The sequence below is a fragment of the Barbus barbus genome, assembly GCF_936440315.1.
Source record: "Barbus barbus genome assembly, chromosome: 11".
Lineage (NCBI taxonomy): Eukaryota > Metazoa > Chordata > Actinopteri > Cypriniformes > Cyprinidae > Barbus > Barbus barbus.
The window spans coordinates 22,750,406-22,822,082 of NC_136739.1; the positions used below are offsets into that span (position 1 = coordinate 22,750,406).

The window sequence follows — 71,677 nt, forward strand, 5'->3', positions numbered from 1 at the left end:
AAAGAATAAAATATATTTTGTTAAAGATGCATTAAGTAGTTCAAAGTATACCCTCCGAATTTAAAAATAAGGATGCACTATTGTACTATTCCACTCTCAAAAGAACAAGATTTTACATAAGCAAGCAAAAATTAAAACACTTTTAACATTGTTAACAGAAAACAGCACTAAATGCACAAACAAGAGTAAAATACAAGACAATGTTAAATATTAAACTAACACAGTTAATATTAACTGTATGTTTGAATGATATATAACTAGAGCACAGGTCATACCTGTTATGGTGAGAACCAGGAAGAGCAATTTTCTCATCTTGTCAAAAATCTCCAAAGAATTACTTTCTGCAAGGATTTATTATTTGATAATAAAATCAACATCAATCATGTTAATTTTCACTTAATGAAGTTTTTATTGACTGTAATTCATAAAAGCCCTCTTCATTTAAGAGGGAACTGGACTACTCTGAAAGAAAATGTTATTTATGTTAACTTAAAGTTAGTTAAGTTAAAAATATTATTTAACATCACTGAATCAAGCAAAATACATTAGGTTACACCAACTGCAGATTATCACCTTTTATTTAAAACCATCTAACAAAATTACTGCTAGTGTAAGAAAGAAAGACAGAAAGACAAAAGGAATGCTATTTTTCAGAAATATGAACAGTAGATGGTTATTCTCACCAGTGTTGATCTTGTTGGTCTGTATTGAGTCTTCACCTGTGTTTCTCTCAGTACTGTGAGATCCAGTCACTGCTTCTTATAAAAGAGTTTTATGGCCTTTATCTTATCACGTTTCTGAGAGTAGAATAGCTATTGCCATCATGTGTATCATGTTTAAGACCTCATAATATTTTATTATAGTTTGCTTCTTTTGTAAGCATATGCTTTTAAGTTCAGAGTACCAAATCTCTTCAGTCTGAGATATGCAAAAGTTTGGGAGTTTGGATGTATTTTTTTTCCCCTAAATTTTATTTTCTAGGTTGCTTTGTATTTATTAGTTCTATAGTTTGAGAAACAATCTTTGGATTGGATTGACTTTCTGAGACCTGAAAGATACTTTTCACATACTGCCTTTGACCTGATGTTACTTTTAGCCTATATTATATATATTGTGCTAGGATGACCATCCGTCCTCTTTTTCCTGGATGGGATTCCTACATTGCCTAAAATGTACAGGAAACGCATGTCAAAAGGAGTTACAGGCAGGTCTCCATCGCATTACATGTCCACATCACTTCACCAAATTATTTCATTTATTCCAAGGTCCTTACAACAACAAAAGAACCAAAACCCACAACGACAGTGGCCAAGCATATAAATACAGTATAAACAACAACATAAAAATGCCAAATTATTTCCATGTTTTTGCCACAGAAAAACATAGAAAGTCAGGGGCAGTTGTGGCCTAATGGTTAGAGAGTCTGACTTGTAACCTGAAGGTCGTGGGTTTGAGTCTTGGTACCAGATTATGCTACCAACACTGTATTTTTAATTGTTGGGGTAGGTGTACACGTTAAAAAGGCCTCAAACCACATTAGTATCATGCAGGAAGCACAATTTGCTTCAGGTGTGAGGTGTGTTTGTGTGTGTGTGTGTGTGTGTATGTGTGTATGTGTGTTTGTTCACTACTGACGTGTGTGTGTACTTGGATGGGTGAAATGCAGAGCACAATTTTCACAAATTTCCGGACGCTGTACAAATGCAGAAACACAATAGACAGTCGATTCACATAATCGTAACAGTCCTTTCACAATCAATTAATCAGTTAAGTGGACAGTAGACAGTTGGCCAGTCCGGTGATAGACATGATTGCAGTTGCATATCATGGTACAATTATGTACAGAAAATAGAGATACAGACATAGTATATGTAACAAAAAAAGATAATGTAACAAACAAAGAATAGAAAATGCAACAAAAATACACAAAACGAAAATAGAATTACAGCTGGTAGTATGGATGAGAGGAGTGTCTAAAATATTGAGGTGTGATGACGGAAAATGGTCTGCCATCCATTGAGGATAAACAAAATCTAGGTACAGTAAGAAGTTCACAACCTAACGATCCAACATAAGGAGACAGTAGATCAGAGAGATAAGGGGGAGCAAGGCCATTGAGTGATTTAAAAGTAAGCAGAATAATTTTGTAAGTAATGCGGGATGATACAGGGAGCCAATGGAGTTTAAATAAGATAATAATAATATGAGCTGGGTAATATGAGCAGATCGCTTAGTATGGGATAATATTCTTGCAGCAGAGTTTTGAATATATTGTAAACTAGAGATAGAGTGCAATGGTAATCCGGCAAAAAGAGCATTACAGTAGTCGAGGCATGATGTAATAAAAGCATGCACTAATGATTCAGCATCTTTTGGAGAAACATATAATTCCCTTCTATTCCATTCCATTCCATTCCCTTTCCTTTCCTTTCCTTTCTGTGTGAAAAAAAAAGTGACGCTAAAGGGGTACCTTGAGCGTCAAAAAGCGACGCCAAAACCAAAGCATCAATATGTGACGACTTGGGATGAGACTGGGTTGCTATGAATGCTGATCCTAATGCATCTTTTTCATTATCAACATGGATATTAAAATCGCCAACAATTAAGACTTTATCTGCAGCCAGTACTAACTCGAAAATCATCAAATTCTTTAATAAAGTCTGTGTGGTGCCCTGGTGGCCTGTATACAGTAGCCAGTACAAACATCACAGGGGATTTATCACTAACATGTGTTTCTCTAGATAATGTTATACGAAGCACCATAACTTCAAACGAGTTATACTTAAAGCCTGCCCTCCGAGAAATACTGAGAATATTGCTATAAATTGTAGCAACATCTCCCCCTTTACCTTTCGGACGTGGCTCATTTTTATAGCAGTAATCTTGAGGGTGGACTCATTTAAAGTAATGTATTCATCTGGTTTTAGCCATGTTTCTGTCAAACAGAGCAAATCTAGATTATTATCATTGATCAAATCATTTGCAAAACGTGCTTTTGTAGAAAGGGACCTGATATTCAGTAAGCCAGTTAGCACTGGTGGTGGTTGTGGAGAGACCCCCCTCATGATTGTAAAGCGCTTTGGGTGTACAGCAATACACTATAAAGCGCTATCTAAATGCATCATTCAATTCAATTCATTCAATTCAAAGCCAAGCTTTATCAATTGTTTCTCTGTATTACAAACATTTTTTATTTGTTGAACATCAATTAAATTGTTACTCTTAATTTGGTTTGGACGTTTTCTGTATTTTCTAGTTCGGGGAACAGACACAGTCTCTATAGTGTGAAGTGATGTATTGATGTTCCCTTACTCCCTATGCCGTTCACAGTGCCCTTCGAACTGAACATGTTCGCTCCCTTCGGATGTGAAGTCCTGTGAAGTCCACTTTGTAGTCCACGGTAGAATGGAACGCACCTTAAATCAGCAAAAATCATGTAGTGTATTCCAGGCTTATAAGAGGAATAACTGAATCAACTTAACTATTTGGTTGCAATAAATAAAGCAAACTCTTAAGAGTCAAGATCAAGTTCTTAAGATGCAGGTAAACATTTTGTTTGAAAAAAACTAATGAAAAACATAGCTGCTACTGGCCCGAGCAGGACTTATCAGTGTTTACAGTGGTAATTTAATTGTAAACGTGACATCATGCAATTACTATTTCAGGGAAGTGTTTGGCATAATAATGTTGTTTTTTCCATCATAATTCTAAAAAAAATATTTGGTAACACTTTATTTCGATAGTCCACTTTAGACATTCTACTAACAGTAAGTAACTTTGCAACTACATGCCAACTAGCAGTCATTAGAGTATAAATAGACTGTCTGCTCAATAACTTCTAACACTTTATTTTGATGGGTCCACACCATACAACATATTGACTATGGTAGACATGTAGTTGCAAATGAATGAGAATTAGTTGACATGTTGTTACAAAGTTACTTATAGTTAGTAGAATGTCTAAAGTGGACTATCAAAATAAAGTGTAACCAAATATTTACTTGTGCAGTTAATGTAACACGAGAGAGATATTATGTAGTTTACTGCATTTCCTCTTTAGGTTTTATGTAGGGATGCATTGTTCATGCATAATACTTTTGAGACCTCACACTCACTGTGAGACTTGTGGGTATGAAACTTTTGACAGCTGCTTTATCCACAATATCCCTGTCCTCAGTTTGACATGGCATTTTGATGTACCCATTGCATATAACACCTGTCCACAGTGTCAGTTGCTGTGCTGTTGTCAAGTCCACACATGATGGTAGCCATACAGGCCTATATGCTCCCCCCAAACACATGTGCCCAACAGAAACACACCACTCTCCTGTTATTATGAATGAATGAATGAATGATGCATTTATATAGTTTATATATTAGTGTGGGAAAATGTAATAGTGATAAATAAAAAGTCTGTGTGTTCAGTCTTTTGAAAAGTAGTATATACACTCAAAAAAATCTGTACAAATAGGGCACAATATACTGTATAATTTGAAGGAATTTTTATAATTATAAATGTTTTTTATATTCCAATATATATATTTAATTACATATAAATATAATGAATTAAGTTTTATAATATGAAGGTATTTTTATTTATTTATTTTTTACAGGTGTTTTACCAGTATTTTTACACTTTATTGCATTGTGTTTTAGAGTTAACAGAAACGTCTGTAAAATTAATGGATAATGTCATGTATAATCAGGGACGTGCAAAGACATTTTGAGGGACAGGGGCTCAAGTGGAAAAAAGGGCACTTCTTATATTTATTTATTTATTCTTAAACAAAACATTATATATTAACACAACCCTGACCTACCAATTTATTTGAATTCCCTCACACTCACCCAATTGTTTTGTCTGGTCACAGAATTCAACATACCGTTATACCAAAACTGATTCACAACATCCCATAAACCTCGAGTTTCCATAAACATTCTGTCATATCTCTTATTCATCAAGACAAACAGCCCTTGAAACCACACAGTCATAAACAACAATGGAAAAATATAAAAACAATAGCCTTATAATATAATATAAATGACTATTCAATAAATTAATCAAAATAACTTTTTCTGTTAATTTTTACAGTGTATAGAGATCACACATGTAGGGCGACCATACACCCTCTTTTTCCTTGACATGTCTTGGCCTTGATTTCTAAATTGCCTAAAAATTCTGGGGTTTGGCTTTGCATATTAATTTTATACTTTTCTGAAGATAAGGACTGAAAAGTAGTTTGACCAATAGTGTGCAGGCTTCATACACCATCGATCAATGGTGTGCAAGAAGACAGGATCTACAGAGAATGATCAAAGGATGCAAAAACACGTACTGTACATATGAGGACTGCAGCAAGCACGTCTATATGAAAACAAATCCAAAACCCACACATTTAAGGCAATGTAGAAATCCCATCCAGGACATGTCCAGGAAAAAGAGGATGTATATGGTCACTCTAGCACAATATACATAGACTAAAAGTAACGTGACCTGAAAGTCTATCTAATCAAAGATTGTTTCTTAAAAGGACGAATAATTATAAAGCAACCTAACAAATAAAAGCAGAAAAAAATACATCCAACTCCCAAACTTCTGTATATCTCAGACTGTGATATGGTGCTTCAAAACATGTTTACAAAAATAGCAAAAAATAATCAAATATTATGAGGTCTTAAAAGTGTGAGGCATGTGCTCCCAGAAACGTGACAAGATAAAGGCCATAAAACTCTTTTATAAGAAGCAGTGACTGGATCTCACAGTACTGAGAGAAACACAGGTGAAGACTCAATACAGACCAACAAGATCAACACTAGTGAGAATAACCATCTACTGTTCATATTTCTGAAAAATAACACTTCTTTTGTCTTTCTTTCTTACACTAGCAGTAATTTTTGTAAGATGGTTTAAAATAAAGGGTGATAATCTGCAGTTCATAATGATGTAACCCTTAAATGCAGCTGGTGTAACCTAATGTATTTCGCTTGATTCAGTGATAATAATATTTCATATTTAAATTAAATAATATTTGAACTTAACTAACCTTAAGTTCATTTTATTATCAAATCATCTCCTTGCAGAAAGTAATTCTTTGGAGATTTTTGACAAGATATAACAGGTATGACCTGTGCTCTAGTTATATATCATTCAAACATACAGTTAATATTAACTGTGTTAGTTTAATATTTAACATTGTGTCCTATTTTCTATACTCTTGTTCGTGCATTTAATGCAGCTTTCTGCAAACACTGTTATAAGTGTTTTTATTTTCTGCTTATGTAAAATCTTGGTCTTTTAAGAGTGGAATAGTACAATAGTGCATGCATATTTTTTTTTAACTTGGAGGGTATCCTTTGAATAACTTAATAAATAAAAAAAAAACATGCAACTTTAACAAAATATCTTTTTATTGAAGTAGTCATTATTGGTGTAATCTTAGAATATCTAACAAGCTAAATGTTAAATAAAATCTTAAAAGTGGTAAATAATTAAATTTAATCTCTAGATTGATTAACATTATTACTTTCTGATCATTAGCTTCTGTAGCTTTTGCCAGTCCACCAGTTTAGGACGAGAAGCTTCCTGATCCAATGGTGAAGGTGCCAGTGGTTGAAATAGATACTGACAGTAGAGCACACAGAAGCAGAAGCAGGTCCTCTGGTGCAGGATGAAGCTGTTGTAGATTCACGTCTGGTGGAGCCTGACTCAGTGCTGCTGCAGCCGGAAACAACAGAGGAACAAAGAGTACCAGAAGAGACACAAGTGATGTTGGAGAAACCTGACTGAGGAGACACTAGAGTCTGAAACTAATAAAACTAATGAAATAGAAATTGCAGAAATACAAATGGAACCTGGGAGGGAAAATCGAAGGACACGTATTGGTAAGCCACCTCAGATGATATTAGTTTTACCACTGTGTACAAATAGTCTGATACTAGCATACTTGGCCTAATGCACTGAATACTACAGTGCTTAGGGTCATTGTGAACAGTTGTCTTTATCAAGCAGGTGTGACGTAATGTAAGATATGGAATGATGACTGTGGTGTGGTGATATGTCCACAGGGTGGTGGACTTGTAGAGGAGTTGTCCTACAGGGCAAATGTTAACAGTACATCAGATAAAACCTTGATGCCTCTCAAGCTGAGGTACTGATGTATTTTATGATCATATATGCGTATTTGTTTATTTAGTGTAATATGGTTCTTGCAGCCAAATGAAATGTAAATCAAAGAGAACCATCATCAAGCAACATCTGAATGTCACAGCAGAAATCGAGACTCATCAGACCAGGCAACGTTTTTCCAATCTTCTATTGTCCAATTTTGGTGAGGCTGTGCGAATTGTAGCTGTAACATCTGCTTATGATCCTTGATGGTCATTGGGACTTCATGTCTTAAGAGACCCTTTTAGCCTTTTTGACATTTGCGTATAATTCACAGCCTGGCCCCACATTAGACCTTTATATGGGTGCTAAATTGCAAATGGTTGCCCCCTCACTGTCAAAAAGACGTTAGAGAGAATACTATCTGTTCTCTTCATCAAACTTCAAACACATTCCAGAGAACTAAATGACCCTCGATACCAGACACCAACGGCCTGGCTGACCAGTGGACTACCTCCACCAGTACAACACATAAAACACACATAGAGACATTGTCTTTATTTAGACCATAATTAATCACTTACACATGTATCTGGTATATGCATGTGTTGTTTGTATGTTTCCTTATTATATTAGCCTAGTTACCACTCGTTATTTGTATTAGTAACACTATTTTTCAAGTGTATGAATGGATCTCCAGTTTAATATATGCAGAGGTGGAAAGAGTACAAAAATATTTTACTCAAGTACAAGTAAAAGTACCAGTCTAAAAATCTACTCAAGTAAAAGTAAAAAGTAGCTCATTTAAAATTTACTCAGAGTAAAAATTACTTATTTACATTTTAACAGTGGGAGGAAGGCAAAAATGTGATAGGCCAAGGATGTCAAACTCAGTTCCCGGAGGGCCACAGCCCTACAACAGTATAGATATAACCCTAACTAAACACATCTGATCCAGCTTATCTAATCATTTAGGCTTATTTGAAAACTACATGGTATGTGTGTTGGAGCAGGGTTGGAACTAAACTCTGCAGGGCTGCGGCCCTCCAGTTTGACACCCCTGGCATAGGCCTATAAATCTCAAACTAGTTGTTTTTAATGAAAGGAATCAGTTATTTAGAATAATAAGACATTTGGGCTGTTACCAGGCAAATTAAATCAGTATAAACAAAATTCATCTTTGCAGTGCAGAGGAAACACAGAAGCTTCATCTGAAGTGGCATTTAGACGTATTTACACACTGTTTAATGCAGGACATGAACGCATTTAGCCTGCACTTACAAACACAGAAATAATGTTTTGATATATAAGACATAAAATGTTGAATACTCATTTGAAATATATATATATATATATATATAAAAATCTAAAGATACTTTAAATGTGAAATTAAAACCGCCAGTAGGTGTCACCAAGTCACTGTTAATAAGTGAGTCATTGCGACTGAACCGAATCATTTAAACAGTTGATTCATTCAGGAACGAAACACTGTCATGTTGCTCAGAGATGCAAAACAGTGCTGTGGCTGTGTTTGGAATTATTTTTGTTGTCGAACTGCATACATTGGTTGTAACGAGTGGTTATTTGAGTTACTGTTGCCTTTCTGTCATCTCTAAGCAGTCTGCCCATTCTCAAGGCATTTTTGTCCACACAACTGCCGCTCACTGGATATTTTCTCTTTTTCAAACCATTCTCAGTAAACCCTAGAGATGGTTGTGTGTGAAGATCCCAGAAGATCAGCAGTTTTTGAAATACTCAGACCAGACCATCTGCACCAACAACCATTCCACATTCAAAGTCACTTAAATCCCCTTTCTTCCTCATTCCGATGCTCGGTTTGAACTTCAGCAAGTCCTCTTCACCACATCTAGATGCCTAAATGCATTGAGTTGCTGCCATGTGATTGGCTGAATAGCAATTTGTGTTACCAAGCAATTGAACAGGTGCACCTAATAAAGTGGCCAGTGAGTGTATATGTATGTTTTAATTTATTTACTATGTTATTTATTTAATTCTAATAATAATGATAAAAATACATGTATTTTCTATATTGTTTATATAACAATAATAATAATAATTATTATTATTATAACTGGTTAAGTAAGAGTTATTAATGACACTATATTTCTCTTTTCTTTTCACTTTATAACAACTATGGTTCTCCTTAGTTCCACTGTCAGTCCATCTGCCATAATGGCCACCTGGCCTCTGTGACAAACAGCTACATTCTTGGCGAAATAGGGAAGCTAATGGATCGGAATGGTGGCCACACTTGTTCATGGCTTGAAGGATGGAGAATCCTTCGTGTATGTTCATTTCACATGTTTTTTTCTTTCATTCTCCACCATATCTGTCCCTCTAATAAGTCACTTTCCTGTTTTGACAGACAAAACAATTCAGATGGTTCATCTGTTCCTGTCCACTTTAGACAGCCAGGAGGTTAACCTAACCTGCTATACAGTACTTTTATGAGAAAGTGTAAATAATGATAATTATTACTCTTTATTTTAAAGATCAATTCATAAGGGTTATTAACCAATGTTTTATTAAATTTGTATATATATATATATATAAGAATATTTATATGGTGTGCACGCTCTTGTCAGAATGCTGCGCGAGCACGGCACATACAGTATATGCTCTGAGACATGCCCTGCATATGAGCAACAGTTTGTAATCTGTGCAAATTGTACTTTAAGAGTGCTTTCACTTTGTTAAGCAAAAGTTAAATTGTAAGTAAATACTATTTTATCCCTTTAAAAATATTATAGGTTCACTATTAAAATGCTTACATTTATGAATACAGAATCTAGGAAGATAATTAGGTTTATTATAAAGCAGGCAAAGCATTCAAAAATAACAGATTTGGGAATCATTGAAAAATCTTGTAAGATAGTATACTCAATATAAATAAACTAGCATCATTCCTTGAGTTGAAAATAATAATTGCCTGACCAAAACAAATGAAGAAGAGTTTCAGTGTCACTCTGACAAAAAGGAGCATTTAGAGTGAAAATAAGATCAGAATTTTTTCCTAATTTTTTAATGGAATTTTATCTAATTGATGCTGCTGTTCAGCAAGCTCAGCTTTATCAGAATCAGTAATATCTCACTTTTAGATACAAGATTAACAACTTTATTCTCATAGGATTTCCTCTTTTTAGCCAAGCCACAACTGAATTTACTAAAATATTTACAAATTTCATAGTTTGTCAGCCCCCAATTACTGCCATAATTATTTTTCTTCTTTTGCATTGTTTTTGAATTACTAGATTTTGGGGGCCATCTATCAATATTAGTATTGTCAATAACAAAACCCCACCCCCAAAAAGATTGATAAAGATTGATAACAACAAACATGTTTGAAACATCAAACATCATGTCTAAAATTCAAGTAAAAGACAAACCGACCATTTGGATCACAGTCTGAAAACAAAAATCCACGTCTTTGTGATTTCCCAAAATTAAAATCTTCTTTGACAGTGACATTCTTGTAAAACGGAAATCAGAATGAAACAATTTAAGATAAAAAAAAAAAGTCAGAAAAGAGAATTCAAACTGGTCATCCACAAAGGCCCTTTCTCCTAACGTTCGTCAACCAATCAGGTTCAAGCATTCTACAGCCCCTCATATTATAATTTAACTTTTATTTGAATAAAAACAATACATATGGTTTCCACACTAATATATATTTTTTAAAGTTATAGTCAAAATATTTTTACAGTGCACACAACAAAAGTAATGTGTTGTTATCCACAATTGTTATAAAAAGTAAATAGGTCTGTAGAAAGACGTGAGAAAGAAAGGCATATTGTTTTAAGGAAATGCATATTTATTGATGTTTTACCAAAAAAAACAAAAACAAAAAAACGTGGTTACTACGCTTACCTACAAACAATAGCCTACCATGATAAGAAACCAATTATCTTATACAAACGTCGCTCATATGCAAATGTCTCAGAGCAATTGCGCCGTGCACGCGCAGCGTTCCGAAGAGAGCGCGCAATACTATCTTGAAGAACATCCGAAGAGAAAAAAGCACATCAGACTCTCCACGCGCTCCTGCAGCAGCCGGACAATCTGAAGATGAGCTCAACACACATAATAACCTTCCCCGCTTTTCTCCTGCTGCTCTACTGTAAGTGTATGATGATTGCATGTCTCATTATCTGACGCTCTTTAGTTTATGTTTTTCTGGACATTTAAAAAGAAAAATGGAACTTTCTTACTCTAAATGAAATGCTTTGAGGATTCTGAGGAGTGAGTTGGAAATTACAGTTCAAAACTTTCATGACTTTTTCATACTTTTCATTTTATTTTATTTTAATTCTACTCTACATTGTTTTTTAAAGTGTTAAAGTGCATAGACGAAATAGCATAATGTTTAAACGTTATTATATTTATAATTTTATATAATCAATTATTTATATTATGAAATATTATAATTCAATGTTTTATGTTTTTATAATTTGTACATTTTAATTACGTTTTGTTTTATTTTATTTGTCTCTCGTCACCACCAGCTTTGTAAATAGATGTGGTTCTAATAACTGTGTGATTGTTGTATATGTGGGTGTGTGTGTGTGTGTGTGCTCTTTCAAAGAGAGATGGATGCTTTGAGGGTCTGGATAGGGTGGGTGGGGGTCTTGTAAAACACTTTGTTTACACAAACTTCTCAAACCATTTGAACACATGAGATCCTGAGGGTGATAAAATGTCCATGAAGAAGTTGTCCAGATCTGAACTTTACTCTGATGTGGCAGGGACCCTTTCATGTCACTGCATGCCCCTTGACAGAATCCTTGTGTATTGGTCATTATCATGGAGATTATGGTTACCCAACATACCATGAGAAATGCTTGAGCCTGCTCAGTCTAGAGATCCAAATATCTGTAAACTAAATTATGTTTTTGCAAATTATATAACGTCATTTTTATATAAGAATGGATATTCAAAATTATGAATTTAGCTATAAAATGTTGACTTTTGGATAAATGTCATGTTTCAGGCCACTAAGTGCTATAGGGTTGTTAAATACCTTGTGGGGTGGGGTGGGCTGTGATTTTAACTCCAGTCCTCTTCCAGCTGAAGAGGTTTTAAGTTACAGCAGCATAGTAGGTCTTTGTATCTCTGGGTAAAAAGAGCCTCTGCAGCCTTCCTGTCTCTATTCTCAGCTGTTTTCTACTGTCAACACATCCAGCGGACTATAGAAAAGAACTTATACAGATAAAGGAAAGTGTTTTCCCTCACTTTCCTCAGAAGTGCACGTTTTTCAGAGTGTGAGGAGGTTATCAGGCTTGGTTTGGACTGCCACCCCCCACTAAACACAGACAGACTGTGTGAGAACATCCATCCATTACTTAAATTCCTACACATCCCTGTTCCTGGCACCACCAGAGCGGGGAGGGAATGTTAGTGAGCTTTCACATTTGAGGAGAAACTCATCTGTTTGTTCTGAAATCTGCTTTACTGTACTCCTCATATTTACCTAAATATTATACAATGTAAGAGGCATAATACCGGAAAAATCTAATATATCAGTCTCATTTAAACAAACATTCTGGGTTAAGTTAGGCTTATATCAACATCCTATGTGAGAGAATTTCAATTTGTCCTTATCAAAAACTCTGTGGGGCAAACATAACGATTCCCCCATAGTTTGCTATTATAAAAATGCTGTGGGAGGGAATTTTGGTAGTGAGTTACAACTTTCAAGTGTTAATATGTATCTTCCCTCTCCTCCAGTTCCCAGCTCAGATCCAGTTACTGTGACGACAAGCAAAGCCAAAGTGGAGGTACATGAAAACACAAGTAAGTTCATTAGTCTTCAGATAATCAGCAGGACGTATTTAGTTATATAAAAGCTTTCAGACCACATTGATTTGACACTTCTGTCTTTTCTTTGCAAAAGATGCTGTCCTGTCCTGTGAGTTCAGGACAGAGAAAGAAACGAACCCACGTGTTGAATGGAAGAAGAGAGGCAAAGATGTTTCGTATGTTTATTTTGATGGGGATTTTACAGGTAGGTTGTTGTTTTGCCCATTTCCATATTTACTGCAACTCTGTCCCTAACATGTCCCTCATCTTAACATTTGTATATTGCTTTAGATATTTTGACATTTTAAAAGAGGAAGTGTGGCATTTACATGACTTTTGGGAGCAAATTAGTCAAATTTTGGCTAAACTTGAGGTCAGAAAAGGTCCATTGTCAATAGTGTAACAATGCATAAGGCACACCTCTCACAGAAGTCACTTTAAAACCTGCAAGCTGCATCAGGAAATCTGCCCTCACAAGAAATTCCAGATTGCATGGATTTCTATTTGAAATAACTGATTCGCCCAGTAAATTTGATGGCACCTTACGTCTTTCAATGAATATTTGTTTTGTACTTTCATTACATATATTTTTCTTTTAAATGTTCTGACTTACTCTCATCATTACCAGGTTCATTTAAGGGCCGTGCATCCATCGATGGGGCAACAATGACCCTCCGTGGTGTTACACAGAAAGACTCAGGAGTGTATCAATGCGAAGTCACAGCCCGCCAGGACAAAATCAACCTGGGGGAGGTCACTGTCACCCTCAATGTGCTTGGTGGGAATGAAAATCTTCTTAATTTTTCAATCTTGTAATTTCATTTTCATTATTTACATGTGCAGTTGCACCAACAATATGCTTAACTCTTAGTCTTAAACATGACTTTTCTATCAATATGATAATGTAATGCAACTCTGTCTTACATGGACAGTCCCGCCACATGCACCGTCATGTGAGGTCCCAGAAACAGTCATGAGAGGATTTTCTGCGGAGCTCCGCTGCAAAGACAAACTGAGCGTTCCTGCTGCCACATACAGCTGGTACAAAGACAACAAACCACTTCACACTGCCAGTCTCCCTGAAATCAACTACACCCTGGACCCCAAAACAGGGACTCTGGTTGGTGTAGTGCTATAATCTCTTTTTTTTCACACTGACAAACTTTCATTTCATTTCATTTTCATTCAAATTAGCTAAAACTTTTAGCCTTTCCCCTGATAGCTAAGAAATGCTGCTTATGCTTGTAAGGCTTTGATGCTTTCATGACATGCAAGTATGATTTATATAGACTGTTTCTTTTCCTTTGCTTTTGAGCAGAAGTTCAAGGCGGTGTCAAAATCTGATGAGGGTCAGTATCGATGTGAGGCCTCCAATGGGGTGGGGGCACCAAAAAGTTGTGCAGGACGGCATATGAAGATAACTGAATGTAAGTTTAGTTCAGTTTGGTCATTTTAAAGAGTCCACATCACGAGAAATTAATTTTACTTGATGTTTTGAAATACTGTAACAGAGTTGAATGTAACATGACAATGTATTAAAAAAAGTCTTTAAGGTACAGTAGCAGAAAAACCCTTATGTTCTGTTGAGGTTGACTATACTGTTTTTGTTTGGGGACCAAGAGTCAAAAAGTAATGGCAATTATATTTCCTTATAAGTTCCTCTGTTTTACCACAAAGTAGACTTGTACTTTTCAAAAATTGTATTCTTTTATTCAGCAAGGATATAATGATCAAAAAGTGAGATTATTGCATAAATGTATCACTGGTTCCATAAAAATATTAAGCAGCACAGCTGCTTTCAACATTGATAATAATCAGAAATTTCTTGACACAAGTTATTGTAACTTGTAATATTTCACAATATTACAGTTCTTCCTTCAACACAATGTATCAACCACAAACCTTTGAATGGTATTCTAGTAATGTTGTTTCTGTTTGGGCTCATTTTGACCGTCATAGTTGCTTAGATGCCAAACAAAACATGAGGTTTAAGTCAAAAGGCTAGAGCGATGGTGGAAAACTGAAGTAGATTTGCCTCAACACCCTTGACTAACATAATAACTGGACAGAGTGTAAATGAATATCTGTTTGACTTGCTCTGTTGCAGTTGAGCTGAACATGACAATAGTTATAGCCCTAGAGGTGGGAGCGTTCCTGTTCCTCCTCTCATGCTGTGTTGCCATCTGTCTGTGCTGCAGAAGAGGGTGCTGTCGTTGCTGCTGCAGTGAGTACCCTTTCCTCAAACACAATCTAAATAGCCTATTTAACTTTGAAAACTAAAATTAATCTCAAATTTATACCAACAGAGAATAAAAGAGAGACTAAACAAAGGTACGTCTCATGCAGTATTTTTAATGCACTCTAACCTATAAGAATAATACGTGACAAACCATTAGGAACAAAACAGTTCTTTCTTTTCACTTTTCAGCAGAACAAAGACAAGCTATAACCCTCCAGACGTAAGTCTTTAAGTTTCCTATTGACAACTCATTAGTCAAACATTATAGTAATGGCACTAAAGAGATTTTTCTTTATAATAATGACTAGTCTTCATCCCGTTGTTCATCTCTCTCCTCAGCCGAGACACTACAAACATACACAATCCTTTGTACTATGAAGAGCATGCACATACTGGATAGCGCTGTGCTAAAATATGTGAATTATGTGACCTTAAAGACTAGAAAACCATACTACATCAAGTGCACTTGTATATGTATATGATTTGCTCTGATGGCCTATAAGAGCAGAAAACACGCCCCCTGGTGTTGAGGTCCATCCACAACAGACCCACAATTATGGTTAATCTCTGCTGTTTCTTTTGTACTACTGTATAAAGCTTTTTATTTTTCAATTCAAGAGTATTCATTTATTTTTAGATACCGTGTAGCATTCTAATTGTCTCATATCTGTTTGACTTCTCACAACCTAGAGTAGAAACTGTAAATGTTGCACTATTTCATTTTATTATGGTTTCAATCATCAAGCCACTGAGCATAGAGGCCAAACTACAGATGTGATGGTCCACTTAATTTCAGCGAAAACAAGCTTGACTCGTCTCAGGATGTCTCTAAGAAAGTCTTTTAGTCATCATACAATCAATATTTAGTTGAAATGAATCACAAGCGCCTTGACTTGTTTCTACGTGTTTCATTCAGAAGTATCATCTGTTGTCTAATTATGGGTATTTCTCAATGAAATTGGATGTGTTTATTAAAGGAATAGGTCACCTAAAAAGATTTGATGTTCTATGACATTTATGGAAATATAGCCTATTTTATGTCCCAAAGAAGAAACAAAGCTATACAGGTATGGAATAACATTTAGGTGTGTTAATGACAATTTTTTATTTTTGAGCGAACCATTCCTTTTACAACGTGTCTGAGCTTATTTAACTATTTGGTTTAGCTCATATGTGCCTCAAATCAACCAACAGTGTCTAAAAGAATAAATGTTTTGGTCTTCTGTTCCATTAATTGATGTGTAAAATAAATTAAATGCAAAATCCACACTCCACTGCAATACTGATTCCTCTTTTTTACACAGAAGTGAATGTAGCAGATACTTTCAATGTTAAAAAATGCTCAAATCAGTTTAATTTTCCAAGTTTATTTATTCATTGGCTTCAAGGCAGTTAATGGTCACATCCAAAAACAGTGGGGCATTTCTTGAAACATAAGATTACTTGAAAAGTCACAGCATTGTAATGTCCATCAGAAAGAGAATAAAATGTGCTTTAAGTGCACAAACACAATATTTGTTGTTTCCATGAGCTCTGGGGTACATAAATACATATGTAACAAGCATACAAATACAAATAAAAAATAAACATATACTGAGTAAAAGAAAACGTATAAATATGTATTTACATAAGTATCTAATAATGAGTCGATTTTCACATATAAGGTACTGTTAAAGACAACACATTCCGTTAACATGCTGCTGGCTATTATTTAGCACGAATAACTAAATAAATACCTGTATAGATTATATATATATAGTTAAAAACTGCCCAGAGTGGGGAGTATGTTGCTGTCAGTGGGCAGCGAGGCCTCCTGCTCATCCCCGCCCCCAACGCAATGTTGACCAAAAAACAGCATGAACATCCACTCAACTTATTAGCACACACTAAACTATAGCCTCTGACAGCCAGCTTGAGTGCGCAAAAACTCCAACACAGCACTTACTGAACGGGATAAAGAGGTACGTTTGGTCGCAACACTAATTCATCTGAGATAAACGAGGACAAAAATGAGACTATTGCATATGTGAGAGGTTATAAGCGAGACAGTTTTCCCGCTTTCTGCGTCAGCTAACTGTTAGCATCCTAAGAGGAAACAGAGCTAGCTGGAGTGCTAACAGAACTGACTGTAAGCCTGCTCTCTCACGTCCGACAAGCAGTAGGTTAACTTTATTCTGGATCATTTTAAATACATCAGTTTCCATCGAAATATGTTGTCGACGCGTATAACTCCGTCTTGTAAAACAAAGCGCGACTTTTCGTAAAAGTTAGCGCAAGCTGTCAGCGCGAGCTGATATTTAGCTCATTCAGGCGTGTCTCTCTCTGTCTTTCGTCAGCATAAGCTAAGCAGCTAACTAAAGAGGCCAGGTATACATACATATTCCATCCGTGATTGTACCTGCCGTAAACATTATATTCCGCTAGAAGCGCATAATTAAACACCGTGATGTTTCCGTCCGTTTATTCGGGCGCACGGCTGTTTTCGGAAGTCTGTCAGCCGCCGAGACTGCGGCCAGGATTTCCGGCTGCTTTTACATCTGCCCTTCTCTTGTTTTGTTTCCGTTTCTTCCATTTCCGTTTTAACTTTCCAGAATCAAAAGTCTTGATGTGTAGCTACCCCTGAAAGTTTCAGAAGTTTTAAAAAGTCGTCTTTTACGGCCAAATTTGCGCGTATATTACGAAACCCAAAAGCACTCCAACATGGCAACTGCGTTTGTATGGATTCGCGCGTCGTCTTCCCACCCAGTCGACGGTGGAAATTATATTAATAAAATATTGCGTTCAAACCCACACACGAAAATAATAAATGGATTGACCAAATCGAGGGCATATTTATTGAATAATGCGTCTCCTGTATTTAATAAGAGTGCTAATGTGGGGAAAGTGCCATGGTGGGCCTGTACTCAAACAAAGCCTCGGTGTTGCGTGAGAGTTTATTGGACTTCAGAGACTTCTTAGACCGCAAGAGTGCGTTAATCTGAACATTTAGTGACTTTGAAGCACATTTATATGTTTTGCATAACTTTGTGTTCATCAAAATGCTAAAAATAATTTAAAATTATGTATTTTTAATTTTTTTATTTTGAAGTATATAACGTTAATTAGGTAACACTTTGCAATAAGGTATTTGTTACTATGAACTAACAATGAACAATACTACTGTAGCATTTATTAATCTTAGTTACTGTTCAATATTTACTAATGCATTTAAAAAAATCAAATCTGTTAATGCACTGTGAAGTAACAAGTACAAACAATGAACAGTTGTATTTATATAAACTAACATAAATATGAATACATGCTTAAAATTCAAATGTAACAAATGCTCATTGTTACATAATATTAGCTAATGTTTCAACTAATGTTAACAAATGAGACCTTGAAGTGTTCCTGATAATTCTTGTACACTTTCTTGTGAGTAATTGCAAAAAAAAATATATATATATGTATTATGGATTTGCTTTATAGTTGGACAAGGAGTTGAAGGGATGTCAAAAAGTGAGACAGAGGAGATGATTGAAATTGAGATTGATGGACGGGAGAAACAGGAGTGTCTAGAGGAAGGGTAAGTGCTTTTTCTGTCTTTCTCTTCCTTTTTTCCCTTCTCTGTTTGATTTTAGAGGAATCATCTCATTGAGCAATGCATATCTTGTGTGTATGAAATGATCTGTTTCATGTGACCAAATGTCAGGATTGAGGAGCAAACCATCACAGCAGCTGAACTGATTACTCAAGACATTGACATCAATGAGCCGATCGGTAACCTGAAGAAGTTACTGGAGCCTCGTCTTCAAGTCCCGCTGGATGGATATGACATTTGTCTGCAGGACATCCTAGTATGTGCTTTTATATTAATGTAATCTTATGAGTGCACTCATTGTATTCATGGACTAAGCTCTTCACTTCCTGTCTCTGCTCTTTTCCTCATGTAGTTGCATCCTGATCACAGCCTGTTCGATCAAGGAGTGAAGACAGATGGCACAGTACAGCTCAGCGTGCAGATTGTCATGAAACAGGGTAACAGTTTACAATGAACTCATATTGTTGTTGGACAAATCTCAATTTGTCAATATGCCCTTCAGACAAATTTAAATATTTTGGTAGTTGACGTGTCCTGCGGGGTGACGTGCTGTTTTAAACAGCACTTTGCTAATTCTTTTGTAATCATGCATGCAGCTTTTACGAGCTCATATTAATTGAGAGACTACATGAGTATTTGCACTTTCAAAACACCAAGGAAGGACCATTTAATATGAATTAGGGATGGGAAAAAGATATTTAAAAATGGTGGAAAAACTTCAAATTAAATTATCAGCTACATAAGAGATAGTTTCCCTTATATATTTCATATAAAGTAAATAATAAGGTAAATCCTCATTAAAAAGTTATGCTACAACTACCAATTTACCTCAATAATAAAACATAAACTTGACTTGCTTGTGCGTTTGTGGTCTGTTTTAGGTGAAGAGAAATTGAATATTCTGGAAATTGTGAAGCCAGTGGAGACTGTGGAGGTGGTGATTGATCCAGACGCAGCTGCTGGCGAGGAAGCTCATCTGGTGGAGGATGGACAAGTGATTGAGGTGGAGCGAGCCGCCATTCCTGATGAGACTTCAGAGCAGGTGACCCGCTGGGCGGCCGCATTGGAAGGATACCGCAAGGAGCAGGTTCGACTGAACATTCCGTATGGTGAGTGTTCCATTGATATTAACATGTTTCAGAGTAAAATCTAAATATTTAATGGATTTTGTAGAAGAGTGAAGGCACATATGATGAGTACTATATTATCACAAACGCACTACTGTTCAGAAGTTTGCAGTCGGTAAGAGTTTTTGAAAGAAGTATCTTATGCTCATCAAGGCTGCATTTATTTAGTCAAAGATAGAGTAAAAACAGTACTGTGAAATATTGTTAAAAATAAGTTTTCTGTTTTATTATATTTTAAAATGTAATTTATTCTTGTGATGGCAAAGCTGAATTTTCAGTATCATTACTCCAGTCTTCAGTACCACATGAGCTTTCATAAATCATTCTAATATGCTCATTTGGTGTTTAAGAAACATTTCTTATTATTATGTGTTGAAATATTTTAGTGGAAACCATGATAAAATTATTTTATTTGTATTTTTTTGAGGAATAGAAGGTTCAAAAGAACAGCATTTTTATGGAATATAAATCTTTTGTTACATTGTGAGAGTTTTTACTGCCACCTTAAAAGGGTCATCGGATGCAAAATTCACTGTTACATGTTGTTTGAACATAAATGTGTGTTGGCAGTGTGACCCGATAATTATAAAAATTCACTCAGTGTTTTAATCTATAAATAATGTCCCCTTTTTCAAATCAAGCCACACAGACCAAAGCCGCTCCCACGATAGTTGATTGACGAGGCCGTCTTACCTTAGACCCACCCTGAGTGAGCTGTAACAGTACGACCGCCATTGTTTCGATGCTGGAGCAGATGTAGACAGGAATGGCTCCTAAGCGATTGAGGTGTTTTGTTGTTGGATGTAATAATGAACACAGCAGTCGTCATTTACTCCCGACATCTGAGCCGCTGAAGACGCAGTGGATTACTTTTGTTTGTGAAGGGAATGCGCCCCCTGATCTACCTAAATACGTCTGTGTTCACGCGAATCATTCGTGATCCAGCTTCACCTACAGCAGAAGTGAGTATAAGGGTTTTTTTATGAATCTTTGCAATCGCCTTTCCTAATAACGTGCTAGTTAGCAAGTTTCGTGGCTAAAGTCAACAGTCTCTCAGAGCACGGCTCGTCACCCCACAGAAGAGAGGGGCAGGGTCAGCAGAGCTCATTTGCATTTAAGGCAACATGCAACAAAATGGGCTGATGTCTGCAGAGCTGATTTTGACAAGGTAACAAGGGTGTTGTTTTACACTACCAGTAAGAAATTTGAACCAAAGTATGTTAGACTTTTCATGAAAGGGGTCATATGATGCGATTTCAAGTTTTCCTTTCTCTTTGGAGTGTTACAAGCTGTTTGTGCATAGATAAGATCCCTGAAGTTGCAAAGACTAAAGTCTCAAAACCAAAGAGATATTCTTTATAAAAGTTAAGACTTGTCCACGCCCCCCTAAAATGGCTCATTTAAACACGCCCCCACATGTCTACGTCACGATGTGGGGAGATTTTCATAACAAATGTCCAAATGTTTACGCAATAAAAGGGGGCGTAATTTTTATTCTCGCTGTAGTATTGTTGCTGCCACCGGCGCCATGTCGTGGAGACGCTGTGATTCGTTGTGAAAGCGAAACTACTTTGTTTGGGCTTCCAAAAGAGGACACAACTAGAAATCAGTGGTTAAGTTGTATTTACAAAGCTGTTCCAGAGCAGTACAACGCAAATATTCGAGTGTGCGCGGCACATTTTACGGAGGACTATTTCCTGAACCTGGCAGGAGAGTAACCTTGCTTGCTGGCTTGCTCAAAGGCTGTTTCTATAAAGCGGGGCAATTCCAATTTTGCAAGGACAGTCTGACGCTTCTGACTCACAGCCTGTAAGTACGTTTCTGCTACTGACGAGTCAAACACGAGTTTTGAGCTATGTAGATTAGTGTTTGTCGTTTGTCGTTTCTCCATTCACAAATGCAGACATGGTAATGTTTAAAAAGTAAAAAGACAGTATAAGTCATTATAATCAGTAATTATGTCCCCACTGGATGCAACAAATGCTTCGTTTGTAATGGGTTTTATTGTTTTAGTCTCGTCGGTGTTAGGAAACGCCATCACATTACGGTAAGGGGCGTAACATTTCTGTCTCACGCTTGAGGTATTCGGCCAATCACAACGAACTGGATAGCTGGCCAATCAGAGCACGCCTCGCTTCTCAGAACGATGAGCTTTGTAAAAATCTACGCTTTTCAAAAAATAGAGGAGCAACAATAATGTACAGTTTGTGGAAAATAATGTGTTTTTTTAACCTTAAACCGCATAAACATTGCATTACACCAAATACACAAAATTGTTCTTTTTAGCAACATCATATGACCCCTTTAAGACCCTAAAGAATCATATCAGCTTGTGGAAAATGGGCATCCGATGACCCCTTTAATCAATTTAATGTCTGAAATGCTGAATTTCTTAAAAAAAATTAATAAAATCTTACAGACCCCAAACTTTTGCACAGTAGTGTATGCATTTATGCTACTTAATTTCATGTTTAGTGAAACCTGAAAGGACAATGAATTATACAAGAAATCACAATTTATTTATTTTGTTACAACTCATATCAAGTTTACATCTGTTTTTTGGGTAAAGAAATGAACATGTAATACACTTTGTATTATTGTATTTAAAATATTAAATTCAGTAAATGCTGCAATAGATTTTCATTGTCAGATCTGTGCATTTTTACTTCCATTGTCTGTAGCAGTATCATTTAATGAGCAATGTGTGTCTGTTTGTCAGACCCGGTGCAGTGGACAGCAGATCAGGTGATCCACTGGGCAGTTTGGGTCATGAAAGAGTTCGGCATTGAGGAAATGGAGGTGGGTGGCATTCACATTCCCGGCCGCCAGCTCTGTGGTTTCAGCCAGGAGGAGTTCCTCCAGAGAGTGCCCAGCGGAGAGATCCTGTGGAGCCACCTGGAGCTTCTACGCAAGTGTAAGTTTTACAAAGGAAAGAAAGTGTATGTGGTGTGTGTTCTGTTCTCCCACAAAACCTTCTGTCACAATATCTTTAGCTTGTTTTCAATCTCTTTAATGATCTGTGCAGATGTACTTGCAAGTCAGGATCAGGGTCAGGAAGCAACAGTCACCATTGATCAACGTGAGTATCAGTAGATCCTGAATCTTGTCTATTTTTAAAGTTTCTTCTCCATTTTATCAACAAAAGCACCTTTTGAGTACCTTTTTGAATAACACTTTTTGTATAAACTGCATATGACATGACTTGCTTAAAGGGCAGTTTGTGTCTCTAGGCAACACTTAAGCTTTTCGATGAAAGGAGCATGTGTTGGTCTTTTGGGTAACACTGTTTCTTGATTTTCTCCAGCTGTGCAGATCATTCCTGCCCCTGTGCAGCAGGCTACACCCACAGCCATTAAGGTGATGAAGCACAACAAAACACCCCGAGCCCCCCGTATTTCAGGAGAGGAGCGCAGCTCCCCTGGCAACCGCACAGGTACAAACAAACAAATACAACAAATATGCATGTGTAAAAGCTCTGTATCATGTTTATTTGAAATAAATGCATGCAAGTGGTGTAAATGTAGTTTTTAATAATACATTTGATTTTCAGTATAAATTACATTTATTTATATTAGATTATATCATGTAATATTGATGATGATATCAATAATTCATTTTTTAAATTACTGTTCTAAAGTATGGGGCCGGTATTATGTTTTTTTTTTTTTTTTTTTAAAGGAAGTGAATACTTTTATTCAGGAAGAGCACATTAAAACGACCAAAAGTGGCAGTAAAGACTTCTACATTGTATATAAAACAAAATTGTATTTCAAATAAAAATTGTTCTATTAAACGTTCTTTTCTTCAAAGAATCAAGAAATTTATCACAGAATGAGTAGCGCAGCTGTTTTCATCATTAATAAAAATAAAACATGTTTTTGAGCACCAAATTAGCATATTAGAATGATTTCAGAAAGATCATATGAAACTGAAGCCTGCTGAAAATTCAGCTTTCCTATGACAGAAAAATACATTTTAAAATATATTAAAATAAAACACACTTTTTTCAATTGTAATATTTCATAATACTTCTGTTTATACTGTGTTGAGCATGCAATAAGGAAAATAAAAAAAAAACCTTCAACATTTTATTGGTAGTGTACAGACAGGTGAAATGTTGGATGTTATTAAAAATATTGTCTTTCATTTTATGGTGTATGGTGGAGCAGTATTTAACTCTTCTTGTCTTTCAAATTTAACATACTGTGGTGGTTCCCATGAATTATTTGGGAGTCATTCCTTAAATTCTTAATTTTTCCAAAAAACCCATACAAAGCAAAACAAGAATAAATGATTGTAGAATTGTTTCTGATTGTGCTGTATGTCCTCTCAGGTAACAACGGTCAAATTCAGCTGTGGCAGTTTCTCCTGGAGCTGCTGACGGATAAGGACTCTCGGGACTGCATTTCCTGGGTGGGAGAGGAGGGCGAGTTCAAACTCAATCAGCCTGAGCTGGTAGCTCAGAAATGGGGCCAGCGCAAGAACAAGCCCACCATGAACTACGAGAAGCTAAGCAGAGCTCTCAGGTGCGAGTCCATTTCCCCTCTCTAGTTTAGGTGCTTTTGGAGGGATGTAGCTAGTAATCAGGAATAATTTGATGTTTCAACAAGAACACTTCAACAAGGAAACTAACTCTATCCATCAATCTTGTCTCATCTAAACAGGTACTACTATGATGGAGACATGATCAGCAAAGTGCAGGGCAAGCGTTTTGTCTACAAGTTTGTGTGCGACCTGAGGACTCTGATCGGATACAGCGCCGCAGAGCTCAACAGCCTGGTGACTGAGTGCGAACAGAAGAAACTCGCCCGGGTGCAGCTGCACGGCCTCGGCCAGTCCGTCAACACAGTCACGCTGGCCACCGCCACAGGCCAGCCCGTCACCACAGTCACTCTGGCTGCAGCAGCTTTAGAGAAAGACAGTTGAGGAGGGAGTGGCTTGTTACTCCCAGCCAATCAGGAGACACGTTTAAGATGGGAGGAATCCGGGTTAAACATTTGACTTTGGGCAGGGTGGGAAACAGCGGGTTTGTAAGCAGATGTGCGCTTTGTTACGAGTGTGTGTGTGTATGTCTGCGTGTCCCAAAGATGCTTAGAGAGCGAGTGTATGTATGGATGTGAGAGACAAAGTATAGATGATCACGTATGAGCTTTGTTTTTGTACGCTTGTTCTCTGACTGCAGGGTAGCATTGGCTATATTTCCATTGTATATACTCTATGTTTTTGATAGCCACGTGGGCAGTGTATTTTGATATTTTCCATTTGTAAAGGATCTTTTCTTTTTTATTTTTGAGTGTCCAATTCCCTCAAGGTGAGGTACTTTTTACTGTCCACCAGAGGGCAATAAACAGACAGTTGTTTTTTGAATTGCCTAAATCTTGCATATTGCAGCAGCAATCAAACACACCCTTTGTTTCTGTCTTGTTTTGTGCAGCAAGCAACACATCACAAGGCGTTTGTATGTACATTCAAAACTTTATTCATGGGTTACAGTGTTGTAGAAAGCTTTTCCCCTTCTAAGCCAATGGTTTGAATAGATACTGACGGAGAAAGTCACAGAAAGAGCTTTCTTTGTTCCCTACTGACCACAGACACTCACCTCAAGAGTATCCACTAATCAGCACAACACCAGATTTTAGAGCTAAGGTAATTCTATACAGAAACGTAATGAGCAGTGTGCACTGTGACATAACTGCACAATGTTTGACTTGTTTAATGGCTGTGTGTCTCATACAATGTATTTTACAACAATTCACAATTTCCTTCAACGTCGTGGCACTTTTAAAATAACTCTTGAGAGGTAATTTCAAAAGGCTGCGTTACATTAATATTTCATATCTACCCGCTCCTTCCTACCTGCTCTGGCCTGTAAGGTGCTATGAGATACTTAAGTGAAACAATAAAAGAGGGGGAGAAGGTGAGGTGTTTCTGTCCCAAAATGTGTTCGTGAATATCACAGACACTGGGGGAATACAAAGAGGGGAAAGTGGGACAAAAATCAGACAATCTGAAAATGGTGGCTATTTCTGAAGCAAAATCCCACCACCTCTCCATACCTCCCTTCCCTAATCCCGGCCCCATACCAAATCCTGACATGGACTAAAACTTCATGAGGCAAAAAGGGCCTAGACCCTTCCCCAAAAACAAAGCGTGCGTAGAACATTAACGAACCAAAACGTGGGCTAATATTACACTTCATAATACAATACATACATCTTTTTCCAGCCCCATGCAACCATTAAAGTGTGCGCGGCATGGTCCAAAAGAAAGAAAAAGCACACTTCGATTAAAGCATGTCCCTGTGACGATGTAGCCAAGCAGATATTTTTCACTTATTTAAAATGTGATCACAAGAAGACAATAAAATGTACAATCCAGCTAAAATCTCTACATGAGAGAGAGGTCAAAGTTTGCGCCTGGATCCAGAAACCATCTCTCTGTTAAAATTGCCATGCACTATATAGATACAGCTAGTTTCTGCCTTAATTCAATACATATTACACACAAAATAAAAACAAACATTCATTTCTTATCTCTGTAAATGGTTTTTTGTTTGTTTTTACATTTTTTTTCCGTATGTATTTTTTTTTTTCCAGAAAAAAAAACCTGAATGGAAAGTTTAACAATGAGTATATAATTCGGCATCTGGTTGTTTGCGGTTGGAGCCTCATGTAGCCAAACACAGCACTGCATCATCTGAGTGCCCAGGAAAAAGGAAGGAGGAAGGAAACGTGCAAACAAAAGAGGAGGAGATGTAAGTGCTTACAGAAGTTCTGGAGGGGAACAAAAATGGTTGAGAGAGAGCAGAGAGAAAAAAACCTCTTGATGGTTTAGAGGATCATGAGTAAGAAGGAAAGCACAGGCAAAGAGAACGGCTCATTCACCACACAGTGCTGTGATGGACAGGCATGGGAGCGCACAGATGGACCATCGTACTGACAGATGGCTGGATGGGCGGCAATGATGCATCACTCCTCTGCAAACTGAGTGAGCGCTCGTTCGATTGGATGAAATGGTCAGGTGATGGAAGCCACTCTCATCTCCATGGTGACAGAGTTGAGTGATAGTGTGTATGAGAGATCAGTCTGCATTCTCTGTCCTGATGCAGTGGGGTGATGGTAGTGGTGGTGATGGGGAATGTAGGGATCTGAAGTGGTTCTTTAGTTCTGCATCTGCTCGAAGAACTTGTAGGTGGGGTTCTCATAGCCGTTCTGCTGCATCTTAGTGAGATGACGTTCCTCGGGGGTCACCGCTGCATCCACCTGATAGAAAAAATTAGGTTGTGATTAAAAGTGTTTGCTCAGACCTAGACTAAGATTCCCAGCAGTGTTTATTTATATACGAATTAGCATTCATTATTTTGAACTTTTACTAATTTGCCCCTAAACTTTTATAGTTCTTTTTTTTTTTAATGTTCAAGTTTCAGTAATTTTATGTTTTTTTTTATTATTATTTTAAATAATATTTTTTTTTATTTCAGGTTTAGATTTAGTAATTTTAGTATTTCAACTTAAATGAAAACTAGAAAAATTGCCTAACTGAAAAAAAAAAAAAAAAAACTGATTGAAAAAAAGTTTTTCATCTAATAACTATATTTTATTTAACTGAGTGAACATGATTTTTAATAGTTTATGCCTCAGACCGTTATAATTAGTGGATACACATATGGCAAATAAATATATATTTTGAGCATTAAAATGTTAATAATCTTAGAGTAGCCTACATTTAAGCTAAATGCAAATGTGGATGGAATAACCTACTAGAGAACAAAACTAGATTTATTTTTTATTTGTTATACTGTAATATTGTATTGCAAAGTATTTAGATTTTTATTCACATGTTATAGACAATTTTTTTTTCAAACTTGACATTAGTATTTTTCCTTGGATTGAAATATATGGAGGGCAAAATATATTTTTAAATGGTTTTAAAAAATATATTTATATATTTAAAACAGACAGAAATATATTGGTAGAGGATATATTTACATTAATATATTTTTTGTATATTTTGAAATACATTTAAAAAAATATATTTGTAGATTGTAGAATATAGATTTTTTTCTATATGGCTAATGATTTTTAAATCAAGCAATTTCTAGCTTATGAAACATTTTAGAACTGGCGGGAGATATTTCTTTTAATATATTTAATATAATATACCAGTAATATTTTTTTATTACTCCCATGGCCATGGAAAGACATGAAGACTTCATATGCTAAAAATACTTTTTCTTTTAAATGAACATTTTTATCAGGCACCTATGCTTTGATTAATAACCTTTTCTTTGCCATTAAAGTGAAATTACTTAGTTATTGAGTGCCATATTTTAAAAAGTGTTGGATGGTTTTTGCATCTGAAGTCTTCATATTTTTATAATATGTTGCGTCTCACCTCAATAACTCCATGGTGAATAGAAGTGTACTGCTTCTTCCTTAGCATAACAAGAGTGATTACGATCACAGTAGCGATGACAACTCCACCCACCATCAGCCCAATGATTGCCCCCTTATTAGAGCCCATGTCTTCTGCAAGGAACATCTGATTCAACACAAACACAATTATCACTTTTTATAATATGAAATATTAGATATATTTTATTTCTATATATTTTTTAGCTAAATATTTGCGTTAAACTGTTGTACCAGTCTCTTGTCACGAACATCATAACCAGCGTTGTGCCTTTCCTCAATGTCCAGCCGAACCTTTGGAATCTCTAAAACCAACCACACATATGAACATAACAATTAGACATATGATATTAAACAAAGCAATGTGTGAAAATAACATATACACACTTACCGGGTCTCGTAGGCAGACCCCTATCTGGAATTGGACGGGCATCTACGGGTTCAACTAAACAAGACAAAAAAACGTGTATATATTTATATATTCACATAAATTATATTATGTATAAATATATTTAATATATAAAAGTAAAATATTATTCTTAAATATATACATGCACGTGTGTGTATTTATATGTACACGATAAATATAATAAATAAACATATTATGTAAACAAAACCTTTTATTTTGGATGCGATTAATTGTTTGACAGCACTAATTATAAATGTCTTTACTGTCACATTCGATCATTATTTAATAAAAAAAAATTCTCAATGACCCTGAACTTTTGAACAGCAGTGTATAGTTGTATATTACTGGTTACTCTATATCTGTTTATGGCGATCATGAAAATGGGCCTTTTAAAAGTTGGCAGTTGAGTTACGGCATTCAGAGTGCAAATGTTTACCATGGTTGTCAGTGTTGGCCTGGTTAAAGCTTTCGGGGTGGATGAAGCCCAGGCCGTCCTGCTCCGGTGGCAGGGTGTCCAGGGGGGTGGTGCTGTCAGGCAGGTCGGGCATCAGGGCGTCGTTCCCATAGCTCACCCTCATCTTACTCTGAAGAGACGACAACTGTTGGGTGACTTCAGCCTGGTCACGCTGAATCAGCAAAGCTGGAGAAAGAAAGAAAGGATGAGAGACCTTAATCAAGGGTTTTTAACACTTGTTAAAACAGGTTCAAACATTTGAATTAGTGCTGTCAAATGATTAATCGCATCCAAAATAAAAGTTTTTGTTATATAAAAATATTAAACATCACTAATGTTTTCAAAAATAATAATAATAATAATAATAAATGTTTCTTGAGCCCCAAAATCAGCATATTAGAATGATTTCTGAAGGATCATGTGACACTAAAGAGTAATGGCTGCTGAAAATTTAGGTTTATTATCACAGGAATAAATCACATTTTAAAATATATTAAAATAAACGCAGCCTTCATGATTATAAAAGACTTAAAACAATCCAACTGACCCCAAATGTTTGAATGGTAATGTACGTGTATTGCAATGAACAGAGAAGCGTTTTTATGTGCATATTTTTTTAACTTTTTATTATTATCACTATTATTTATTCTCCCCCAAACTTTTAGTGGTTCCCAGTTTGAAAACACATTCCACACATGACCAAATAAACCGCCTCACACTCACCCACTTGGTCCTGGATTTCATTAGCCACTTGTGGCAGCTTGTAGAGGTACCCCAAGGACTGGTTCATGCGTTCTTCAATCACACGTAGGTGGGTCATCACCTATGGGCACAAGCGGTCAAAATGAAGTTTGAAGTGTCAACACATTTTATGAAGTAGGAAAGAACAGCTCAACATCCTTACAAAGGGCCGAATCTGAGATGCCTTCTTGGGATCCACCTCTCGCACATGCTCAAAGTGTTTGAGAGTGTGCTGCCTGTCCTTCTGCTCCGCTCGTATGTACTTCTTCAACAGATTGAGGACCTGTCGAGGCTGTATGAGACGGGACACAGGACAAAACAGGTTTTTCTTGGTTAGCGGTTGCCATTTATCCATGACACAGAAATTAGATTAGCAGATAAGAGACAAATTAAGCTAATTACTACTGTAAACACATTTGTGCAACATATGGCATTTTGTTTGCAGTTCAGCACTATGGTTGTGTGTGAATACCCGAGGCTGGTCAGATTGCAGGGCGCTAAGGTAGCTTTCCAGAGCCTGACGGCGACGGTCGTTCAGCAGAGCTTCCACTCGTGCCATGTGGGTTTCTACCAGCTGCTGTCTCTCCCCGGCCGCTTCCTTCTCCAACGCCTCCACCTTCTCCTGGAAGCGCTATAGAAACACGAATGAACACAAAGCCAGCAGCCATTTAATTCTGAAGTATAAAAAACCGCAAGCCTTTCAATCCCCTTGAAAATCCACCCTCCACTTTAATGTATGCTGTACTGCTAAATCTGAATGCACTTGAACTGCAACCCCGCTAAGTGCTTTATATAACAGATTCACAAATCGCTATATGATCAATAATGTTGTTTACTCTCCACCGTTCACTGCTTCTGAATCATTAGCCAACATATCCCATTCACATTTTTTAAGAGCTGAGAGGCTACCTGAATTATGGACTTCTTATCAGCACGAGGAAGATTCTTCGCCTGTCTCTCTGCCTCCTCCCATTCTCTCATCACCTGAACAGAGATAAGAGAAAACGAAGGACAGAGTCATCAAATGAATTCTGAACACTTATTTTTGGACATGTACAATGGTAATACACAATATAATATTTAAAAACGAATGTATTAATAAATAATTGCTCCTAACTATATATTAATTTATTGTTTATACTACTTTAATACTATATTTTGAAATACAATATTTTACAGGTTTTTTAAACAAAAAATTACAAAAATGCAGTCGAGTTCCAAATAAATGGTTAAAATAATCGCTTCAAACTGTCAGTTTCACTGAACTGATTCAAAACTCTGATTTAACAATTTATTTGTTGTTTGTATTATGTTCTGAATGTTTTAGTAAAACATGTAGTAAATAGGTAAATGTTGCTTTTTATTACAAAATATATTTATTTATTTTACTAAAACTAGTAGTAGTTAAATGCAGATTTTAATATAGACAGATTAATAGATATATATTTATTAAATTCAATTTTTAATTCTAATATAAAATTTACTACTGCTACTCAAACTCTGATTTAGCTTTTTATTTAGACAACACAACTGTTCATGGGAATCCATGTTTAATTTTTATGCTTTAAATATTTTACTAATATACATATGTAGATAAAGACTGCTATTTATTACTACAAACTGTTGTGCATATTAATGAAAATGATTGAATAGATTCCTTTGTCTTGTTAATTTAGTGAAAAATGGTGTGGAAAAATAGCATTGATTATTTTAACTGAACTTTGTTATTTCCTGTAATAACCTTTTTAAATCTACAACTTTGGGTTGAAATGATGGTTCCTATGATTGAAAACAAATCACCATTGAAACACACTCGTATACATAAACATACATATGGAATGCTATATATCAAAATCCTATCAGATGTTTCTAGCGCTATTGTCCAGCCCTACTACCATCACCCTGTTTTTGTCAAAGAACTTTGCCCCACTGCAAACGTATCACTCTACTCAGGTTCCCACCTCTGACATTTTCTCTCTGTGTTTGGCCTCCAGGCTCTCCTTTGCCTTCTGGAAGTAGGTGTGCTCATTGACATCTCCTGGAGCTTCCAGGTAACGATCCACAGCATCTGCAGGGCTCGGGGCCATGGTTGGCACTAGAGAAAATGAGAAGTCTTGCTCAGTGAAAGCAAAAAAAAAAAAAACCCCAGATATATATGAGCCAGAGAATCTTCCTTACAGCAAAGAGAGCAAAGACTCCTGGGAAAGAACAGCTAGTTCAAGTGCAGGTTAAAATAGGTTAGCAGAGACAGAAACATTTATGTGAGCTTGCTTTTGCCAAAGATTGCTATATTGCATATTTTAGGTGCGCTCAGAGAGTTAAAGAGCTGTCATGCTGGAAAATCATCCAGTATGGTACATCTGTGTATATACAGTGACCACAAAAAGTGTTTTGACAAAAGTATTCAAAAAGTAAGGGGTTTTCAGTTTTAATTTTAAAAAGACATGCAGATATGTTCCAATAAAAGTAAAATGTCTTAATTTTAAACAGTATATTTACTGTTTTAATATTTTAAACCTGACAAAATGACAAAATAAATGCAAAGTGGTTTGATATTTTATAATGCAGTGACAATTTTCAGTGTTGCATAAGTGTCCAAATACTTTTTTGTGCCGCTGTGTGTGTGTGTGTGTGTGGACCATGTGAGAGCTGTATTTCATATGTGTGTTCTGTAGCAGCTCCTGTGAAGCTGCTGTGACACTTTCTGACAGCGAGCATGCAGGAACAGCCAGACCGGCTGCGAGGAATATGCCCTGTCAGAATGAGGGCTGCTCCGCTGTCACTTTCCCACAGAGTCCAGCATTGTGCTTAACCGAGCGGAAACCGCCCACTGAACCGCTGCCACAGACTGGTCTGACCAGAGGCCGACTACAGCTCCATCACTGGCCCACACACAGAGATAAACGCAAACAGAGAGAGAGAATGGGGGAGGGACGTACAGAAACGCAGTGTTCAGCAGGTTAGGAAATACACTCATTGAGATGCAGGTGTTCTCAAAACAACCAAAAGCACAAACAAACATTCACGCTATCAAATTTGTAAGTATCTACTTGAAACCTCTGGAGGCTGACACACAAAAACACCACTCTTAACTACAGCATTGAGAGCATTTTCATCTAGATAAACAAAATATCTAAATAAAAATACTAGTAGTTAAAGACTTTTGAATTTATCTATCTATCTATCTATCTATCTATCTATCTATCTATCTATCTATCTATCTATCTATCTATCTATCTATTTTATTTAAAGATATTCTGCTTTTTTAAGGATAGGAACATTCTAGAAGTTTCTGTAACATTCTGTTATATTCTTGTCCTTTCTGGAGCATCCAGAACATTGGTTGATTATTGTCTTTAATTAAAAATCCCACAATGTACACTGAAGACTCACTTTTGGTAATTGTTTATGTTAATCTGTTGTTAGCTCAGTATTATGTACCACGTAATTTTCATGCATGAGTAATAACAGATTAGCTTGTATAAGCTGTCAACATATTTTTTATTTTTGAGCACTCTTAATATTTGTTTAATGGCATCTTTATTTTTTATGACTGAAGGCCAGTATCACTGATACCAACTAATACTGATTTCCCCCAAATATTTAACCATTGACTCTAGCCATTCAACTTTTCATTATAATTAAGAGCTATCAACTTGAACATTTATTAGACTTCTAATTTAAGTGAACTTAAAACAAACTTCAAATAAACTCATTATAATAAATGTCATATTTATCTACCTGTGCACCTCAGCAGAAATATACAGAAATTGAATAAAGTTATCAAACACTAAATTCTAAACTAAATACAGATGAATCCTTAAAACTATAAAGTTGCTGATTACCTCTTTTTTTTCTTTTGTTCTTGATGAACAGACATCACAGCAGTTGGATATTTGATTGTTTTGGCTGCTATTTCTTTAAGAGATGTCGCTGCTGAACGTGACGCGGATCTGACACGCACCGTATTTTCTCTCAACTCTACCTTTTCTGACCCATTTCAGTCTCTTCTAATGAGCTGATGAGCTGAATGGAGTGTGTTAGATGAGGGAGACAGTGCTGGGCTGCTCCAGGACAGTTTTGAAAACCATTTCAGAGACATGTTCTTAACATAACTCATATAGTACATGAATGCACAGTTTTATGGCAGCTTTAATCGCCTTTTTGTTAACTTCATGACTTAACTGATCACGGCATTGCATGCTCATAGTTTCTTTCACACATACACATACATACACACATAAATATATATTCAAATATATGAAATACAGCATCAGCGCCCAGACAGTTTCCCCATTATGTAACACTTGTTAAAAAAGTCAGAACAGTATCAAAACATTCAAACTAACTACTCTCACACCACTCAGCCCTATAACCAGTGTTGTAACTTATTTTAAATCCTGATTTGTAGATCACAATATTATTTTTCTTTTACCATGGTTCTGTAGATTCAGAAGACACAGATGGAGAGTTAAAGAAAAGTTTGAGTGCTCAGTGCGCTCAGAAAAGTCAGCAGGAGGTTAAACTTAAAGAACAAGACGCTCTGCCAACAGTCACCTCACACAGACCTGTAATCCATGCGAGCTAAAGCATCCAGCCATCTGCTGAGCTTGTGAGTTTGGCACGAATGAAGCGAAGAAAGTGAGGAAGAGACGATGTGCTGGTTAGTGCTGGCGGAGAGATGAACTTCCTCTCAGGAGACGTCTGGACTTACACACGCTGCTGCTGCAGACAGCCATGCAGTACTCTTCAGATTCAAAGTTATTGCGGTTACCCCCGCAGCCCCCAAACTTGAAGGGGGTGCATCGGCCCGTCTGCACCACAAAATACCAGCGGGATAGCTTGGCATGGCACGGCCCCGACCGAGGAGGGGCCCAGCATACCGCTGATGGGGAAGAGACACTCAGTGGATTTGTTTAAGTGTTCATATGTAAGGTTTTGCTCAAGTTTTGCCCATTTAAGGAACTACACAATGATGATTCAAATTGTATGTCCTGAAATGCCACATGAGCTCATTAGTATTCATAGTTCTAATGTTTGGAAATGTACCACTGAAATGTATCATGTCAACATATGGACATATAAGCATACAGAAATCTCACCTCGCACAACCTCCTCTATAGACTCTGTTGTGGTAGTGGTGGTGGTTGTCATGGCAACGTTGGAGGTCTGCTCACTGGTGTCTTGTTCGTCAGTTGTGTCTTCATCGTCATCTTCCTCGTCGTCATCATCTTCACCGTCACCATCTTCATCGTTATCCCAGACTTCATATTCCTTATTGTTGATATCCTCATCATCCTCAGTCACAGCAGGCTCAGGTTTGGTCGGGGCCTGTTCTCGTAGTATGCTGTGATGAAAAAATGTATGAAGATGATGACAAATAAATTTCTCAAACTACACACTGAAGATATGGGATTCAGAATATAATTTAAACCATAAAATGAATAGATTCATAAGAGTGTGAACAAGAAAAACATTAAATATGAATGTGAAATATTTAAGAAAATATTTATTTCTTTGCACTAATCAAGTTGGTGACATTGATCATGTGAACTTCTTTGTTCACAAATATCTTTATAATTTAATAACTTTCATAACTTTATAAATTCAATTTATATTTTGGTTAACTATTCTTCAGTTAAAGCACAAATATCACATGGCAAAAAAAAATTAGATACATTATTTCAATTTCACTTCATTAGATATATTTATATTATTGTATTATATTATACATAAATAGCCAAACATATATTGCTAATATAGATTTTAAAATATATTTACAATAAGGTACTTGTATTTCCTCACATTTTCATATATTTTAAATTTTAATATACTGTTCAAACATTCACTGAAAAAAGTATTGACTCATAATAACTCATATTCTCTTGCCTATTCAAAGTACATTTGGCTAAATATTTTGTTATTTGAAAGTATTTGAAACTGAATTTATTTTCAATTAAATATTTTGCGACTTATATTTTCCAACTTATATTTAGCATAAATTCAGACCCTCAAAATAAGTATTTTTGCTGTAGAGGATGCCTTTCATCTTTCCCAAATCAGGCTAGAGAACATAATCATCAGATTTTACACAAACTTGATTAAATGAGTTCATGCAGCTCAAATGCTGCAATTATTAAAGGAAAGGGGGGACACAGTAAATTGCAAATACATCTGTTATTTTAAATGTTTTCTTTATTTCTATCATTTATATATCTCTTGATAATATAATTTGTAACAAAAAGTCAGTGAAAGACAGTGTCAGTAAGAGTTTTGAAGAACTGCTTGTGTTTGTGTACCTGCCGTCAGTATACTCGGCCTCTGCGCCGCCCCACCACACATCTGAGTTGGCCTCCTCCTGCTCCTCGCTGTCTAACTCCTTCTGCTCCTCCACAGGGCAGCACACAAACTCTACACCACGGAAACGGTCGATGCCGCACGGCAGCAGCATGCCGTAGTCATGGAGATTCATGGAACGATCACCGCAGGACTGCAGAGGGCCAGCCACAGGGAACGAGCGAGCGAGAAAGAAAGCGAGAGAGGTATAAGGTGCTGAGTCATCATACAGCTAGAAGTAGAACACTCTTGTGGCTAGAGATTAATGATACATCCAATTCAATCATAATCTGTCAGCGCCATTATTTAACATGCGAATAAGATTGATATAAGAAGCATGTAAGATGGGTATCCACTAAAATAGGTGCTGGATCTGGCTCCGTGTGGCTTTACTCATGTGGTGTGACCTCTGACCTCTTTGGCCACTGTGTGCCAGTGCAGGTGACTCTCGCACATGTCCATTCGCTCCTGGTGCAGGAACTTGCATTTATCTGGGACGAGGAGGGCATCGCTGACAAACTCCCCAACTAATAAAAAAAAAGCAAACATTTGCTCACCAGGTGCTCAGATAGATTTCTTCTGATATGTACTTTGGAGGGTAAAATGTCCTGAGCAAAGGGTGTGTTTTGATGAATCTCATCTTATCTGATGCAGAAGGATGATAGGAAATCACACAACAGCCACGGTAAAAGCATTAGTTTAATGTCCCACAAATCCAGGTTAATACCCCAGGAGTGGCAGAGTACTCTGATGTAAGCGTCACGTTGAAGGATAGTCTTTCTGTAAACACGCATACGTACCCAGGCAGCGGTAGGGGACCACAATGCGCGTGCGACTGCGGCACTGGTGACGACCCATTTTGCACCAGTTCTGGATGCTGACGGGCTGGTTGGCCTCCACTACGTTAGTGATCTGGAGGTCTGGGTATACCTGTGGTAGTCAAGGCGGGGTACAATTACCAGATGATGTTGAACAGAAAATAGGAAAGCCATTGGCAAACAATTTTACTTTCATAATCTGACCTATTTACAAGTAAAACAGGTTAAACGATGAGAAAAAAGATCCCTTGATTTTATTCATTGGGAAGTCAGAATACATATCAGAATGTTGAAAATATAAATAATAGTAATGTGCTTATGGGTGCTGAAATTAAAATTTGGGGTTGACAACTAATTTTTAAATGACTTTTTTTCCCATCACCAGTCAGCATTAATAAATTCAGTCACACTTTATTTTAAGGTCCAATTCTAACTATTGACTTTTGCCTCAATCAACTCCTAATTTGCTGCTTATTAATAATGAGTAAGATAGTTGTTAAGTTTGAGAATTAGCAGTAGGCATGTGGAATATGGTCATGCACAATATGTGCTTTATTAGTACCAATAAACAGCCAATATGTTAATAATAGGCATGTGAATAAGCAACTAGTTAATAGTGAGAATTGGTCCCTATTATTATCCCTATTAATTCCATGAATTCCAATTAATCCAAAAAATAACTGTTTGTCTTCACATTTTCAATCTGTTTTCTCTCACTACCAAAACCTCAGACTTTGTGGCTGTACATTTCTCTTTGCACAGTAAGACAAGGAATGTGTAAAGAGGAGGACTGTGTAATTTGACTCAATTCAATATAGCTAAAATAGTAATATTTTAAAATATTATTACAAAACTGTTTCTAATTTGATTTAAATATATTTTTAAATGTAATTTATTTCTGTCAGAAAACATACTAATTTGCTGATTTGGTGCTCAAGAAACATTTCCTCTTTATTATTATCATTGTTGAAAATAATTTTGTTCCTTAATATTTTTTATGAAAACTGTTAAAATATTTTTAAGATTCTCCATTAAAAAAAAACAGCATTTATTTAAAATAGAAATCTTTTGTAACATTATAAATGTCTTTGTCACTTTTGATCATACCATAGCTGAATAGAAGTATTCATTTCTTTAAAAAATTCTTACTGACCCCAAACCTCTGAATGATGGAGTATATTGGCATTGTATTGGCTATCGTCCACACATCTAAATAACATCATCAGCCATTGAAAAACTCACGAGTCAACCACTTAATAGAACTTGACGTGCTTATGTAATACTCAGAAGGCCCTTGGCTATTAATTACTGTGATTGTCATTATATAATTGACTTTAATTAATAAAGTAGTCACGATACAATAATGTTTTACAATCCGTGTAACTATTGACAAGTAACACAGACACTGCAGCAGAACTCATTCTCATTGTTATCTCTTTTCTCTCTCATTACCTCTTGGCAGTACTGAAGGATGCCCTCTTTGGTGCCGATGCAGCTCTTGGTGCCAGTTGGATCTGGCTCCCACTTGCCACTCTGGATGTTGATATGCATGCTGAGTTTCCCACAAAACATGGCCACCTGGGGTTCCGCCAACAAGCCCACTGAGTCATCTGATGGTACCTGCCAACAGCACAATCAGCGGTAATATGAGGAACCATTATCACATAAGCTTATGATCTTCAGCTGTCTTCATGCGAGGGGCTTTTCTCAGCATATATTGATATATACGATCAACTGTCATTAACTTGATTAGTTCATCAGCTGATCATTGAAGTAATCAGATCACATTTTTTATTGATTGACTGTCCTAAGTACAATCTGACTTGCAGATAGAGAATGGATGATAATGTAAAGAGGATAAACAGCAGCTGTGTTTGGAAGAACAGGGATTCAACAAATATGATTCAATATTGCACCAAATGTTGTCCCAACTAGCCAAAAATACTAGAGTCGACTAGATAAACACTTACACATTGAACAATGTTGGGTTTATGAGTGAGCACTGTGATGTGAATACATTATGTGGTGGCTGTTACAGGATTATTATTGTACTGTTATAGGGTTAAGTAAGCCTTTGAAGCCATCTCCTGGTATTCAATAAAATATTGAATACTACATAAATATGTATATACTGTATATACACTATAATTCAAAAGTTTTGGGTCTGTAAGATTTTTGAAAGAATCCTCTTATATGTTAAATGAGGCTAAATGTATTTGATCAAAACTACACTAAAACAGTAATATTGTGCAATTTAAAAGAGCTGTTTTCAATCATATATTTTAAAATATAATTTCTGTGATGGCTATGCTGATTCTTTAGCAGCCATTAACTCCAGCCTTCAGTGTCACATGATCCTTCAGAAATCATTCTAATATGCTGATTTGGTGCTCAAGAAACTTTTCTTTTATTAATATTGAAAACAGTTGTACTCCATAATACTTTTGTGGAAACCGTGATCAAATTTTTTCAGGATTCTTTGTTAACTAGAAAGATCAAAAGAGTAGCATTTAATTGGAATAGGCATTTTTTGTAACAATGTAAAAAAAATTATTATTACTGTCACTTTTGATCAATTTAATGCATAAAAGTATTCAAACCCCACACTTTTGAATGGTAGGCTTTACATTTCTCTTCATTTCCCATACAGAAATACATAACTTTGGTAACTAAGGAGGGTTTGTTTTCCTCCATACTAAGCCACACCCCCAGTGTATCACACAATGTGAACTATATTTATGGTCTTGCACAATAATCTGATCACTGACGTTTATGTGTTAAGTGTGAGGGTCTTACTAAAAAGTGAATTATCAAACTAATTTCATTCTTTTTGACTAAAATATAAAACTACATGGTGAGAGCTAAATATAAAATGGGAAACAACTCAGCTGGTAAAAAAAACCTCTCTATATCTGACAAATGCTTGTAAACAAATATTAATCTGTTTTAGAGCCACAATGCCAGTTACATAATGTACAATGTAAAACACTACAGCTCTCTTCACTTCAGAATTAAAAGCCTTAAGAACAATCTAATCTCTTGATGGGAAGATATTTAATTATAAGAAAGAAAGAGAACAATATATGAGAAAGAACTGTGAGTTAAAAGAGTTTTTGAGGTCCTGAAAATTAGTGGAGGACTAAAGACAAACATATTTAGAAGACATTCAATTCATAAACTAAGTCAGTGAGAAAGAGAGAGAGACGGAGAATAATGGCTGTCCTCTTTTGTATGTCTTTGACCTGGCCTCGACCCAGTGTGTCACAAAGGTTCCTTACAACCAGACCCACCCAGTCTGTTCAACTGAGCGTGAGGAATTATGGGACTGTTGTGTTTTCCCCCTTTTGTCCTGAATAAAAACAGTGGAAGTGCTGCTACAGCCAGCTGTCTAAAATGTGCATCTGTCCCATTAGATAGATAGATATAGGAATGTTTTTTCTTTTTAACCTAGTAACAAATGCTTTGGTGGTTACAGTGCAATAAAACATCCCTCTGCTGTAGGGCAATTTAAAACAGAATACTGTAATTATGCTGGCCACAGTACAGTAGTTAGCTCTTTAGGAAAACCATGGCTGTGTCCAAATTCAGGGTCTGCATCCTCCTTAGGATCCTTCCTACCCGGTTGAAGGAGGAGGGATCCTCCGAAGTCCGCAAAACCCGGAAGTCGGTGTTTGTGAATTTGGACAGCCTACCCTTCTTTCAGTTCCCTCCCTTACCCGTTGCTCATATCCTGTCGCCTAGCAACCGTGACAGCGCCAAGTAGGGGTGTTCGGTTCCGGTTTTTTTGGAGTCGACTCCGACTCCCGACTCCTAATTTTGGAGTCGGTGGAATCGACTCCTCGACTCCATTTACTTTGAATTAAAATAGGGTCAGGATTCAGAAGGTGCGTCTCAATATGCTTCCTCGTTTCCTCACTTCTCGCTCGTATGTCCTACGACCCTGAAACCGATCGAGCTCCGCTCTCATGTAGGACATCTAAATTCTTTAATTCCACCGGGAGGAGGGCGAGGAACGAGGAGGCTTCCTGAGGAGTCAAGAGCGAGGATACAAATGTTTCCTATACTAAAATGTTTAATCAACTAAACCTTATAAATCCCCCTCCTTTTCACATCGCAGCTTCTTCAAATCATATTTAAGTGTGCAATATGTTAGTATTAATCATTAAACTTGTAAAAGCAGACTTGTTTTAGACAGTGTATTTATCTATTTATTTTGTATATTATTTTATATAATTTTAATGTAGTGAAGCTATGAACTTTAACTTAAGCATGTTTAACTTTATTTTTTAACTTTTTTTGTTTAACATTGAAAAATATTAGTTATATTATATTCGGTCTGGTTGAAATATTTCCACACGGTTGAGGTCGGGGTTGCCATTATAAGTTAACGTTACTGGATTCAAAAACAGTCATCACTCAACAGTATCACTCAATCAACCACCACTTGCCAATTATGGGCATGTCCCACTCTCATCCTGAGGACTGGTACATGATTGGTTCGTAAAACCTACTGCAGAGTTTTGTGCCAATCACAACCAATTGACTGTATTGAACCACATCATGATTGATTGAGCCGCAAAACAGACCCAACAGAAAAAAACTATCTATACATTATTGTTCTTTGTTTTCCTGGCATTACTTATTTTTTCTTCTCATTTCTTTATCTTTTTGTTTTAATTTCTGTGTATCTTTACGTTCATTATAATCTTTTCGTTATAATGAACTGTTGCGGTGTTGAACTTGAAAAAAACACTCGACACTGGGAGTCGATTCCTGACCTGGAGTCGATTCCGACACTAGGGCTAGTGAGAGTCGAGGAATCGACTCTTTTGGAGTCGACTCCCCATCTCTAGCACCAAGCAAGAAGCGGGAAAATGGACAAACAAAGAGTTATTCTCCTCATTTTAATTATTTTGGAAGAAATAAAGCAATTAAATAAATTAAATACTTTCTTTGCTCGTTGTCGGAGAATTTTTTATATCAGACTACAAGACAGTCACATCCAGGTAAGCCATTATAGCCTATTTTTATTTGTTTTTAAGTATTCTACTAATTTCTCCTACAAATTCATTGAGCCGAAGCATAAACTTTAGCTTGTTTTGTCAGAGAAACTCCTCTCCCACTCCGCTACCGCTCGCTTCGTCCGCCATTACGCTCTGCCGAAAAGAATTATGGGATAGGTAGGACGGGAAAGGATCCACCACACCCATCCTTCCAATTCAGGGAAAAGGAGGACGTATTTGTGGGCCGCATTTGAAGGATCCTACGAATTTGGACAGCCTTCGTCGCGGCGCTGTGACGTAACATCCTTCAAATGAGTACTCCGAAGGATGCAGACCCTGAATTTGGACACAGCCCATGTGTTAGAAACAAAATGGTCTTAACTTCTGCAGTGAGCTGTATATCAGCTATAGATCAGTTTACATGTGCTGTTTAGATGGGATTATTACCAGTTTGCTGTCAATGTGTGATATATGAAATGCTTTAATATTGACACAACCGCTGAAGCATTCGTGAAAGCTAATCATCTGCGAATATCAATCTCCTAAAATAGTGTCTCAGCCAGGTTATCATAGCAGCTCAGGATCCACATTAGTGCATCTATCAAAATGAAATGTGCAGCTTTCAAGAGCCATTCAGCTCTGGCTTCATTTTTAAGGTTGTCAAAATCAATGAGCTAGTTTTTATACTTGCACTCAAAGACATAATTTAAAACCGACCGTGTTTACATGTTCCACCTACATTTCCCAGTCAAACAAAGGAAGCCCTTTTTTAGATGGAGGCTGACTGAAAACAGATTTACTAATTATAAGCAAACTAAGCAAGGGCTTGTTCATAGCTTGTTCATGGTTATGGTGACCAGTAATGAGGTGACAACACAAACTCTCAAAGCTTGTTTTGGCACACTAAATACAAGTGACACCTTTAATGAAAAAATCTTGAGGGTCTTATTTCTTGCAACAGTCAGTGTGCAAAATTTTATAGTGACTTACAAGGTGTCAATTTTTAGTAAACTCAGATGTCGCCTACCACAATAAGCCACACTTTTTACTCAGTTTTGATGATCCCTTCAGTATAATTGACATGAATTTAGTCAATGTGTAGGAGCAACTCCCCTCCCCCACGTTGGACAATCTGATCACCTCTCCCTGTTCCTGCTACCCAAATACACCCCCATCATCAAACGTGTGAAACCCACTGTGAGAACTGTTAAAGTTTGGCTAGAAGAAGCAGACTCCTCACTACAGCAGGAGTTCCTGAACACAGACTGGAATTTGTTTGCTTCTCGGGCCACACTGGACTCCCACACAGATGTTAACATCTACACCAGCTCTGTTCTACATCATATCAACAGATGTGTTGACAAGGTAACCACCCATAAAGTAATTAAACTGTACCCCAATCAGAAACCCTGGATGAACAAGGAAGTCCGGCTCCTGCTGAAGGCAAGTGACGCTGCCTTCGAATCTGGCGACCGTGAAGCTTACAGCTTATCCAGGTCCAATCTGAACAGGGGAATTCAGTCAGCCAAATACAATTACAAACTGCGCATTGAGGACAGATTTAAAAACAATGACCCTCGGCGAATGTGGACATGCCCTCACAGACTATAAACCAGCAAACAGTACACCCCCAAACAGCAATGCCACCCTCCCTGACGATCTGAACTACTTTTATGCTCGCTTTGATCGTGGAACCACCCATCAAAGCTGTGCTCAAACCTGACAACCTGCCATTCACACTTTCCACCTTGAGTAAGGTAAACTCACACAAAGCTGCCGGCCCTGATGGCATCCCTGGCCGAGTGCTTAGGGCCTGTGCAGAACAGCTGGCTGAGGTCTTCACCAACATTTTCAACCTCTCCTTGGCCCAAACCATTGTTCCCAACTGCTTCAAAACAGCCACCATTGTACCTGTACCAAAACATGCTGGTACAGTGGCCCTCAATGACTTCCGACCAGTTGCTCTTACTCCCATTATTGCAAAGTGTTTTGAGAGGCTGGTTCTTTCCCACCTGAAAACATGCTTGCCCTCAACACTGGACCCATACCAGTTTGCCTACAAATCCAACAGGTCGACTGAGGATGCCATCGCCTCAGCTCTCCACTCTGCCCTGACGCACCTAGACAGAACCAACACATATGTCAGGATGCTATTCATTGATTTCAGTTCCGCCTTCAATACAGTTATCCCATCCACACTGAGCTCATTGATCTTGGCATCAGCCCCTCCCTCTGTAACTGGACCCTGGACTTTCTCACCAACTGTTAGGATCAATAACCACACCTCCTCCGTCCTCACCCTAAACACTGGGGTACCACAGGGCTGTGTGCTGAGCCCAATCCTCTACTCCCTTTTCACCCATGACTGCATACCTGTATATGGCTCTAACTCCATAATCAAGTTTGCAGATGATACCACGGTGGTAGGCCTGATCAGCGACAACGATGAGACGGCCTACAGGGATGAGGTCCAGCACCTAGCAACGTGGTGTGCCAACAACAACCTTGCACTCAACACCCAGAAGACCAAAGAGCTGATTGTAGACCACCGGAGGACTAAGAAGGACCACACACACACTTCCATTTACATTGATGGGGCCGAAGTGGAGAGTGTGGCAAGCTTCAAGTTCCTTGGTGTACATCTCTCTGAGGATCTCTCCTGGACCCTCAATACCTCCACCCTGATCAAAAAGGCACGACAGTGCCTTTACTTCCTTAGGAAACTAAGGGAAGCTCACCTGTCCCCTCACATCCTGCTGAACTTTTACCGTTGCACTATTGAAAGCATACTCACAAACTGCATCACAGTGTGGTACGGCAACTGCACTGTTTCAGACCAGAAAGCCCTCCAGCGGGTGGTGAAAACTGCCCAATACACCACTGGTGTCGTGCTACCCTCCATCAAAGACATTTACCACAAACGCTGCCTAAGGAGAGTGAAAAGTATCATTAAAGACTCCTCTCACCCCAGTCACAAACTGTTCACTCCTCTCCCATCTGGGAGACGCTATAGGAGTCTTCGCTGTCGCACCAACCGACTCAGGAACAGTTTCTTTCCCTCAGCTGTCAGCCTACTGAACTCCAATCTCAGGCGCTGAATACTACACCCAAGATGGACCACCTAATGGTTTTATATAAATACTCCACTGTTCAATAACCTGTCTGCACTCCTCACTCACAATGTTCTTTTTATTCCTGCAGTTTTGCACATTTTCTGACATTTTGCACATTCCCTTGCACATTTCTACCTCCGGAGGCCGTTAAGGTCATTGGCCATATACAAACATATGCTACTTACATACCTCTCTTTATAATGCACCTTCTGTTTATATTTCTTTGCAACCTAAGTTGTATGTACAGTCATTTGCACTGAGCTAGTCTCTTCCCATCTACCTCATAACTTGCACTATATGTCATAAAAACTGAATGTATATACACATTTTTATATCTATTTATATACTTTGTTATTTGCACTTCTGGTTAGATGCTAACTGCATTTCATTGGCTCTGTACTTGTACTCTACACAGTGACAATAAAGTTGAATCTAATCTAATCTAATCTTAAATAGCAGATGACCTCAAAGCTAACCCACATGGACTAAGACCCACATACAATATATGATTTCATACAGTTGTTGTGATATTATTGACATGTTAATAATAACATGAAAAACAATGCCAGTAACTATTTGTTTTAATTATACATTATCTAATACCGATCTGAGCAGACAAAGCTTGAGCAGTGTCCCAATTTCCCCAAGAATGTTCTGGGAACATTAGTTTATGGTTGTTAAAAATGAAACCTAAGAAGAACCTTCCTATAATGTTACAAATTTGTTCCTCACAAATTAACCAGAGGGGAATCATATGCTAAGATCAGGTAACTTCATAAAACACCATAGTAACCTCATTTTCTTTTCTAGGGCCGGTTTGACACAATGTTATAAATACACACAGATTGGCATTGGAACTTTCATGATAACTGAAACAATAATGCTGAAATATATTTCTAATATTGAGCCATATTTTACAGACTTTAAGTTATTCCCTCCTCCACACAATGTTTGTTATGTTTTCCTCAGAGGTATTCAATATGGGGGGTGGGTGGCACACCTAAACGCCCTGATTCTTATTTGCACCCTGATATTGGTATCACATAGATCTATGCCTTATATTAAGAGAACACGAACACCATGTACGCATAGGCCTATATTATGGAATTGCAGTATATAATTAAATATCTCTTTTATGAGTTTAAATGTACCAGGAGTCAAAAAGACTTCAGTTTAACATACAAATACCAACATAAAAATAATCTGTGCATGCAACGCATAAAGCGCGTCTGTTTGTGGACAGGTTAAATCCGTCCAGAGCAGATCTTTGCCTTTACCCCGTTTGGATAAAAAATGAAACGCCGCAGTTCACAGACGCCATCTTGCTCCTGTCAACTAAAATCTTTTTGTAATATTCCTTAAAAGATCTATCCACCATGAACCAGTCCCACAGCATTTAAGCATTTTAACAATCATCACCACATAGCAAAACAAATCCCTTCATAAAACGCTCGTGTGAATATTAGATGCGCAAAGGCGCCGCAGAGAAATGATTTTCCTCTGATGCGCGAGTGGTTAAGGAGGGCCGCCTGATTGCTGCCACAGCATTTATTCGCCCAAAATGGAGCACTGCAATCTTGCAAACCAGTCGTCTGGTTTATGTTTCTTTATTCTGTGTATATATTGCAAGTGATGAGGGACTGCGTTCTTTAATACATGCCTCCTTGACAAAAAGCTGTCAGATTTCACCAGCCGCATCTGCATGGCACGAGTTCATGTTCCTCTGATCCATATTTATTTACTCAAAACATAAAAACATCACGGGTACAGCAAGATAAAACCACCATATCAGCATTTTCCACCGTGCAATTCTTAATCAGCACGTCCTTCGAATGTGAATCTGATGTTTTCTTATGAAGGTGAGCAGATGACTCCCAAATATAAAAACAAGTTAATGATTTCCTATAAAGATGTCAGAATGATGCACGTCTTTTCTCAATGATATGTATCACTTTCTCAAGCTACAGTTCTCCCGTTACGATCCCGCTGCACCAGTAGGCTCCACCCTACACTTTTTAATTGATTTAAAGCAATGATGGCAAAGAAAACCCATCGCATTAGAAAAGACCATGATCCTGCTAGAATACGCCACTGACAATCCCGCAGCGCTCAAAATGTCTGTCTGCATCCGTGTCATGCTCTCGCTTTGCGTTCCCCCCTCCTTTAAAGTATGGAGGAGAATCAAGCTCCTTCTCCATTACACAATCACTATTCTTACCTCGATGGCGAGCGACAGAGTCGTCAGCATTAACAGCAGGAATACCGTACGGTCCATACCCATGGCCGTGTTCCCAAATGTAGCACGTCCTGATGGATGAACGTCCTGAGCGGATCAGGGTTTTTCTGTGGCGATTTTCAGCTCCGTGTTCCCCTATCGTCTGTGCTGGTTGTGCTTTGTGAGAATGCGCGACTGCACACAGCTGCTCCAGTGAAAGTCAGCTGACCACACGACTGGAGAGTGCGCAAGAGAGTGGAGTTGTACAGTAGATCGAAGGTGGTCAGTGAGGAAACCGCAGAATTTAACCGATACATCAAAACACTGGAATGAATGAGAAGCAAGCAAAGCCTTGAATCTCTGTTCGATTTAAACTATAGCATTATTTTAGTGTAACACCTTTTTATAGCTATAGAACTAACCAAAGCCATATGACCATTATAACCTCTCCAATTAGGTCAAAGATGTTTATAAGTAGGCAGCAGGGTCCACATTTCTCCAAATGCTATAGAAATTAATATGTCATATCTAGCTCCAACCCTTACGAAAATTAACTATGGTTTTACTACATATAATAATAAAAACATGGTAGTGAAACCATGGTAAGCACAAATTCAAATCAATCAAATCAAATCATCTGTATAAGACAAACCTTGTCATCTGTATAAGTCTGTACGTAATACGTATGTATGGTAATGTCTATATGTAAATTGTTTCTGCACTGTCTGGAGCACGCTCTCAAGAATTTCACTCACGAAGGCACATGTGCTGTGGTGATGTGACAATAAAAGTGATTTGATTTGATTGATTTGAATTTGTGCTTACCATGGATTACATGGATAGACAAATTAATCATGGTTTTGGTACACTAACCATAGTTTAACCATGATATTTGTAGTAAAACTGTGGTTATACAAATGGTAATCAATACGCCAAAAACCATGGTTACCATACTTTTACTACAATAAAACCATGATTAATTTTCGTAAGGGAAGAAATTGGATACATGCATGAATTATTGAAACAATAGGAAATGGTACACACTACGTTTCTCAATCTAATTATATTAAAAGTATTTGTACTTTGTTTACGTATTTGTATATATCTAGGTAAAGACGGAGCCAGGCTTCCAAAGTGTGGTCTTGTGGCAACAGGGTCTAAACTCTTATTTCTATTACAGACAAAAGGAAAAAAAAAAACTAAAAGTCCTCCAGCGCCATCTTATGGAATTAACGCAACAATTCATTGAAGATTTTAGATTTAGCCCATTTGTCCAGAGATTTTGTTTTCACAAACGTTGCTTAAAAGCAGTAAACGCGGCAGGCTAGTCAGGTGCAAATACATGCATTTTATGTAAAAGTTCTAGGTTCTTGAAAATTATAGAACCATAAACTTACATCTCGGGGTGAAAGTGCGCGGAATACGAAGTGCCTCAAACTGTGGTTAAAAACGGAAACAAATTTGTGTTCCGTTAAACAAACGGAAATATAGCCTACAGGTCGGTAGGTAAATGTTATCATTTTTTTTATTTCTTTTATTAAGGCATACAATTCAAATACAAACTTACTAAATTAAACAAGTTATTAGTGTTAGGTAAATGCTATAATAGCTATTTCTAAATGTATATCCTCTTGGACAGAAATCAGAATCAGAAACAGAATGAGCTTTACTGCCAGGAATGTTTACACATACGAGGAATTTGTTTTTGTGACAGAAGCTTCCACAGAGCAACAGAACAAAAAACACAGATAATAAAAAGAAGACTTAAAAAATAGAACAAGTAAATAAGGAATAACAATATACAAAGTGACAATTGTATGTACAGGTGTGCAATTTGAAATGTATACTAATTATGTGTGTTAGATAAATAAGTGTATAAGTGTATAAATAGTGTGTGTTCCATGTCAAGTGTTCATGAGATGGATTGCCTGAGGGAAGAAACTGTTCCTGTGTCTGGTCGTTCTGGTTCTCAGAGCTCTGAAGCGTCGACCAGACGGCAACAGTTCAAAGAGGGAGTGTGCTGGATGTGAGGGGTCCAGAGTGATTTTACCAGCCCTTTGCTCACTCTGGATAAGTACAGTTCTTGGAGAGTGGGGAGGGTTGGACCAATGATTCGCTCAGCAGTCCGGACTACCTTCTGTAGTCTTCTGAGGTCAGATTTGGTAGCTGAGCTGAACCAGACAGTTATTTAAGTGCAGAGGACGGATTCAATGATTGCGGAGTAGAACAGTTTCAGCAACTCCTGTGGCAGGTTGAACTTTCTCAGCGGACGAAGGAAGTACAATCTCTGCTGGGCCTTTTTCACAATAGAGTCAGTGTGAGTATCCCACTTCAGGTCCTGGGAGATGGTAGTGCCCAGGAACCTGAATGACTCCACTGCAGTCACAGTGCTGTTCATGATGGTGAGTCGGGGGAGTGCAGGGGGTTTCTCCTGAAGTCCATGGTCATCTTCACTGTTTTGAGCGTTTTGAGCTACAGGTTGTTAAGACTGCACCAGACTTAAACAGATTTGTCACCGTCCTGGATGAGGCCGATCAGTGTGGTGTCATCTGCAAACTTAAGGAGCTTGACAGAGGGGTCTTTAGAAGTGCAGCCGTTGGTGTAGAGGGAGAAGAGCAGTGGGGAGAGAACACAGCTCTCTCCAGTGCTGATGGTGCGAGTGCTGGATGAGAATTTTCCCAGCCTCACTAGCTGCTGCCTATCTGTAGATATGTCTGCCTGTCTGTAAATTATGACCCTGGCATTGCTGATACTTCTGCCAATGATGAGTGAGTCTTTACTGAATGTCTATGGACCACAGTGTCAAATAACTGCATAGCAAACTATAAATGAAGCTCTACAGATTAGAAATAAATTAACATTATTTTACAATAATAGTTGTTTTATACATATGCATGTTTAATTTAAATTGAAAGATAAAATGTAAAACTATACAGTATATGTGTTTACTCAGATTGTCTTTATGTAATATTTTGTTTGAATAAAACTCTTTTGTAAAAAAATCTATACAAAAATCTCTGATATGCTAAAGATGTTCCAGACAAAGTGAAATTGAGTATTATTTGCTATGATGAATAGGCCTATTGTTTTATATATTTCTGTAACTTTAGTTTATTGTACAGTTGTAGATAGTTCTGCAGTGGCGTAAATGAAGACTGGATTCATTGGAAAGAATGTACTTTTGCCTTGCTCTTGTTCTAATGACTCTAAACTGATACGGTAGAAAGTTGAGAGAGTAGTGAATGTTCATCTACAAGACAAGAGCATCATATATGATTCCTACGTGGACAGGACACAACTCTTCATAAACAAGGAGAAAAGAAACTGCTCCCTGCTGCTCCTCAACATCTCTACAGCAGATGCAGGCCTTTACACCTGCCATGCCCTAGTCAGTGATAACAAAATCTGGTCAAGGCGGTTGTCAGAAGGTAATCTAACAGGTGAGTTGTCTGAATTAGAATGTAATTATCAAATAAATAAACAAACAACTAAATTAATCAATTGACTAAGCTATCTGAATTTGAATTAGAGAATTCTCTAGATCTGAAAACGTTGCCTGTGTTTATTATATATATATATATATATATATATATATATATATATATATATATATACTGTTTATTATATATATATATATATATATATATATATATATATATATATATATATATATATATATATATATATATATATGTGGGTGGGAGACATGACATGCAATTCTACCCGTCCATGATGTCATAACCTAATAAAAATGGGTATTTGTTAAAAATACATATCTTCATGTTGTTCCTCTGACAAGATATTATTACAGCATACCATAGCTGTAGTTGGTGTATAAAGACCTCTACTTCAAATTTTTATCTAAACATCAAAATTGTCATGTGGTGTGACTGTCCGGCATATGTGTGACCTTACTAATATGACAACATATATCAGCAAAGTATAAATAATTGATAGATTTACAGTTTAAGTAACAGAATTAGGCTATTTCAACAGACACAGAAAGTGTTGATGTCTGTGTATGATTTTAAAGCAAGTTCTGGCCAAACACATTTTGTCCGTAAAATGGGCGTCATATGGTGTGACACTGCAATTTATATTTTGAACGGGCAATAATTTGGACATCATTATGATGAAGAGGTCCACACTCAACCAAGATGTTGCAGTGTCATCTCTGGAGTGGTTTGCAAGGTCAAGAGGTGAGTTCTGGCTTCTTAATTTTTAATTAAAAAGCTCTGTATCTGATATGCTCACTAGTGGTCAATGTTTTGTGTCTTATGGTGTGACATTATTTACATAAAAATGAAACACTTTTATACGAATTTTACTTATTAATTTTTAAAAATCATTCCTGCCACGTAGCAATTTACATGCTAAGTATAAGCTAGCTGTTTTTAGTTAACCAAGAGATTAGCTTAACTGAACAAAACGTCATATGGTGTGACACCGTATCATATGGTGTGACTGTTTTTCTAAGTCACACCATATGATATATTTGTCACACAATATTACATACACCTTTTTTAATGATAAATAAATAACTATTCAAAACATATTAGATTAATTTAATAGTGAACATTAAATTACCTATACAATTAATGTATTTCTTTTCAATTTTATACTTAATTTAACCATGTTTCACCATATTTGCAATGCTTTGCCTATTAAAAGATGCAATGTTTTGAGTGTGGGCTCACATCAAGCCAGTTACAGAGGACTTTAAGGCCAAGAGTGATCATGAAATTGATACACTCCACATCCTAAGTGATGGTCCTGCAACCCAGTATCGTAATCGTGCAAACTGCTTTCTTCTTAGCAGCATTCCATACTCTTGGGGTTTCAAAATGGTTACCTGGAACTTTTCTGAGAGGTCACATGGCAAGGGGGCTCCTGATGGAGTAGGCGGAGCTCTCAAACGTATTGCTGACAAATATGTCCATGGAGGTGGAGATCTTCAAACACCTAAAGATTTGTTCAACTATCTTTGCCAAAACACAGAAAGAGTGACCATTGAATGGGTTGAAGAAGATAAATGGATAGCTTGCTTCCTTCAACAGTGTGCCCAGTGGTTGGAATTAGTAACACACACCAAGTGCTCTCCTTTTCACCTGGGGAAATACTATATAGACGCCTGAGTTGCTTTTGCAAGTACCCAGAAATGTGTCTTTGTTATCAGCCGAAGAAACTTAACATTGACGTCTCTGCTTCTAAAGCTGGCAGTGCCAATGTGGAACAGCAAAGTGCTCTTCTCCAAGATGTTACCTGTGTGAAACCAAAAGAAGCAAACCACCCAGCTGAAGCAGAATGCACTGATTCTGATGATGACACCAGCTACACTGTTGGAAAGTTTGTCATTGTCAACTACGATGATAGGCCATATGTGGGCCAGATCATGAAGATATGTCACAACGAGGCTGAGATTAATTGCATGAAGAAAGCTGGTGACAAGAATAACTTCATCTGGCCAAATAAACCAGACTGCATATTTTACAGCTGTGATCAAATAGTTTGCACAATATCTGAGCCAGAACCTCTTCACAGGTCTACCAAGCTTTCTAAGATTGACTGGCTGAAGTTTAATATGGTCTGAAATGTTATCGGCTTTCGGCTTTTCAGCTTCAACTGATGTTTAAAGATCCCATGTGAAATACACATTTTTGTTTTTGTTTAAAGATTCATTGGATAATTCATATGCAAATTATACATTGTATGTTTTTTACTGTATCTGGTTTTACTAATATCTATGAATTTTCAATCTAAAACATTCAACTAATTGTAAATTGATTTGTTTTTTACTGTTTAACAATTAGAATTGTTGTTACAACACACACTCTCCTCTAATTTGAAATTGTTTATGCTGAATGTTCTTGAAGTGAGATGGTGTTTGATTTACTCATATTTCTGAGTTTCTTATCATTTTAAAAGTTTTAAGACAATGTTAGCTTGTTTTTTGATTTTTTTAAATTATTAATGTTAACTTAATTGAATGTTGAATGCAAATAAAATACATTTTTTTGCATTGACAAATTGTGGAGTGGTGCAGTTCATCATATAGCGTGACACTATATAATTTGGTGTGACATTCAGAATTGTGCCAGTAAAAATACTTTCTTAATTATAAATCATAAAAAACTCAACGGAACACAAGAGAAATAGTATCAGCAAGAGTCACAAGAATTTTCATAGATTTATAACCAGGTTTAACATAATTAATCTAAAATATCTGGAAAGGCTGAGGAGAGATGACTTACTTTGCATGATAATTTAGAAAAACAATACAAAATCTAATGAATCTGCACAAAAGAAATGTTAAATCTTAAGATAGTAATGATAAAGATTCATGTTGAAGTTAGTTACTTAGGGAGAGTATATCCCATTTTCATTTTATATAGAATAACTTTTGTCACACCATATGACAATTTTAGGCACGAATGCAACAAATTGGTGAATAAATCCAATTTCAAATACAAAATCTAAAAGACCACATATATTTTGGGAAATGCAAGAGTCAGTACAACACAACTCAATATTTTTTATGCCTAATATTTGAAGTAAAAAATAAAAACTTTTTTCAGGCTTATATGTCTCCCACCCATATATATATATCACACATTTTAAACTGTTATGTGGCAGTGTACATTGTTGATAGCTGACAGATAGTCATGACATTGTTGACTTAGATATTGCTCTTTTCTTCCAACAGTGTCTACTTATTTTCCCACTGTTCAAACTGTGTCTGACAGCTTGGGGGTCCACAGAACACTTTTTCCAGAAGTGGACCAGGGGATCCACAGTCTCCACATATTTTCAGTCAAATAAATTGATACATTTAGCTTTTATGATGCAAATGAAACTTTTTATATACACACAACATAGTTCTGCACAATTAATAAAATCCCAGGGGGTTGTTTTAATCAGCTTTTTATTATTATTATTATTATTTTTTTGGTGTGATGAGAAAATCACATTAAAATACACTTGGAAACCTATTAGAATTATTCCTTTTTGCTATTTTCAAATGACTTTTCTATAATTGAATTGAATTCTATAGTTCAATCTTAAGCTATGTAATACCATAATAAAAAATATAAATGATAACTTATTAAAAATAAAATAATCGAAACAAAGAGTGAAATAAACATTCAGCGTTGGTGTACTTATAAAGGAGCCAGTGTCAGTGAAGGGAATACTTGAGATGAAATATGACACAGGTGATGTGTGCGGGTAACTAGGCCTACTACTTGTAGCAGAATATTTTTTTTTATTTTGTGTCATTTCCATTTAAGCTGTAATTTTGTTTCGATTCTATTATAGATTCAAGAAAAGGCATAGCGTGTGAAAACACAAATAATGTACTTCTGAGTGATAAATAGATTTACATTTTTATTAATGCTAATTTCTTATGTTCTGTATTTTGTTTTGTTATTATGGCACAGATCAACACAAAGATCAAGACGTAAAAAAAAAAAAAAAAAAAAAATGCACAAACAAAAGTTTGTCCAAAGGCACGTGAGAGACTAAGTCAGCCTGTAGGTAGCCTACTTTTGGGATTTATATGCCATATAAGATTGTTTCCTAGAAATTTAGAATTCAGCCACTGACACCCATGTAGTTCCAATCCAAACTTCGCTATGTAGGCTTTTTAAATAGGCCACTACATTTTTGAAGATTGTTTATGGTGACCATAAAAGTAGTAGGCTTATCTTCTGAATCCATATAATGACAAATCATGATAATTCTGCATTTTTTAATGGCACGTAGCCCTCACCTGCTACACAAGGAAATTTTTTATTATAAATGCAAATGCGTGGCTATTAGATTACAGTAAGCTGTCTGCTCCAATCGGATATTTATTTGTGAAATATGGCTGAAACCGCAGCTGCAGGATACACCTTTCTGTTAACGTAGGCTACTTCATATAGTGTGACAACGGGATCAATAAAGTCTTATTTGCTTGACAATAAAAGTGAAAGTAAAAACTAGAACTGAAACTGTAGCGACATCTAATGGAAGAACACCAATAATGCATAGTATGGCACTTTGTGGTGCTCATCTTGTTCAGTCAGGATGGTTTCTCCCAGTATCGCCGTTTAAAACACTAAACAAGTTAAGACTAGTCATGTGTAGTGCCAGGTGCAATCACAAACCCATAAAGCTCACGTTCAGGTAACTGACCTAGCCTACATATAAGACTGCGCTCCCAGTCACACCCGGATTTGCGGCGAGTGAGTGGGATGATGATTTAGGCGCGTCACAACGATACAAACTTCACGAGTGATTCATTCTTTCCACTTCACTTTCCTCAAGAGATCTGATACGTGTGCTTCTGCAGCGGAATTTAAACCAAAGGTCAGCAGGATATTGTGCTTTTAGTTATTATATTTCTTTAGGCTGCCGAACAAGTTTTAATCATTGTTGATATTGATATATCACTGTATTTGGAATAATTTCATGCTTTCAGTTTAATAAGTTTTTTTTTTTTTTAGCTTGCTGCATCTTTACTGGTTTTGTTGAAGTTTCGCGGAGCTCTTGTTTTCAATTATAGGTTAGGCTACAGAACACTCGTCATGATCTGACTAAATCTTTGGGAAAAAAACTATTTGGCTCTTCTTCTTTTTTTTTTTTTTTTCATGTGACCGGGGGGAAATAGGCTGATTTCCAGCATACTTAAAAACCTGCTTCTCTCTCCTCCAGGACAAACATGAAGACTGTGGCATTGCTGACACTTCTGCTCATCATGAGTGAGTCTTGTTTTAATGCTTCTGGACCTATAAATAACTTTATTAATTAACAATATATACTTTTTATTGGTCACATTCTGTTATACATGTTATTTACATTAAAAAAGTTTGTAAATTTTTTAGCCGTATATAAAAAAAAATCTGGTGTTCCTTTAGAGATCCATATATTTCTTCTTCTTTTTGGTATATCTGATAGTGCCTTTAAAAAAACAAACAAACAAACAAACAAACAAAAAATAAATAAAAACATATTGCCTGTCTTGGAAGGTTTGTTAACTTTCCAGTGTTTGTAAATGAATTTGAGTATTTTGTCTTGATAATTACTGTCTTTTGTAGGTGGTTCTGCAGTGGGACAAACGTTGGAATCTAATGTGACCGGCTATGTTGGAAAGGAAGTACTTTTATCATGTAACTGTTCTAATGACCCTAAAGAGCTGATATGGCAGAAAGATGGGAGAGTAGTGAATGTTCATCCACAAGACAAGAGCATCATAGATGATTCCTACGTGGACAGGACACAACTCTTCATAAACAAGGAGAAGAGAAACTGCTCCCTGCTGCTCCTCAACATCTCTACAGCAGATGCAGGCCTTTACACCTGCTATGCCCTAGTCAGTGTTGAGAACAACGTCTGGTCAATGAAGTCTACAGAAGTTAATTTAATAGGTGAGTTTTCTAATTCTGAATTTATTTATTCAAGCAGATCAATAGTTAATATCTTGAAAGGAAACAGCAAGCCTCTTCCTGTTTTACACTTTCAGTGTGCTTCCCTTTTCATAGTGTAAGTCGGCTTAGCTGTAGTCGACTGGCTAGATAATGACGTGTAAGAGAGTCACAGGTTGGAAAAAAGCTTCTAAAAAGCAGAACTTTCATGACAACCAAAGGAAGTTGAAAATGTTGCCACTGCAGCAGAACCAAATTCTCTGCCCCCAGAGAATAGCCTACGACAATATAATCAACATCATTGTTGTCATCTGCGGTGCAACCAGTGATAATAAAATAGCTGATCTATTGAATGGTATCAGAGACTAAAGAACAAAAAACAGTACTTGGGTTTTGTTAAAGTATAAATAACGATGTAGGCTCTGAGCTGGGGTTTCAAATGCTGAGATTTTGCTAGAAACTCTGCCTGTGTTTTTAATTTTTTTTACTGTATCACAAATTGAGATTGTAATGTGTGGCAGTGTAAAGATATTGATGACAATGATATCTCATAACATTATAACATAACCTATAACTTATCTCTTTTACCAGTGTCTGAAATGGAGAGCGGCCATATAAAATACACTGAAGACTATTCTGTCACAGCTGTCTCTGTTAGTGTTCCCATTTTGGTAGTAATGCTTATACTGGCTGTCAGCCTGCTTCTAACCCTACTGATCAAACGACACCATCGGAGAAACACGGTAAGCTTTTTGTCTTTTGTCAATATAATATGTTTTAATGTTTTATTATTATTATTATTCACTAAATGACAAAAAACATCACAGCAAAAAAACAAAAGTTCACAAACACTAGGCAAACACTAATATACACTAGTCTAAGGCATTGTTCACACCAAATTCCTGTTTTTTTATTGATTTTCTATGATTTTTATGAACGGTTGCACTGCTTTTCACTGTTTATTTAGCATCTCATGGCATAAGTGTCACATATTTGAGATGTCATATTAAGTTGCAAACATTAACTTAAAAATGTGCTTCAAGACACCTGACACGCATTTTTGTTTCAGTTTGTTGCACTCCGTCTATCTTCTTTTCATTTTTAAGAATATTACCCATGACGTTTGAGTTTTGCCATGTTGCACTGAAGAAATCGATTTTTTGACCTCTTTATATAAATTTTTTATATTATTATTTCTATTCAAATAAACTTTTTTTACCTGTAAACTTAGTAAAACCTTTTCCTGTAGTGGCCCAATTCCTTAAATAGCGCTCATGGCAAAAGTAAACCTACACCAGTTGCAGTCACACACTTTCAGAGCCCAGCTTTAGGGCTCAAGTTCCTGTGTTTGACACGTTTAATCATAGTACCTGAAACATATCCAAAAATTACTGACTGTGATTTATTTATTTTTCCCTATAGGAAATATTACCGGCTGAGGAACCAATGCTAAAGAATGTGTGAAGTGCTCTTACTTGACAGTTGGACTAACTTCTACATTATGTTGTGATGCAAGTTCCTTCACAACAACAATGGCCAATAATAGGCCTTAGCCCGAACCAATGCGTTTGCGTATATAGGCATTACACAGCAGTTCGTGCCGATCTGTCTCGCTTCGAGGCAGATCAATGTGCAGTCTTCAGTTGTAACACTGTTACTTAATTACCACTGAATTGTGAATACACTGTGAATATACATTCAGTAGGCATTACAGTTTTGTAACTTGACAAGATTCTCCTTGTAGGAACTGTCTTTATTCATTCTTTGAAGAACAGATGTAATAGGTAGGGGACGTGCAGTTTATATTTTGCCTTTCCTCTCTCTTTGAGACACATTGGTGGTCTCAATCCTAAACAAGCTTTCCAAATCAGTTTATTTTATTGTTCATATGTGTACAGCAATGATTTACTAAGCACACATCATTCTTTACATTTACTCTGGAATGGGTTGTTTTACTTAGCCTGTGCTGATTTCATTTATGTGGAAGAAATAATATGGCACTCCCTATGGGATATGTTTGCTGTTTTTATTGTAGTAAATTTCATTTACTTTTAAATGAATTCTGTAAAGTGCTTCAAACCTGCCGAGGCAATAAACCTTTTACATATACAGTTTTTCTTTTTATGTACGGCCTCCTTTTTTACTGAATTAAGTTTTAGTACTATAATGCTGCTCACTCTGAATGAATTCCTACCTAAACCAGGGCATTTAGCACATTATTTTGCTGATATAGGATTTAGGTCAAATTTTCCAATGTTTGTGTAACGGTGAGGCTTTTTTTCCGTCCAGATTTCCAAACTCAGCTAGCACGAAACAATGGTCTTTTGTTCCTTGTCTCAAAATGTTTGGATTCTTTCCACTGGTGTGCTTTCAGTTTCTATATGACTTTGCTACTATAATTGACACATTTCCATGTCTCGAATTAAGTAGTTAGAATGCACTAAATGCAATGACTAGAAGAAACACTTTTCTAGTACCATATGATCTTTAGTGAGACATTCATAAACACATCAAAACATTTAGATATCTTTCGCTGTCGTAAACTGATCATTCAAAACAATTCTTTATAACTTACATGACTGAAGCTTTACAACCTGTAGTAGTGTTTGTGAGATGTTAAATATAAAATAAATACCTGCTTTAGTTTATAGTTAAACATCAATGGGCACTTCCTGGTTGTAATGAGGTCAAGAATTTACAGTTTTCTCAATTGGACGGTATCATTGCTGTAAATGGCTTCTTCCTTCATTTTCTTGCCAAATTGAGCTGTTTGCAAATTAGTCACGTTAAGAAACCTAACCTATATAGAGAGTAAGGACTGTTTTTGTCATGCTAGGTGTGTTTGATTGAAAGAATGTGCAGATTTTAGATGAAAAGATTCTAGTAGAGGAAGTAGCTGCCAGGTGGTTGAAGATGTGTGCCAAACATTTAAAGCTTGGGTTACTTTTGCAACCTCAAGATAACTTTCACGAAAAGATCATGTTTTCCCACAATGTTGACAGTAAGATTAAAGAGATTGTTCACCCAAATTCTTTCATTGCTTACTCACCAACATGCCATTTCAAACCTGTATTATCTTTTTGCTTTTATGGACCACAAAAAAAAAAAAAAAACGAGATGTTAGGCAGGATTTGCATTTCTGAATGGTGCCTAAACATGACCAAAAAGCACCATTCAGAAGTGCAAATCCTGCCTAACATCTCGTAGATTTGTGTGACAATCAGACCGTAATTTTCAGACTTGTAATTCTGTAATGCTATGAAGTTGAATAAATGACTCAGATAAATTATTTACTTTATTTATTTTTGATAGTTTTGCAATTGTGGGTGAACTTTCCTTTTAATTTAGATTCCCACACACCAGGAAGTACAGGTAGGTTTTGATCCACGTGCTATTTCTAGGAATGATAAACTCAAAGGAGGGCATGACATTTGGAAACAACAACAAAATACATCTAAGACTCGTTTAAGCCATAAAATACCAAGGGTATTGACCTTTTGATTCAACTATAGTTAATATTTGACAATGCTAAAGCTGAGTGTACATGTACTCTAAATTATTAACACTGGATTTCTGCCTGGGAAAATTGTAGCAATAATCGCTAGAAGTCTACTATTGTTGATGATGGGAAATTTGCACATCATGTGAAGCCATTTGTGAAATGAAACTTGTCACAAGCTTTTTCATAAGACTTTGCTGCAAAAATATCTTGTGTTAAGTTTACAGAACACAGTAACAGAATGAAGAATATCTCGACTGTCCCATGATGATGTCAGCACATAGGACACTGTCATGTGATGATGTAATTACTAAAATGCTTTTAAACTACTGTGAAATGCAACAAGAAGAAAAAATAAATGCAACAAGAAGAAAAAAAGAAATATGTAATTATAAGTTGTGTATATAGAGCTCCTGGTTCAAATATTGAAACATTTAAGAATAGTATGGAAAGGTTATTTGTTAAGAAATATCACAAAGATTTATTTATACGCAGGGATTTTAATTTAGATCTCTTAAATCCCAGTAACCATAAACTGATTGATGAGTTTATTGATTTAATGTTCAGTATGAGTTTTTTTCCACTAATAACTAAACCAAGCAGAATAACATCACACTGTGCAACTCTAATAGACAATATATTCACAAACAGAATGGATAATAGTATAAAGACTGGGTTACTACTTAATGATATAAGTGACCAGTTACTAGTTTTTATGATGTGTGTTAGTGATAATGTGAAATTAAAAGATACTAATGGAATTACCAACGCGAGAGATAGAACAGCGGAATCAATAAATAAATTAAGAACTGAATTATTTAAACATAACTGGGAAAAATTGTATGAGGAAACTGATACTGATAAAGCATATGAAACATTCCTGATGATATTTAAATCTTTATAAAATGAACAATGTCCTTTAAAACAATTGAAAAATAAGAATAAATTTTATGAGAAACCATGGATGACAAAAGAATACCTTGTATAAAGATTTTATAAAACACAGAACTATTGAAGCTGATAATAAGTATAAAAGATATAAAAATAAACTGACTAGTATTATGAGGATAAGAAAGAAAGATTATTATAATAAAATATTAAATGATAATAAAAATGATATTAAGGGAATATGGAATGTGTTTAATAATATTATCAGGAATGGATCAAGGAACATAGAATATCCTCAGTATTTTATAGATAATGAGGGGACTGTGAGCAACATGAATGATGTGGTTAATGGGTTTAATAACTTTTTCATAAGTATAGGCCCAGACAGCAACATATTTTTGGCCCAGATCCAGCCCACATCTGGCCCGTGTGAAATCCATGCGGGCCAGATGTGGGCCGGATCTGGGCCAACACTGCTTGCTGTCTGGGGGACCAAGACTGGCAGAGGAAATTGAAAATCCAAAGATAGTTATAGGAGAAGTGCAGGCTATTTCCAGCCCCTAGAAAGCACTATGCTATGCCTGCGCCTCCAGAACGCCCTCCAGTGCCAGCTCCTCGCTGGTGCCCTTCAGTGCCCGCCTCTCCAGGGCCCCGTTCCTCCAGGGCTCGTTCCTCTAGAGCCCAGGCTTCCAGAGCGCCCCCAAGAGTCTGCGCTTCCAGAGCGCCCCAAAGTGCCCACTCCTCCAGAACGCTAGCCAGATCAAGCCCCTACTTCCCTCAAGGAATTTTTTTTGGGGGTAGTAGGACTTCTGCCGTAGAGGTGGGGGCTGGGGCCGCGGTCTTGGAGGCGGTTCTGCCATGGCCTCCCGAGTCCCCTGACCCGCCATGGCCGCCCAAGCTCCTAGACCTGACATGGCCTCCCGAGTCCCCTGACCCGCCATGGATCCCGGAAGTGGCGCCGCCCTGGAGGCCGTCTGTCGTCATGTCTCCTGGTCCCTGGAGGCCTCCAGACCACCCACCCCCCGTCCCTGTTGGATGTTTCAAGAACGTGCCGTGTTGGATTTTCCGGGAGGGGGGAGTAAATGTCAGTCCTGTCTTCCTGTGTCTTGTGGTTTCCCTCTCGTGCCCATATTTGGCTTAGTTCCTGTCCCTGTACTCGTTTTGCTTATTAGTTTATTAGTCCCCAGCCGTGTGTTATTAATTATCTAGTTTATCCTCGTTTAGTCTCCCTTACTTAAGCCCTGTGTGTCAGGTCTTGAATGTCATTCTGTGTTTCCAGCGTTCCCTATGTTTGGATCAATAAAGTCTGTTATTTGAAGAGTTCCTCGCCTCCTCGTTTCCTTGCTCCAGAGAAGTAACAATACAACAGTTATTCACAGATAGACAGGGGTGTTATAATTTGAGACTGGCTTTTAAATACTCCACTGCTCCGGGTGTGTGTTCACGGTGTGTGTTCATTGCTGTGTGTGTGTGCACTTTGGATGGGTTAATTGCAGAGCACAAATTCTGAGTATGGGTCACCATACTTGGCCGTATGTCACGTCACTTTCGAAGTTAACTGTATAAAAAAAGGAACCAGACTTTAAAGGCTAAAACGGCACAGATTAAAATACTCAACCTGTTTTGTGTTTGAGAAACACAAAATGTGTGTGGAAGAGATTGAGATCTTGGAAGTTTCTGTGACACAAGCGGTGTAACATTTCATAGAAACTTTTAAGCAAAGCATATTGCCACCAACATAATTGTTGTGCGTTACTTAAAGTGCATGAGCAATTGAATTAGGAATCATATTTCCTTGGTCTTTAATGATCAAGTTTTATGTACTAGGTAAACATACGCTAAGTTCCAAAACTCAAAACGTCCTCCCCTGTTTAAAATGAACATTTACTGAAACTGAATTGCAAATATGAATCTTTGATTGTGTTGTGATGTTAGAGTGTTACATTTATTCATTTATCAGACACTTTTATTGAAAGTGACTTGCAAGATCTAAGATACATGAATATGATTGTACATGTTACATACTCAGAAATATCATTACCACAGGTGCCTGTTTGGCCGATGCCCTTGTCATACACTTGCTGGCACAAACTCTCCAGAACAATTCTGTGGGCGCAGAACCTCCTTTCACACTTAAAAACATGCACAACTCTTCTAGTTCGCTACAATATCTATGTTTCCTGTATAGGTTAACCAAAAGGTCCTAAGTACATAGCGTCATTGTTGTGAGAGATGTTCTTTCTCCTCTTCCTCACTCCACCTCTAAGGGTCTCTCTAAGACCTTGAAATAGTCTGCCCGAACCCACCACTCAAAGGACACAAAGTGGGAAATGAAGCCACTATGCGTATGGATGAAAAAAAAAAAACGTATTCTGATTTGTGTTTAGATTCACTGCCATATATGAGAAGAATATGCCAAACCACTTTTCTTCAAAGAAACAAGACCATCGATTGAAGTTATTTAAATGAAAATAGTTTAAAAATCAAGGCTCATCAAATGTATTCTGGGGTTAATAAAAAACAATCTTTAAAATCATCCATCTGAAACCCATTGTGCAAGATCTCTGTTAGTTAAAGTACCTCCTGCGTCAGTTTTGACAAGTTGGGGTGTAGTATGATTTTTTTTTATGATTGAGTCATGTTCCCTCAATAGACACCTGTAACAAATGTATGATGGGATACAGGACTGTTTATACTGTTTAAACAACAGCAATAACTTTCATTCCAATGATGTTGTCATATTTTCTCTGAAACAACTTTTAATCGGAAGCGATTACCTGGCAATATAGTTGATTGACATTTGCCTACAGAATTGTATTAGCATTAGAATACTATACATTACAATAAAATCATCTCACACACATGAATATCTCATTCTAAAGAAAAGGTAAAGAATTTCAAATTCTAATTCTAATTAAAAAAACATTGAAAATTATGAAATGCTGACCTGGAAAAGGTCGCTTGGTCCTTTTCAGAAAACCATCTTTAAAACACTTTGCCTACCTTAAATCACTATGGTATGCCTTTAATAGTTCAGCCTGTACCAATGCCCACACTTGCTGTCTTTGCACTTGATTACTTGTGCACTTGCATTTCGTATTTCCCGTATTTGGCCCAGGTGTTCAAGTGTGCAAGCGTTCAAGTAGGTAATGGGACAGGCCCAAAATTCATATTGCTGGGATGGATTTACTTGGAAACTGCATACTTCATCTGTGTGCGTTTATGTCATATCCATAAATAAAGGAAAAAAGGTCATGCCACTATATGCAGTGGAAAGTGATGTAGCTTGAAACCACAACAAATGAATCTGAAACCATAGGAGCTTCCAAGCAAAAAGGGAAAGCAACATTAACCATAATAACATAGTTTGCACAGCATTACTTACAATGTTTATTGACTAGGTTGATAAAACAATATTTATTTTGGTAACAACCTCTAAACCAGTTAATGCATTAGTATATTTGCATATGAACAGCTTAGTCAAGTAATACTACACGGTTTCATTTGATGTGATACAGTAGCCTATAAATAGCAATTGTTTTGACTTATGTCAGCAGTGAAAAAAGCCTTGCAGTTACAGTTTTTCACAATCGCAAGGACCCATTTTGCCTATACTTTGGTCAGTTTTACAAAACGTTTTACACAGTGATCATACCAGCAGTCTATGTGGGCTAAACTGTGGATAATCTATCACTGATTTGGCCCAAAATACATTAAATGACATAAATTCCTTTCTCACTCAAACACAGCCATCACCAAACTTCTATGTACCTACAGACCAACTTAGATGTTTCCATACCTTTTTTTACATACCATAACTTTAACTTAAGTGCAAAAACTAACATAATACAATACTAAATATGACAGAAATTTGCTGCAATTCAACAGTATATTGTAATATTCCAAATCTAAAAAACCCCGAAGTGAATTACAATCAAAACAATAACAATCTGACAACCTATACAGGTATGAGTTGATATGAGTTTTATGAGTGATAATGTGTGTTATGGAAGAATGAGTTGATATGAGACAAATAAGTGTAGTATTAGTGCATTTTGGATGTGAAACTTACTGCTGTGCCAAGCTGAAAATTGGTAAGGAGAACTGTGTATAATGAGTTTTGAAAAAGAGACCTATATGTATTGAGAATCTATCCTAGCAATTGTAAAAACCTGTAACGTTTAAAAAAATATATGTTTTCAACAAGTCAAAACAACAGTGACATAAGCTCCCTACCTGTTTACAAGACAATTTTGCAGATATCTTTCATTATTAAGGAAGTTTTGATGTGGCTTGTGACATTTGCACTAAAACAACCACGGTGCACCTCAAGCCATCAGATTCATCCGTGCGCAATAGCGGAGCCAAAACACAACTCAGAATAATGTTCCTCTGCAAGGTAACGTGTGGTTTTATGCTTCAGCTACTAGACAAACATAAATTACATAGAGTAGCTTCAAAATTTGAACCTGGAAGACACTGAAAAAGCTCTCTCTCTTTAGCGTCTCGTGTTTGAAGCAAATGAAATTAACCCATTAGCAAAGCTGTCAGATGGATGTTTGAACATGGCGTCCTTTGGCACAGCAGGCACCGGCTTGCCCTTGTGTCATACTCAATTCACCAGGGGCTGGATTGTGTCTGCTGAGGGGCACTTCTGCCAGCTGCCCATGTCACACCTCCTCGTTTGCCACGCTACTCGAGTACTTGACATACAACATGTGAATCAGTGGCGTTGGCTTATTTATCTATTCAAAATTTCAGAGACAATTGCTTTCTCATCCTGATGGGACCTGTGCTGATGCAAACCAGTTAGGTCAGTGTGGAGTACACAATGTATCAATGTCATTTCTGTCACTTTTGCTGTCATCTGTGAGTATGCTTTCAGCAAATACTTGTGGTAAGTGCCTATTGCATGACTTGTAAAGTGTTGAACTCCACTACTAAAAGATTAAGAGTGTAAGCCTGATATTTCTAGTCTGTTTTTTTTTTTTTTTAAAGAAGTCTGAATGATGATTGGCATCACTTTAAAGACAAATACCTTAAATACTTAAGTATACACAGTAAAAAATGATTGCTGCCATTAACTATTACAACCTAAATTCAGAATTAAGTAATAATGTGTTGTTTCAACAAAAAAGTCAGAGATTTTGCTTGATTTAAAATTTATTTAGTTAACTTGGATATTTACAGGTACATCTAAAAAAATTAGAATATTGTGAAAAAGTATTTTTTCTTGTAACATTTCAAAAAGTGAAACTTTCATATATTTTAGATTCATTACATGTAAAGTAAAACATTTCAAAAGTTTTTTTTGTTTTAATTTTGATGTTTGGAGCTTACAGCTCAGGAAAGTCAAAAATCAGTATCTCAAAATATTAGAATATTTACATTTGAGTTTCAATAAATGACCATCCCTACAGTATAAATTCCGAGTATCTCTTTTTCTTTGAAACCACAATAATGGGGAACACTGCTGACTTGGCAATGGTCCAGAAGACGAACATTGACGCCCTCCACAAAGAGGGAAAGTCACAGAGGGTCATTACTGAAAGGTGTGGCTGTTTACAGAGTGCTGTATCAAAGCATATTAAATGCAAAGTTGACTGGAAGGAAGAATTTGGGAAGGAAAAGGTGCACAAGCAACAGGGATGACCGCAAGCTTGAGAATACTGTCAAGCAAAGCTGATTCAAACACTTGGGAGAGCTTCACAAGGAGTGAACTGAAGCTGGACTCAGTGCATCAAGAGTCACCAAGCTCAGGAAAAGCTCATCTTCAGGAAAAGGAAAATTGACCTTTTTCATGATATTCTAATTTTTTTTAGATGTACCTGTAAGTTATCTAAAAAAAACCCTGTAAATTTTAAGTTATGATAACTATTAGCAGCAACATCACATGTAAATGTAAATATACATGCAGGCTGTAGTGCCAAAAATAAGAAGAATGGGAAACAGCAACAAGCTGGAACAAGTATGATCACTTTCACAATATTTAACATATCAAGCGTTTATCCCATGACAAGCCACAAAAGACATCTATACAAGTTAGACACTACATCAGCACTGGGAATTCTTCCTTCAAACAACTGATTTGGATTAAATGTTATGTGAACATAAAAGGGAGTAAATTATCTGTCCTCTCAACTGGAGTAAAGTTACTAGTTTTGGAATTGATAACATCATTATGATAATAACATTGATAACATCCTAGCAACCCTCTCTAAGTGTGACATGTTTTGAGAAATGCAGTTTAACAGTACATATGGTGTACATACAGGTACAGAATGTGCAATTTTTTTTTAGTTGGAATGATTGAAACGTGTAGATGTTGGCATGCAAATGTGATTTACATGGAAGAATTTCATAGAAATGTAAGAGCTCAGGTTTGTGTCCTTGGCACGGCATGTTGAAAGCATCAGGTTGCAAGAAACATTGGAGTACAAAGGTGAAACTAAATATGTCTAGATGACTCTGTTAAAACCTGTTGACATTTCCAGGTCACATTTCACCCTAAAATTTGCAAATTAAGTTTTGTAGTCTAACTATTTTAAAACTATTAAGAACTGCTTTAAGCACATTCTCCCCATTGTCATTACCACAATAAAAACATCTAGTCCTCATTACTATAATATAAAAAAAATTATTTTTGGCAGCACTCTATTTTACAGTCCTGTTCCACATGTACATACTATGTACCTATTATAACTATTATAATAACTGGGTAAAAACTAGGTACTAACCCTGAACCTATACTTAAACCTAACCTTAACACACAATTACCTTATATTACCAAGTACTTGCTTAGGTGAGTAAACTGTAAGTACCATACTGTAAAATAAAATGCAACCTTATTTGAAATATAAAACATATATAGCCTTGCATTGTATTGTAGTTTAAATAAACAGTCATTGTATTATAATGTAATAGAGTAATCGATGAGATCAATACAGAAACCAATGAGAATCACCATGAGATTGAGAAATATTCATAAAATGTTTAGGCTTCATTTTATTTTATTTTATGATTTTGGATTTAAAAGTGACCTATATATGTGTGCCATGCCCCCATGATTTAAATACATTTTTTGTGCAAATGCAATTAAGATTTTGATCAGAAGTTACAGTTCAGAAAGTTTGCCCTTATTTTTTAAAATCAGTATATCGGTTCCATCTAAGTACTGTTGTGCCGGTGTTGATATATTTTATTTAGGTTCTTGTGTTGACATTGTAATGTAAGCCTCTTTGGATAAGAGTATCTTCCAAAATGGAAAAAAATAAAAAAAATATATAATGAAACTGGAAAGTTTTTAACTTACACTGTAAATTGCATCATTTTGTGATCTCACCATCTCTTTAATACTCACAAAGATAATTGTGCAATATGCAGTCTGTTGGTGTGTGTGGGTGTATTTTTGGTATCGGTTCTAGGTGTATATTAGTAGTTTGTATTTTCACATGTACAGATGTAGTGCATGAAAATATTTCCTGGTTAGAGTCAGACGAGTTTTGATGCCCAGTGTGTAGTTTTTCCCTTAAGTGCCTGATACTTTGTAAAAGCAACTTTGGGTGGCCTGGCTCACCCAATACAAGTAGTGCATTGGTTTGGCGAGTAGAAGCCAGCCAATTAGGGGTGCGTTTCCCAAAATCATCGTTAGCCAATTATGGTCGCAAGTACCATTGTTACAACATAGTTCAACGATTTGGTATTTCTCCGAAACCATAATTCAAACAAACATTCGCAAACAGGTTAGAAACATAGTTACTTGTTAGTAAGACATATGGACTTAAATAAATTATGCTCTTGGACACAATAAGCAAGCTAACATGCAGTATAATCTACAGTAAAAAAAAGTTGAGCCAACTTAAAATTTTAAGGCAACCAGCTTCAGCAGATTTTTTAATTTTCTCAATATCTTGTTTTAAGTTTACACAACAAAAAGTTGAGAATCTCCCACAAAAATAAGTTGAGAGAACTCAAAAATCTGCTGAAGCTTGTTGCCATAAAATTTTAAGTTGGCTCAACTTTTTTTTTTACAGTGTATCTTCCATTCTACATACATTTTATTCAATATATTTTAGCACATCCTCAATAAGCGCCATTTTTTTAAGAGTGTGCATGTGCATAAATGCCTAAGGGAACCCTGGACAATGATGTAAGAGGGAACCCAAAATGAATCAAGCATCAAATAAAGCAAAATGACAGGGAACAATGGTAAATTAATCACTAGATGCCATGTTCAATACAGCAGCATTTCGCAGATCTCAAATCAATGAATTAGCATAAGTTATTAGTCCTCCACCTGTGACATCATTAACAACTGCCTTATATAGTTGAACCAATGTGGTTCAAGCAACGGAGATGCGACAGTGTTTGTGAAACAGTCGTGTTTCCACAACAATGCATCTTACTATGGTGGTCAATCAGCGAGTTACATCGTTGTACAGGAAATGCATCCCAGATTGAAACTGCCACTTTTTGGACAATGCCTGCCAATTTTCTGTGGATTAGACAGTCAGTGAACGGACGGACCGTGGGCAGTCTGTGTACTGCCATTTGAATTGGAGACTGGATAAAACATAAAATTGGACAAAATGCAAATTTGGCTGGGCTTCATATTAAATTTATTTAATATTTTATTAGGTTAGGCCTCTGCTGTTTCATCCCTAGGCCATAAAAGTCTTGGTCTGATACAAACTCAATTGAAGACTCTTCTCATTAAACAAACAAATAAAACTTAACTGAAGTCAAATTAATCCCCTTTTAAAAGTTAATTTAATTTGCACAGTTCACTCTAGCAGGTTTTATTTGAATACAAAAGATTATGTGTGAGGGTAAGGCATTTCTTTTTGTTAAGCGGTCGGTCTCATTCCGTCTAGATCTGGACAGATACATAATCTGTTTCTCATTTCTTGCTCTGGAAGTTATTTGCATGAAAAAGCATGATTCTGGTTTTATAGATGTAAATGAAGAATGGTCTTAAATTACATCTGTTTCTATGAACTGTTAACAGAACATCATGTTACCTTCCCACACACCCCTTCAGTGTGTCCTATCATGTTTTGATTACGTCACTCAGTTCTGTAAGATTTATTTGAGCTACTATGAAGGTTACTTCCATGAAAAACTACAATTATTAATACTTTAATATTAATTGCTTGAAGGATGGAAGTGTGGAGCAGATTTATGCTATCTCTTTTTCATATATGTCGGGTCCATTTTAAACTTAGAAGTGCACACAATACAACATATCAGAATACACTTACACAGTGACCTCGGGTGCTCTGTTTGAACAGATACCTGTTTTCACTGATATAGGTCGCTTGCTTTCTTTTGTTAAGACATCAAAAAGTAACTTGAGAGAGCTGTCGCCAGTGGCTATTTTTTTGTTCATGATATTGACTCAATTGCATAACACTTGCATGTATTTTTTTGCATGTTATTTATCAATAATTGCATGTTATTCCATTCTGTGTTTTAAACTTGTTTTTTTATTTGATTTATTTTTCATTATAGTCACCTGTTTGGCTTTGGATGATCAACCTTATGTAACTTTCATATCAGTTTATTGTAAACTTAGTCAGATTGCCTGAGGGTTAGTGCTATAAATCAGCAGAGACATTTCCCTACAGACAGCATTCTCTTACGTAAACCATTGTGTATTGTTAAAATCAGGATGGAAAGTCAGCTGAAACACACGTGGCTTTGGTCTGCATGGGTCTGTGTAAGAGTTTTGCGTACAACGCTCACAAAACGTGTGTTACAGTGAAAGTGTCCACAATAGGAAATGTGACCTGAGGTTTCAGAACTGAGGTCAGCTGCTCACAAGCAGAGGAACTTCAGAGGGAAGTCCTGCTTATGAACGTAAAGAGAATAACATGCTGTGAATATTGTTATTTGCTATAAGTTTACAGCATCCAGGCAGCATGATTTATTTTGTGTTATTGCATTACAAGTTAGGCTATCATTTGACTTCCACATTAGCCTTCTCATGTTTCATCCTGTTTTGAAAGATTGATTGTAGGTCTAGAAAGGAATGTGGAGGTGTTCTGTGACACTGAGAAATGAACTGATGAACTGAACTCCCGGAACTCTTTAGAAATTGGCTAATGAAATGTTGCAAGCTTTTGAAAATAAATTTTGGAGCATGGGTTATGTAACATATAACTCCAAAGCGCATTCCCAGAGGATACTGCAGAATGAAAGCCCCAATGAAGAGACTGTAGGCAATTTACTTAATTAAAATGAGCTAATGCAACACAGTTCTTAAACATTGGCACAGCTTAATTTTACAGCTTTTATTTTATTTAATGCAATCCATTTAAATTTGTACAATAGATGTTTACTTAATCCATTTTTGTTGGTACTAAATCAGTTATTTCTTTTAGTATTAGTACAGCATTTGTAAAACCGGCATGGAACTTCCAGTCCCATGCAAAGCATGCTTGAGAAATAAGAGAGATGTTATTGCTATTTTGGGAGTTTTGGGAGTTTACACACAGAAACAGATAAACATTAGGTAAT

At 36.6% G+C, this 71,677-nt stretch overlaps 4 protein-coding genes across 9 annotated transcripts; 3 read left to right on the top strand and 1 right to left on the bottom strand.

Annotated features, from left to right (window-relative positions):
* The first annotated feature begins 11,098 nt into the window (after positions 1 to 11,098).
* LOC306877296 (junctional adhesion molecule 2A-like) lies at positions 11,099 to 16,439 on the top strand. 2 transcript variants are annotated; one of them, XM_079428983.1, is made up of 10 exons: positions 11,099 to 11,243; positions 12,851 to 12,916; positions 13,017 to 13,127; positions 13,551 to 13,700; positions 13,855 to 14,042; positions 14,241 to 14,349; positions 15,030 to 15,146; positions 15,229 to 15,253; positions 15,351 to 15,381; positions 15,501 to 16,439. In XM_079428983.1, the coding sequence occupies exons 1-10, from the start codon at positions 11,192 to 11,194 to the stop codon at positions 15,537 to 15,539; spliced, it is 888 nt and encodes a 295-aa protein (XP_079285109.1). In that variant the 5' UTR covers positions 11,099 to 11,191; the 3' UTR covers positions 15,540 to 16,439. The 2 variants fall into 2 exon arrangements, with proteins under 2 accessions (XP_079285109.1, XP_079285110.1); XM_079428984.1 differs by having other exon boundaries at positions 11,104 to 11,243; positions 15,354 to 15,381; positions 15,501 to 16,429.
* A 499-nt stretch (positions 16,440 to 16,938) lies between these two features.
* On the top strand, positions 16,939 to 25,274 carry LOC306877297 (GA-binding protein alpha chain-like). 3 transcript variants are annotated; one of them, XM_079428986.1, is made up of 10 exons: positions 16,939 to 17,122; positions 18,630 to 18,726; positions 18,853 to 18,997; positions 19,094 to 19,178; positions 19,623 to 19,850; positions 22,588 to 22,782; positions 22,894 to 22,947; positions 23,173 to 23,301; positions 24,202 to 24,394; positions 24,533 to 25,267. In XM_079428986.1, the coding sequence occupies exons 2-10, from the start codon at positions 18,650 to 18,652 to the stop codon at positions 24,792 to 24,794; spliced, it is 1,368 nt and encodes a 455-aa protein (XP_079285112.1). In that variant the 5' UTR covers positions 16,939 to 17,122; positions 18,630 to 18,649; the 3' UTR covers positions 24,795 to 25,267. The 3 variants fall into 3 exon arrangements, with proteins under 3 accessions (XP_079285112.1, XP_079285113.1, XP_079285111.1); XM_079428987.1 differs by lacking the exon at positions 16,939 to 17,122 and adding an exon at positions 17,265 to 17,319 and having other exon boundaries at positions 24,533 to 25,274; XM_079428985.1 differs by lacking the exon at positions 16,939 to 17,122 and adding an exon at positions 17,732 to 18,128.
* A 52-nt stretch (positions 25,275 to 25,326) lies between these two features.
* Positions 25,327 to 47,594, bottom strand: LOC306877337 (amyloid-beta A4 protein-like). Of its 2 annotated transcripts, XM_079429055.1 has the most exons (17): positions 47,372 to 47,594; positions 38,490 to 38,657; positions 37,020 to 37,149; positions 36,634 to 36,746; positions 36,183 to 36,373; positions 34,986 to 35,230; positions 34,598 to 34,768; positions 31,845 to 31,978; positions 30,793 to 30,867; positions 30,356 to 30,514; positions 30,047 to 30,175; positions 29,866 to 29,965; positions 29,125 to 29,328; positions 28,671 to 28,724; positions 28,514 to 28,584; positions 28,263 to 28,409; positions 25,327 to 27,130 (listed from the first exon to the last, which is right to left on the bottom strand). In XM_079429055.1, exons 1-17 carry the CDS (start codon positions 47,432 to 47,434, stop codon positions 27,029 to 27,031), a joined length of 2,256 nt encoding a protein of 751 aa, XP_079285181.1. In that variant the 5' UTR covers positions 47,435 to 47,594; the 3' UTR covers positions 25,327 to 27,028. The 2 variants fall into 2 exon arrangements, with proteins under 2 accessions (XP_079285181.1, XP_079285182.1); XM_079429056.1 differs by lacking the exon at positions 34,598 to 34,768.
* A 7,909-nt stretch (positions 47,595 to 55,503) lies between these two features.
* LOC306877047 (uncharacterized protein) lies at positions 55,504 to 59,869 on the top strand. Of its 2 annotated transcripts, XM_079428570.1 has the most exons (6): positions 55,581 to 55,717; positions 55,855 to 55,913; positions 56,063 to 56,109; positions 56,446 to 56,775; positions 57,364 to 57,515; positions 58,195 to 59,869. In XM_079428570.1, the coding sequence occupies exons 3-6, from the start codon at positions 56,070 to 56,072 to the stop codon at positions 58,234 to 58,236; spliced, it is 564 nt and encodes a 187-aa protein (XP_079284696.1). In that variant the 5' UTR covers positions 55,581 to 55,717; positions 55,855 to 55,913; positions 56,063 to 56,069; the 3' UTR covers positions 58,237 to 59,869. The 2 variants fall into 2 exon arrangements, with proteins under 2 accessions (XP_079284695.1, XP_079284696.1); XM_079428569.1 differs by lacking the exon at positions 55,855 to 55,913 and having other exon boundaries at positions 55,504 to 55,717.
* The last annotated feature ends 11,808 nt before the right edge of the window (positions 59,870 to 71,677 follow it).

What these genes read in the sequence shown, in the direction of transcription:
- LOC306877296 (XM_079428983.1), top strand. Translation starts at nt 11,192, where the DNA reads ATGAGCTCAACACACATAATAACCTTCCCCGCTTTTCTCCTGCTGCTC. An exon ending in TGTCACCCTCAATGTGCTTG is followed by an intron (nt 13,701 to 13,854) that starts GTGGGAATGAAA and finishes TTACATGGACAG; the next exon opens with TCCCGCCACATGCACCGTCA. An exon ending in GTGCTGTCGTTGCTGCTGCA is followed by an intron (nt 15,147 to 15,228) that starts GTGAGTACCCTT and finishes TTATACCAACAG; the next exon opens with AGAATAAAAGAGAGACTAAA.
- LOC306877337 (XM_079429055.1), bottom strand. Translation starts at nt 47,434, where the DNA reads ATGGGTATGGACCGTACGGTATTCCTGCTGTTAATGCTGACGACTCTG. An exon ending in GGGTCTGCCTACGAGACCCG is followed by an intron (nt 28,585 to 28,670) that starts GTAAGTGTGTAT and finishes GGTTGGTTTTAG; the next exon opens with AGATTCCAAAGGTTCGGCTG. An exon ending in TTCACCATGGAGTTATTGAG is followed by an intron (nt 27,131 to 28,262) that starts GTGAGACGCAAC and finishes TTTTTCTATCAG; the next exon opens with GTGGATGCAGCGGTGACCCC.
- LOC306877297 (XM_079428985.1), top strand. Translation starts at nt 18,050, where the DNA reads ATGGTGGGCCTGTACTCAAACAAAGCCTCGGTGTTGCGTGAGAGTTTA. An exon ending in CAGGAGTGTCTAGAGGAAGG is followed by an intron (nt 18,727 to 18,852) that starts GTAAGTGCTTTT and finishes ACCAAATGTCAG; the next exon opens with GATTGAGGAGCAAACCATCA. An exon ending in TTTGTCTGCAGGACATCCTA is followed by an intron (nt 18,998 to 19,093) that starts GTATGTGCTTTT and finishes TTCCTCATGTAG; the next exon opens with TTGCATCCTGATCACAGCCT.
- LOC306877047 (XM_079428569.1), top strand. Translation starts at nt 56,070, where the DNA reads ATGAAGACTGTGGCATTGCTGACACTTCTGCTCATCATGA. An exon ending in TACAGAAGTTAATTTAATAG is followed by an intron (nt 56,776 to 57,363) that starts GTGAGTTTTCTA and finishes CTCTTTTACCAG; the next exon opens with TGTCTGAAATGGAGAGCGGC. An exon ending in GACACCATCGGAGAAACACG is followed by an intron (nt 57,516 to 58,194) that starts GTAAGCTTTTTG and finishes TTTTCCCTATAG; the next exon opens with GAAATATTACCGGCTGAGGA.